Source organism: Phoenix dactylifera, chromosome 3 (genome assembly GCF_009389715.1).
Source record: "Phoenix dactylifera cultivar Barhee BC4 chromosome 3, palm_55x_up_171113_PBpolish2nd_filt_p, whole genome shotgun sequence".
Taxonomy (NCBI): domain Eukaryota; kingdom Viridiplantae; phylum Streptophyta; class Magnoliopsida; order Arecales; family Arecaceae; genus Phoenix; species Phoenix dactylifera.
In genome coordinates this window covers 6,580,940-6,641,887 of record NC_052394.1, presented here as the reverse complement: position 1 = coordinate 6,641,887, position 60,948 = coordinate 6,580,940, and the positions used below count along the sequence as shown (strand labels likewise).

Sequence of the window (60,948 nt, the reverse complement as noted above, 5' to 3'; positions counted from 1 at the left end):
ATAGTCCAATCAAAGAGAGTTTCCTTCCGGGACAGGAATCAAATGATGTTCATGTTCTAGACCCATCCAAACAGAACAGGCCAGACCCCACCCATTAGGAAACGCAGGCACTAAGGAGAGTTCACCAACTGGGCCCCATAAGGCACCATTAATTTCCCTTGGTTTGGGTTGTGGAAAGAGATCTATCTGAACCGCCCCTTGATTAGCTCCAAATCCGGCATCAGATCTATCCTGCAAGGGTCCACCTGAGCTGGCTTTCAGGGCCCATCTACGAGTCTCCCACCTTTTATGCCTTGTTCTTAAAAATTCAAATCAGCCTAGCTTTTCTTTGGCAGGCAAAATAAGTTTAACTTTCAACAATGGCCTTTTTCCTAACAAAAGCACTCTTTCAAATATCAAGATCACTTGATCAAAAAAAAAAAGAAAGGCCAAACACTGCTGTAGTTCTATTATTATGGCCGTAGCAATACGGCAACCTATGTCATAATAAATATAAAAGAGATTGTTATTACCAAATATTTCGTTGAACATCTTCGAATAGAAATATCAGTCATCATATTGGTTGAAATATAGTGGACGAAAGGAACACAATGCAAATGTTACTCATAATCAACTAAATGTAAGATTTTATAAATTGTCATATTGATAAAACAAACAAAAATATATTACGAATGCAGTCATGATAGGATGGTGATATACTACTGCACTACTAAAATCTGGATCCAAGGAACAAGATGAATTTGGCGTCACCTAATCCAACACCACTATCATGTTATAAAAATATGTTGTAATGTCAAAGTAGTTACATGATCCAAGGCCAAGACTTAGTATCTAAGTTCTATTTTCATATTTTTTGTTGTTGTTATTGTTGTTGTTGGTAAATTGCCGTATTGCATGTCATATTCCACAGGTCGCAGATTCACCGCCATCTTATTAACCCCTTTCATGTCACGAGATATGCACGTGCTCTTCTCCGTTGCGGGCTTGTTGCCGAGTATGGCAACCAGAATCCATAGCGGAAGTTTGGCTCTGGCGTGCCATTTGTCCGTGTATTGACTATTAGAGAGAGAGAGAGAGAGAGAGAGAGAGCTTACGTCACCCTCGCCTTCTATTATCCCCTTTTTTTTCCCCTCTTCCTCCGAGGCTCTCTTATCGTTAAAAGCTTGGGCCTTGCTGCTCTCCTTCCGCCCCTTTTCCCGTTCACGCTTCCAAGACCTGGAAATTTCTCCAGGTATCTTCCTCTCCATCTCTTCCTGCTTTTTTGGCGATTTATGCCGATCTTCCTCTCCATCTCTTCCTGCTTTTTGGGGGATTTATGCCGATTTTTATGCACTTTTCCACACGAGGCATGTGATTTCGTATGGTTTCGTGTCTATTTAATCTGGTATCTTCATTTCGTTTGCTCCAAGATGCGATTTTTCTCTTGCAGGTTGACATTATTTTTGATTTGTGGTTTCTTAGTTATTGTTTTGTGCTATTCATCTTATCTACCTAAATCTGTTAGTTTGAAGCGCACCAAGATTAATTTTTGGATTGATTTATTGCCGTATTGTGCTTCTTATTTTGATTTTTTGCCCCTACTTGAATTTTTTCTTTCTTTCCTTAAGGTGTCTGTTATACCTCATTGGTTTTTTAGGGTTGAGGAGCTGTGAAAATGGAACCCTAGAAACTTATGCAATCATGTGGCTAGTCAGTGAACGAAGAAAAAACTAAATAGATGGCCGGGTTGTTGTCTGTGAAGCTATATTTTCTTGTAGCACATGCTTGTGGTGTGGGCAGAACTTACAGATTTCATGTTGTCAAGCAATAAAATTGATGAATTGGTCTAGTAATACTTGATTTCTTTTTGGAAAATTTTCATGAACCAGTCTTATTATTTTAAGTTAATGAGCACACTTGACATCTATTCTCCTACCAGAAATTCCGTTCTTGCCTTATTAACTTGTCATATGTTTTAGTTGAAGGAAATGCTTACCATGGCACTTTATTTAGTTGGCATCGAAAGCATCTGTTTGACTTGATGTATGGATCGGGTTCTTTGTGGCTCATCTAGCAATTTTTTTGCTTTGTTACATACGGTCTCCCACAGTGTTTTGGTGCGAAATGGGCATGACTTCATTTTGCTTTCCCCCCTCACTCAAGGTAGGATTTTCCATCCTGTGGCATGCTATTTAATCTTGCAATGTAGATCAATAAAAAGTCTCTTGCCAAGTAGAATGCTAGTATTCAGCAACCCACATATCATCAGTAAGTTGCCCTCTACTGCAGGCTAAAAAGTTATAATGGTCAAGCTAACTTTTTTTTTAATTTAAATTATGGGGCCTTCCTTTATGCCAAATTTAGTGTATTTTACCAGGGCCCATCCCAATAAATGCGAAGCTTTTCTTGGAAAAAATATATACATCAACTTCTAAATAGGCTCTGTAAAACAGAATGGCGAATAAATGCTAGGCTTTTATTGCAGTTGATGATTATTCTTGGAGGTATTTAAGGAGACATGTTAATGATTTATATCTAACCTATTCTTAAAGTGTTCGTATGGCTATGTACTTCTATGTTTAGTATGCTTGTAATGTTTATTATATTTAAAAAATATGCCACCGTAATTTTAAGCAGATTGTTATTTCTGTGCCTCAGAAATTATCATGTTTCTTGAGTGGTTACTCGTCTCTGCAAGGGGGGGTCGACAAGTGCATGATTAGTGGAGTGGAGGAGCTGTTTAGGGAGATGAAGGTCTGTGATAAAATGTATAAGGTAGTAGGTGTCACAAGTAAAACCTTTTTTTTTTGTGTGTTTTCTCATGTGCTGATGAACAACATTAAATTCTAAACTAGGGCAATGCTTAACTGAAAAGTTTGAAGATCTGATTGAGAGAGGAGATTATGATACAAAATTTTCTGACTCTATTTTAATTGAGATATTTTTTGCAAGCTTATTATAACACTGGAGCTTAAATTATTGCAGCAGGTGCTCTTATCCACATGTCTCATCATCGTTGCTGATTCAATGTTTGCTGCATGGTGTCTTACCATCCATTTTGGAGTGAAGGCTCATAAATGATTGCCATTGGAAGGAAGTTACAAGTGTTTGATTAATGCATAATTTCTTCCATTGCATCTCCACGCCATCTCATAAAAATAGCTAAGACGGGTGCTCTCTGTTGTGTGGCCGCCGGGCCACATGGACCAAAATCCAATACAGCCAGTAGAGACTGTTCCATGGATCCAAGCGAACCTCATTGGCAAATGAATTCAAGCTTCTCCCCTCCTCTGTCGAGGAGATGGGATTGTAGGTTTCAATCAGATGGATTATCTCATAGGGTTCATGAAGCTCCCATATATGGGTCATCATTATCATCACACAGTAAGGGAAGTAGAAGTGGTGTCAGCAGCGACCAGTACCCAAATCATTACCATTCAGTGTCTGATGGGGCACTTTCTTATTTAGGGAGTCCGTCTGATAATTTGCAGGTACCTGGGTGGACACCACCTGTGCGAAGATATGATCTTGGCGAGTTTACACCTGTAGGAGGTAATTCATGCTCCCTAATTTCCTAATGGTAATTTATGACAATAAGTTAGAATTGCTTCAGTTCGCTTTTAATTTTAATATGATAACTACTCTTGTTTGTCCTTTCATTTTTTGTTGTGGCCAGTGGCTACAACCTTAAATTTCTTTGTCTATCTACTCATTCTGAAGGCTGCAACTTGCAGGTTTGACATGCGAATCTTACAGGAGAAAAATCAAGATAGATAGGGTAAAAATAATTTTCATATTGGAATAATATGACTGATTTTTGCTGGGTCACTATAATTTGGATGGGAAAGGATTGTAGAGCAAACTGAATATGATCATGAGGGTGGGTTGATGTGAACGAATGCTGACTTAGAGGCTCGCTGACCATTGACTCCTTGGAAATGGCTCGACATTATGATGTCTCAGAGAGAGAGGTATAAGTAGGTGTGGCAAAATAGCTGAACAGCTCGAGGTCAGCTTGGGACTAGCCTAGAACAGGCTCGGTTTAACCTTGGTTTGAGACTAAATGAACCAAGCTTGAATTAGCAGTTGAGGCTCGAAAATAATTTCAAGCCAAGCCAAAAAATACCCAGCACGTTCAAGATTGGCTCAATAAGGCTCGGTTTTCTATAGAGCAGCATAATCAATAGCATTTTTGGTATTTTTTTTTCTAAACTTCTGCTTTATAATTAAGATTTTGATTTGCATATGTTTTAACATTTGAATCCATTAAATGTTAATTCAGAATAACCGAGCTTGAACCAGGCTTGAAATCAAGCTTGAACCAGGCTTGAAATCAAGCTGAACCAAGATTGGTTCGAGCTTGAATTAATTTCTGGCTTGGTTTAGGATTTACAACCTACTCGTTTAGGCATGTTTTCAGCTTAGTTGGGAATTAGACTCAAATTGAGTTCAAGATAGTAGCGGACAAACCAAGCTTGAACAAGCATTTCAAGCTCCAAATCAATTTCAAGCGAGCTTGATGAAACCGAGGGTTGATGAAGCTCGGCTCGATGAAGCTCGGCTCATTTACACCCCTAGGTGTAAGAGGCAATAGATGGACATGTGAAGGAGGATCAGGGGAGCAAACTCTCTTTTCATCTTTCTAACATAAAATTTTCAATCGTCATTTGCTGCATGTGTATCTTGTGCTGGACTTTGTTTCACTGCAGCATTTTGGTCTCAGAACATATTTTCGTGCCCTTTGACTTAGGAGCTAACCTTCTATATCATCTAGCGAGTGCTGGTTTTCTAGATTGCAAAGATGGTTCATAGAATCTGTAGGGATTTTGGGGTCACTTTATTGTACGTCATGCCTTAAATCTCAATTCCCTTTGATAAGCATGTTGATAAGCAGGATTTCTGTTAGATAATGTGACACCAAGGTTCATGCTGGGCAGGTGTCTAACTGTCTAGTTAATTTTTACCTGTTTAGGATGTTGTTGACTGGTTTCATTATAGTGACATTCCTCATGCATTTTCTTATCTATTCTATGCATTGATTTGGACTACGTAGCATGTGCATCGCATGCAATAATTTATTAATAGCTTCTTGTAAGTTGATAAAAAAGGAAATTATAATGTTGCACTTAGGTCGGGGGATGATATCGAGGACAAAAAACCTTGTAATTGATAAAGAGAAGAATGGACCAACTTGTCAATCATTGTCAGGCTTAAGAGAATAAAAAGAATGGAGAAGGGATGTTTGTGCTTGGGTGCATTTGTGCATGAATATGTGGGTTTATGGTTGTGAATGTATGAGTGCATCTATCCCTCTCATTTCTTGGTTAGATATTGCCGAAGTGACTATGGGGATTTTGGAAGTTGTATTACTGGTGAGTGGCGACCCTCTGGTTTGTGGAGAGGCTTTGATACTTTACAAATATGCTTCAAAATTGGCATCAAAGTTAAGAATATGTATGTTTGCAGCATGTACATTTTTCTTGTGCCCTTTCATGATTGCATGCTTGCATGTGTTTGTGTTTTCTGTTCAGGGTAAGCATATAACACTAGCAGGAACTAGCGAAACTGGGTCATTTATATGCCATCTGGTGCCTCAAGAGATATATTCTGGTCTGAATTTTGAATTCTTTCCAAATCACATCATAATGGTAATAAGCTACTGTCCGGGTGACTTTTTTAAAAAGATATATAGTTTTGCATTCTACTGTTTGGCTGTCTATTTTTGCCATTGATAAGCTTGATCTCGCTTTTGGGATACTTTGATTAAGAAATATTTGGCAAATGATGGTAATATGTGCACCCTCTTAGGAAACATTAACTTGAGGAAACTAGTTGTCATTATTTTTCTGATCTCTCTCTTTAGGACACTTTTTACAGATTTTAACCTAGGAAGATGTATGACTTTGGAGGTAGACTTAGTACGTTATTGCTCATTATAATAGTTTATGCAATTTTATGCTTAGGGTCTTGCTTTTTTTTTTTTAATAGAAAAATTTGCATGTGAACATACCATAAGGTTTCAAGCTTTTGGGTGCCTTTCATTAAGAAGCCAAGGAAGCTAATGAAGAGAACTCATTGGATGAATATAGAAGAAAATTGTTGATGAAAGACTTCCTAATGTGCAAGAGGAATGGATCAGTAGATGTATTGGAGGAAGAACTCAAGAGCATTAAATGTATGGAGCTAGAAGCCTAAATTTGGAAGGCAATTGGATTACGAAGGAGGACATTGATTTTTATGTAAAGGAAAAAGTGTTGTAAGCTGAAGGTATTGCATATTGTCTCCTAATTTAGGTTATTAAGGATATGTTGTAAGGGGAGATAGTTGTGAGTGGCGTAAAGAGAATGTAGTTTTTTAATGCAGTGACAGTTGTTCAAGAGTAGAGTTTGACTTTGGGATGTTGTCGATGATGGTAAGGAGGCTGTTTAGGACCTCTTCCTTGGGGGATGTACCATTTGTTGAGTCAAACCTTTAGCCATTGCACTACTAAGATGGGAAGGACAAAAGAAGCGAGGGATTTTAGAATGAGTAGTGTTACCTTTAGCCATTGACGGTGGCCCTCAAGGTGATTACTATGTGATTGAAGTCAGCTATGGATATCTAGTTCGCCTACACCAAGATCATTTTTTGTATTAGAAAGTGAACAAAGAAAAAGCTTATAATCGATTTGGCCTTTTATTGACTATTAATGTACATCAATGCAAACTACAAACTGTATAAATTTTAACAAAGATGATGCAATATACAACTAGCTAGTTTGTAGCATGGGAAAGTTGGATGGCGGAATTGGATAAAGTTACTTAGAATTTTAATTTATTTCTGTTTGGCTAAAGTTGGGTCTAGTCTATTACCAGCCAAGATGAAAAACGGTGACCAAGTTTTCATTAAAAAAGAAAAACAGTGACCAAGTGAATGATCTAATATCTATAGCTTGCTTTGATTTTGTTGACATGGATCAATTATGGACAACTTTATTCAGAAAGCCATTTCATTAGCCATGTAGGATTAAAAAACTAGGTCTCGAACAACCAAAGTGATACTAGGTTAGGTGACTTATGCAACATGAAATATCCAACTGATATTTTGCTTCTGGGTACGAAGCATATACTATGTTGCTCATCAAGTACTTTAGGTTTGATGAGGTCGGTCACTTGGGAAACAGAACTTGTTAAGAAAAATTAAAGAGAAGACAAAGAGTAGAAGGCTATCCTTGCCCTTCCCATGTATAATGTTAAAGAAATATAGTTTTATAGGTTCAGAGGACAAGGAGACAAACTTTTGATGTGCTTTTTGAGTGAAAAAGTGTTGATCCATTTGAAAATTTTTGGAAGTTTTGATTATCCTCCATTAAATATTACCCAGCAATAAAATAGTCTTATCAACATGATTTTTTCTATCACGAGTAATCTGACACTCTGTGAAGTTTTGAATGCTTGAGTTCACCTAGGCAAGGAGATTATTGATGAGATTTATATCCTTGGCAATAGTTAGGTTATAATGTTCAACAAAATTCTCTAAATTGGGCTACAAATTCTTCCCATGAACTGCAATTCCAATGTTGAATCTGTGATAGTCTTGAATTTGTTTCAAATCTTTGATGGCCTTGAACTCGCTTCAAACTCGCTTCAGATCTTTGATGGCCTGGCATAGTTTTACATCGTCGACCTTCATCATGATCGTCACCTCTTGTCTAGAACCTATTGAGCAAATCCACATCCTTGTGCTCTTAAAATCTAATAAAGACATCAGAGGAGAAAGTATTAGGACCACGAAAGGTATGGAGCAAAAAAGCTGGAGTGTTATGGCCACACCGTGCAGTGATGTAAGCTGAGGAGGGTAAGAGCAATAATATGTGATGGTGCGGGAGTGTGTGTTGGGAAGAACTAATGTTTAGTGAACTGGGCGCATCGATCGAGTCAATCCACTTGGCTTGTTTCCTAGGAGTTCTAGTAGGTCGAGTCGCATAAAAACCCGTAATTCTGAGAAAACCATTTGACCTGTTGGGTCAAACAGCTCAGTCATTTGAACTGGCCAGTCAAATTGGTTCTGGCCCGGGACATTTTGTCTATTTAATAAAAGAAATTGAAAAAAAAATAATCTCGATCTTTCTTTTGAGGTTTTCTCTGCTCTATCTTCCTTTGCTTGGGCTGATGTGTCATAAGAGAAGTGGAGGTGAGGAGAGGCTGGGAACCAATGTGGTGGGCCGAACTACAATATGATTTTCTCCTTGACCCTCTCTTTCTTTGGAGCGTGACTCTGATAGCTCGATGCTTGGCTGTCACCAAATTCTTTCTTGTAGGATCATTTGGTCACATGGTAAGAAATACTTGGTGTTTTTATATGGTTTTTCAGGATGTGAAGTAGATGAACTTGGTTTGGGTGGAGGTATGGATTTAATAATAAAGGCTTTGTCTGATTATAGATTTAATTATACATGATTTGTTTCTATCAGATAGGATTAGAGTTGGTATTGTTTTGGACCTTTGTAACATATGTAACTCTTCATTTTCCTTATTCTTTTACTTCTCTCATGTCCTTTATTTTTCTTATCCTTCTTTTGTTTCTCTTCCCATACGCCGTGCCTTCTTTCCCATTTCTCCATTTTGTAATGAAAATGGAAAGCAGCATTGTTCTGAAATTAAATTAGAACTAAGCCTATTTTAACTATTAAGCCTAATTTTTCTGTTCCTTCAATTATGTCTCTTTGTGGCTTCTTGGTTTAGATCTATCCAGTTGCAGATTTAAGATATCAAAGTCCAACTTTTATTTGATAAACCTGAAATAAAATGTTAGGGCCCTTGCGTTTCACATCAGCTGGTCGGTTCAAATTTCAAAAAGCGACTAGGGGTTACTCTCATCAAAGTTTTGAGGAAGGCACATAAATCACTTAATTGTTTAGGGCTAATCAAGAGATATCATTTCTTGCGCCTTGGGTGCAAGTTTACCATAAAACTTGCATTCATCGTTAAAGAATGTAAATTCATTGTTATGCTTCGTGAGATTGAAGGTGTGTGTCAAATAATCATAGCTTTGAACTGCAATTTTAACCTCCGACAAACATTGTAACTGGTTGTCACTGAAAGGATTATCAACTGATTATGGAATCAGTTTGTGGTTGAAATCTTTTCAAGCAGCAGTAATCGGAAGCCCATCCTACAAGACTTTCTTTTGTTACCAAATGACTACTTTTCAGGATTCAGCCACTCTTACTGCTTGTTTACATGCTTTAAGTTGGTATCATTATGTTCATTCTCACCTATATTAAGTCTTCTTTCTTCTGTCTTATTATCTCTTGGTGGCTTTTTTCTATTAGTAGTCATGCTTAGCTCTCTGTGCACTCAGCTAGGGATTGATCTCAGTTCTTCAATATGCAGGTGGATTCTGCTGACATTCTCATTTTTTTAGTTAACAACATAACATTATGTTACCTTCTGATTGCCAAATTCTTCTACAATTGATTGATTCAACTCAATCATGATGACATAAGAGCTCGAATTGTGCTTATACTCTTCCTCTGACCATTACGATATTGTTTCATAATTGCATTTAACTATTTTCTGCATTTGAATTCCTATAATTTGGCATTTGTTGGTGGCAGCGTATGGTAATTTTTCTTGTCGAGTGTATTCAGACATGATCTGTTGAGGTATGTATTTATATTGTGTGTTTAGGTTTCATAAGTGTCACAGAAACACAGCCCCAAAGCTTGAGCTGTTGAAAGGAGGACCAGCCTGGCTAATAAACCAATGTAGCATCCTTTTTATTGGTCAATGTGGGACTATGACATTAGGCATACCTTAACCTATGTTAGAGAGAGAATATTTTAATAAACCATAAGCATGCATACCTTCTTCTTGCTACTGTTTCATAAACTTTTCGGATCTATTCATCTTTTTGATGAATTGGCCATTGGACAGACATGTCTTAACAAAATACATTTTTGCATGAATGGGTTTCTCATATAGCTTTTCCATGGCAATACTACCCTTGGATGGATCGTCAAATTATGGTGTTGAACTTGCTCTCCAACTAAGATTGCTTTTTGTCTTAACGTCTACTACCGTTCCCTGTTCCTTTGAGCTTGAGCTGTGAGCAAAAGAGCAAAAAATATTCATTATTTTTTTAAATTGGAACCTCATTATTCCTCTTGGATGTAAAGGTTATGGCATCATGAATTAACCTCCCTGCTTCAAATACTAATAATTTTAGTAATGCCCCTGCTTATTCCACTATGCAAACGTTCTTACATACACAGACTTGCAAGAGTACATGCATACATGTCTACATTCATTTGTGTTTATGTTGTTGTCTTGTCAATGAGACTTGAAGATCTACTTTTCTTACCTTAAGCACTTAACATCTGAGGTGTAAGAACACATTATTAACATACAGTTAGCACCCCAAATTCATTGTTCCCTGAATTGTTATATCTTGCCTATATCATTCATAGTAATGTTACGCCCACACTTCTACCTATGTTTTGCCTGGTTGACTTGGGCCTTTAAAGAGTTTGGAATTATAAGAATTATCTTCTGACCTAAGTGTTAGAGGAAGACCACTGGGACTTCAGAATTTTAGTCCATTCCATACCTTCCTGATTTGTATATTATTAATTTTGTGTGCATAAAAATGATCTGGATCTTCCTGTAGCTAATTGTCTTAGCAAAAATCCTTGTAATTTTATATTTTGGTGATGAGGAGGCTGCTACTTACATCCTCAATTAGTGAATATTGATTATCTGGATTTAGGGAGGATTAAGAAGTGTTTTGTATAAACTAGCATTTTCATGTTGTGGCAGTATGGAATTCGGTTGGGCATGGTGAGGAAGATTAGATTGTTTTCTTACTATCTAGAGTTTGATTTGGAGGTGAAGATAAGTAGAAAACTTTGAGAAAAGAACATATAGGAGGCTAGAAATTAGTTGGTTGGGCATGTGTTCCTTTGTTTCTTTGTTCTGCTTCTGCTGCATTTTTTTTTCAAAAAAAAAAAAAAAAATTCCTACTGGCAATGTCAATGTTTGTAAAGAGCTTGGAATGTTTCACAAGTTCTTAGTTCTTAGTTCATAATTTGTTCATTTACTTAAGTTTGAAGGTTGCCTGATCTTGTAATAGGGTATGGTCAACAGTGCGATTCTGTTTAAGTGGGTCTGATTCATCTAAGCTGTGGGCTGAGGTCCTTTTCATGTGGTTATATTGATATATGGGACCAAGCTGTCAACTTGATTGAACTCGTTAATCTTGGTGGGTGACTAGATGTTATACAGACCTGAGTGATCTTATCAAAGGGATATTTGATTTAAGATAGTTGCTTTCAGTGCCTGATGTCTGCTGACCTGCAGATGGCAACTGGATGCAAAATTAAGTTTGATAGTTCTCTCTCTCTCTAGGTTTGAAACATAATCATAATAAGCTGTGAATAATGTACTGAAAGCATTTCTTTTGGTGTTTAATTGAAGATCTTGTGAGGGCTTTAGTCTGAATTAAACATGAAAAATATTTAATGAACCTTTTTTTGAAGTGCATTCTCCGTTCTTCTTTTAACTTGTAAATCTTGTTTGTCTACCAATAGAAAAGGCTTGTAGATAGAGTTCTACCCTGTCATTTCAAGTTATTCTTTATCATTCAACTAATCTTTAATTTGTTCTACATAATTAGGAGCAAGGCTCGAGACTTCTGTATTTTCTAGGTCTAATGAGGTACGCTTTTAAACTCCCATTACCTAAATTTCAGTGTACCGATGCTTTTTTTCTTCAAAATGTTGTGTGGTGGCTTCACACAATCTCTTACCAATGAGCATCCTTTTTTTGGCATTCCTGGTTGCAGAGGCACTTTGGTGCTTTAAACAATTATGGCTCTGCATCCCCACTTCCAGACTCTAGTCGATGGGCATCCACTAGCAAGCAGCCAAACTTCTTCCCGCCTCGCAATTTTTCTGGCAGACGCTCATTCATGTCGAAACCTGTTTATCCGCTCGTTTTCCGGAATCCTGTTTCAGATGCCGAAGCCTTTGGAATGGCTGAAACCAGTAGTGGTGGCAGGATGACTCCTGGAGATGATGTCAGGACTTTTCCCATATGGCCTGAGAACATTTTGAGCCCAGACCTCAAGTTCCGGAAAACGATAACAGAACTCCAAAAGACAGAAGCTTCTCCAGAACCCAACACGAGCTCAAGGAGGGAAGGATTCAGATGGAGCAATGCCAGCAGTTATGATTTTGCATATGATGGAGATGTGATCGACATCACAGATCATATCATTGTAGAGAATCAAAGGTGCCTTAATAATTCACCAAGATATCAGAAATGTGGGTTATGCGAGAGGTTATTGTGGCAGAAGTCTCCATGGAGCTCTAACCGGATTGTCAGAAGCAGTGATATGCCAGTTGCTGGGGTACTGCCATGCCACCATGTTTTTCATGCAGATTGCTTGGAAGAGACTACTCCCAAGAGCCAAATCCATGAGCCTCCATGCCCTTTATGCCTGAAAACTGTTGGCAGTGAAGGATCTACATCATTTTCAGAACCCTTGCAGGTTGCTCTGAGATCCATCCGCAGAAGCCAGGGTATGAACATTCCTTCCAACGGTGGAGGGAACTCATCTCAGAGTGGGGGCGATTTGAGGCGAAATCAGTCTCTCCCAAGGTCACGACATGGAGGTTCATTGACCAGGAGCCACTTCAAGAAGCGGTTTTCCTTCAAGGGAAGGATGGGGAAAGATCTCTTTGGGACAAAAATATTTAGGAGGACTGGGTCATCCTCATCTTCATTGCCAAAAGATGATCCTAACCAAGCCAGGAACGGGAGGTCTCACCAATCCTCAGGCTAGATGGGATTGTAGAAATGGTCATACATTCAGCTGCAGGTCAGTCTTTGTTTTTGTTGTGTTTTGGGATAGAGTGCCCATGCAGAATCTGTACTCTATTAAGTTAAAATTTTAAGCTTATAAATCTTACATAGACTTATTAGTAGACCAGTGATCAATCTTTCATTGCTGGTACTGCTGGATACTGATAGTTCTGTACTTAAACAGTGGTATCAGTGCATTGTGTGTCTGTTCTGTATGGGTCCTTCATGACATCTTGGTTTTTCTAAAATCACATGAAAATTTTCTGGGTTTCTTCTCATCTGTCAATGTTTTTGACCAACTCAAGGCGGTTAATTTTTTTGTTGAAACTTGGTTGACAATGCTTAGCTATTTGTTGGATTGTGGAGCTGTGGTGTTGGTTAAGAAGCCACAGGGTTGACATGGAAACCTGGTGAAGGAACTTTGTGAAGCCCTCTCTTTTCTCATGTGATTGTTATAATAGCCATTACTAGTCCACCTCTCCATTCAATTTGATCACGCTCAAAGGCAGGTTGCGACTTCCTTTTAATTCACCGATGCCACCCTTCCCTCCTCACCTTCATCCCGCCCTCACCCATGAAGGACCTCTCCCTCTTTCTTCTCAAGAACCCCCTAGCAACCAAGATGAGGAGAGGCATCGGAGGCTTCTGCAACGACGTCAGCTCCACATCAACTTTAAATCAGGGGAAGGCTGACGGAGATGTCTCTTGCATTGCTGAGCCATCTCTTGCCGGCTCCTGCATGGAGGAGAGCATCGAAGCGAGAGGCTTGCTTACTCTCGAGGAGATGATCTTGCAGCTGGACCTGGAAGAAGAGGTGGCAAGAAAGGCCAAGCTTGATGACCATGGCGAGCCATGCCACCGGAGGATGTCATGTGTGAACAACTTGGATATCCTGAGATCGGGGAGGAATGCACTGAATCAGCACCCTCGGTTCTCTCTCGATGGGAAGGATGCCATGTATCGGTCATCCTTTCTCAACTTTGGTGCCAGGAGAAGTGCATTTGAAGGTGGCCGGAAGTCTGTTTGTTGTTCCAGTGCATGCAGGGGTTTGTCTTCTAATGGCTATGAGGTGGACTTGGAGAGAAGTCTTTGGTTGCCACCAACTCTGGCAGGAGAGAGAGTAGTCTGGTGCAAGCCGAGTATTGTGGCCAAGCTGATGGGCCTGGATGCGGTGCCGGTGCCAGTGCCAGTGAGCGGCAGGCGTGGAAAGAAAGGATTGAATCCTTTGTTTAGCTGGAAGCAGAACCAAAGGAAGACAGGAAGGCATGAACTAGAAAAGGAGAGGCTTTTTATGGGCATGAATGGTTGGAAGGGGAGGGAGCCGCCGAGCTCATGTTTGACTACTGGTTACCGTGTGATGAACCCAATCTCCGTTGAGCCTGCGATGGGCAGAGAATATTGGCGATTCGCCCGAGTACGTTAGTTGGCCAGCATTTTGACAGGATGATATAGATGTATGAGAATTCCTGTTTCTTAATTTCTTTCCATGATAAGAATTTCTCGATTTCCTTCTGAGCACATCGGACTACATGAATGGTGATTGATAGATACCGGAGCTGATTATGTGAAAAAATTTACAGCTATATGTCAGTCTAATGGTTAAACTCCATGGATGGTCAAGGAAATTGTCCAACTTTGACAAGCTCTATCCCGCTGCTCTATCCTCTGCTGGCTGTCCAAGAGGAAAAGATACTGGCTTAAGCTTTCGAACGGCTTTCCTGGGTTGCTTTAAGAGGAGATTTACGGAAAGGATGTTAACTCAAATTGAAACCCTAGGTAAGGGCGAAACAAAGCTAGGCCAACTGCTACAGAAACTAGATCTCTAGAGGCTTATCTTTTTTCGGCCGCAGGTTTATTCTGGATGGACAATATTTCTTTTTTTCCTTCATCCTTTGCATTGAAATAACAGATTCAAATAAAAAAAAGTTGATTCAACGATGCGAACAATCAGTCGAAGGAGCGGAGCGCGGAAGGAAAGGTTGGTCATAAATTTGGAGAGTTTGCTTCTACACGGAGACGAAGACCTTCGAGAACAAATAAAGGAAAGGGAAGAAAGGGGAAAAAGGAAAGTCTAAGCGCCATATGGCTTGCTGACTCGTTCTCCCTCTCTTCCCGAAGCTATCCTTAAACAACGGCGAGATCCCCACATCCTTAGCCGAGACAAAGTCAGTCCGCGAAGAAGCAAGAGGGAGGAGCCTACGCTTGATTCGTATAGAATTGCATGATTCACCTAGAGGGGCTGGATAGACTGCTAGGGGGAGTAATACCCCGGAACGTCCAAGTCCACCTCTTCCTTTTCTCCGTCGGTGGTATGTTCTTCTTCACGTGATCGTGCTCTAGACCTATGGGACTAACAACCACGGGGGCTTGCACACACCGAGCGCTCTTGGTCAATCCTCCGAATGAACAAGCAGACCAAGGAAAGTGCTCGCTTATAGTCACACCTGTCTTTTGCCCCTGCTCAAGCGTCCCAGCCTTTACTTTAGGGGGAGGTTTGACTACTCCTTAGGAAAGATTCTTACACAGGGACTACAGGCACGAAGTGATTGACCCTAAGGAAGAAAGGCAAATCAAGGACAAGGTAAGGCACTGACAGGATATACATAGAAGAATCCCGAATAAACAACCATCCACAAATGTCGATTCATTCAAGCAAGAGAGTGCAACAATCCTTTCCTTTGACACTGGTCCCGTAAACGAGTGAAAAATGCCTTGTACAGTTTCCCTTTTCCCTTTCAGCCAGTCCAAGAGTTCAGTGTCAAAGGTCAGGAAATACAGCCCGATAAAGTGAGGCCGGAAAGACAAGCTAATGGACTCGTCTGCCCCTTGTCCCTTTCCACCAAATGCCTTAAACAAACCATACCTCAGGTGCGCTTACCCCCAGAAAAAGCCCGTAGTAGTGTCAAGAGTTTCCTCATTCTTCTCATTCTTCTTTGGCACCTACGGTAGAGATCGGAGGTATTTGGCCCCCAAAAGGGATTGGGGTTTTAGATCCTCGGGAAATCCCTTTTCTTAATACCCCTATTCTCCCTTCATCCGGAGCTGCCGTAACTTGGGCTCATCATGCTATACTCGCGGGGAAGGAAAAACGAGGGGGCCTTGAAGCCCCAGTTTTAGTTCCATGCCCCAACGAACTAGAAATGAACAAAAGATTGAGACTATGCATCTTCTGAAATTCGCAATTATAATGACATGCACTCTGCTGTCCAAACATACGCTGTATAAATATATACCAGACCTAACTATGCGGACAAGGCTAGACCCAAAAAAACCCAGCTTTGTAGGAGTCGATCAGATCCGACCATTTTACCTACGATGATGGACCCTCGTCTGTTCCTGACCATATTTGGCCTTAGTTCAAATCAGAATTAGACCTGGAAGTGGGACTCTGGCTCAATTTATTAGTTCTAATTGACATCTGAAAATTAACTAGCAGACGGAAAGCATTTTAATCTGGGCTTTGGCAATGTTTAATGTTACAGGGTTTTATTCCTGACGTGGACAGAAAATTTTGCAAGCACCTGTAATTTGCTGTCCATGTTGCTGTTTTCTTTTTCTTCTACTTCTTCGGTAACAATGTTCATGTTATAACTTGTTAACATGAGATGAACACAGTTTCTGTCGAGCCGGCAAGGGTCAAGGAAGATATATAATTCACACTAGTCTTTTGATATGATCATGATACACATGTATGGAGATCCTTGCTTCTCGATTTCTTACGAAGCCCATGAAACTACAAGAATGCGGATTATAAACTCATAACTTCATATGGTTTTTATGGTTAATTCCCTGAATGAGGAGCTTCTGGTATGATGGCCAAGGCAATTTTCCAACTTTGTTGGTGGCCACAAGCCCCCCAGTTTTAGTTCGATGTGAATAAATTAACAAATGAACAGAAGAATCAGGCTATACATCTTCTGAAATTTTGCAGATATAATGGTAAGAACTCTGTTGTCCAAGAATATGTCAAGTAAATAAAGATCATAGAGTCTATCAGTTTTGTTATACTGATGATTTGTTTGTTCATTTATCTTGGTTTCACTAAGTGACACTTCTTGGTTGAAAGCTGGCAAGCGGTAAGCTCTCGTATTTCTTCCTACATTGCATTAGACGTGCACGTCAAAAAAGCTGAAACGCATGCACAGGATGCTCACTCATGCAGGGTGGCAGCATGATGCTATCAGTGAAGTGAAATCCAAATTAATTGCACCCACCTTCAAATGGCTTTATATATGGGAACAAATGCATTATTGACCATTTTAAGAGTTTGATCCTCTCATGCTTTATTCCATGACTGAAGTGTACAAGTTATCTCTATCTCCTTAATAGAAACTTTATCAAATTGCACTCATCCCAAATTTGAGAGTCAAAAATCTAATGCAAAGATGAACGTAATTTTCTTTTATTTTTTCAAACCATGGGAAAACATGATCCTCATGATTCTGATATTATAAATTTTAGATACTTTAATTTTGTATACTTTTAATATCGTTTCCTTCACATTTTCCAAGGTATCCCACTTTTAAGGAATCTTGGATTTCTCATCCATATTTTCTTGGAAGCTCCATCTTGGGTTCAGCAACTATATGGCATTTATAAATCCTGACATGAATCTGATATAAGAATAGATGAACTTGATAATACTTTATGCATGGCATTATTCTTGCATAAATTTGGCAACCGCCCTCCGCGAGAGGAGACATCATAATTTCTAGTGCCAAGAGGTTAGGCCAGATATAGGTGGGATAAGGTCTGATCCAAAGTAATGCAGCTCCATGACATGATGCATGCAACCATTTCAAACTGGATCAAGAGGAACTAGAATCTGCACCCTAAGCATCCTAAAGGATTAAGCCTTGGACCATGCCATGGGGAACCAAGCACCTTTATTGCCTTATCCTGTTTGCTGAAAAGTGTAGTTCATGTGCAGCCTGTGAACGATTGTTCATGATGGAGACAAATTTTTGTTCTCCAAAGCTCAATATCCAAGCTGCTGTGCATTTTGCTTTTCTTATAGTAACAGTGTCCATGTTCTTTCAAAACACTACTCCATCCATTGATATAGGCATAAGGATGGGGCATATCACTTTCCTTGGATATGATGCCACACAAGAGTAGACAGAATGTTGCACCTTAATACTGTGGACAATGGACCACTCAAGAGCTGGCATGGAAAATATAGCGCTGAAGACTAAATCATGTGCACTTTATCAACTGGTAGGCATGATGGTGCTTTCAAGCCAGGTTGGAAGCTGCAAATCCTTGTTCCTCTCTAATCATGACTCATTAGCAATAGGTATGATGGTGCTTTCAAGCCAGGTTGGAAGCTGCAAATCCTTGTTCCTCTCTAATCATGACTAATTAGCACAGTTCGAGTGCCAGCTGCTGCGTTTTGGAACATTGACAAAGAAGGTTAGCTGCTGCTTAATTTCACAAATTACACAGTTGTATGGTAGGCACGAGAATCTTACACACTGCATCTGCATTGGTTAGAAAATTGCAATGAGGCCCAAACCTTGGCACTGGAAGGAAATCTGCTCAGAACCAACCATCCATGCAACATGCATGAGAAGCTTGGTGGTTCTTGCGACTGTCGCGCAATGTAGCATCACGTAGATATCATGAATTGCACCAATCTCCTAATGCCATGCAGTCGACCAGCAGTGCAACATTCTATATATTTTGGTATTCTGGGTCTGAGAGGCATTGCTCTTCATACATGTGCCAAATATTCGTGTGTACACATAATTAGGTACATAAATTTTGGTGTGCAAATTTAGATGCACCAGTTACCAGAAGGTAAGCCATTGTCCAGGAGAAGCAGCCACCATCCCAGAAAGGCCCTTGAGGTGACATGGAGCTGGGCTTCTTTCAAAAGAGAGAAGTTCTGAAAGAACGAGCAGCTGGCATGGACAATCCATCTAGATCTTGAGGGTTATTTGCTTGTCTGTTTGTTTAGAATTATTCTGTAAACGCTAACTTGGTGCACCATTATCGCATTAGGATTTAGGGCCTACACTTTTCCAAGAGGATCCTCCACGATGCAACTTTTGCACGTCTTGGAGACAAATGACTCTTCTTCGTCTCCGTGCTAAAAAGTGCCCGAGCATATTTCCAAGGTAAATGAGAGCCGTCCATCTCCGAGAGGAATGATGTGGCGGCTATATATCTATGGTGGCATAGGAGGACTCTGTGGTGCAAATGTCAAACCGCAGAAGTTATAGCAACACCAGAGATCACTACTTCATAAACAATCCTATAAGAAAATATAAATATATAAATAAATCTATCACATCCTATCAGCTTAAGTTTTTGGGACAAATGGTGGTTTGAACAAATCCATCTAAAGCACATGTGGTGGAATGTGCAAGAGCTAACAAGCTTGCATTATCGAAAACCCTAAGTTGCAGCTTCCCAAACCGGCAGCAGAATGAGGTGGGGCCACGCCAAGGCCAATTGCTGGCTCACATCGGTGTCAATGACACCAGTGGTCATCAGAGGGCAGCCATCAGCATTTGGCTCACTCCATCCACCCATACACCAGGCCCGAGCTTCGTTCCTTCCGGTGGGCTGCACATGCTTGAAAGCCTAGTGGCTCGATCGGCGTCAAGATGGCCCATGTGTGCTCTGCGGAATACTTTCTGGCCCCATGCAAGCAGTCTCATGTCCGTCTGGAAGATAAGAATACGAAAGGAGCGGCCACTAGTAGAAAATCCTGAGTACGGGATGGCGTATAGCGGGGGGGAGATCGCAGAGAGAGAGAGAGAGAGAGAAGTCGAGAACTGCAGCCTGGGAGAAGAATATTTAGTAGTCTATGCTTTCCTTTTCGAACTGCTCCCATCTTTACCCAAGTTGCCATGTGATCCCATGTGCAGCCTCTCTTTTTTTAAATGCTTATGGATAGGCTGGTTTTCCTGGGCTTACTCATATCCTGCAGAGCCGTCCGTCGGTTCTGAATCTCTCAAAGATATTTTATACGTTGGAAGTTAGCGTGGCACAAGAAATGCAATATTTTCATGCATGAGAACCAGTTCAGTATTCTGGGAACTTGGGACTAGATAAGGAATCTACAATTCATTATTTAGATGACATGAAATATTAATACACCGACTAAACTGTGCTTAGAAGGCAAAGGGAAAAGAGACACGCAACTGCCATTGATGCTCTAAATTTTACATACATGTATCGGATCAGATTCTATCTAGTCTTTCAAATCTTAGAATTGGCATGGTGGATGATGGAGAAGAATTCGTATCTAATACACATGGTAAGTGGCCGAAGAGATGCTGAAGAAGATTTTGTAGATAATAATCGGACAATGCTGTGGGCACCGGCCAGAAGTTGTCCAAAAATATCGGATGAACATGAAAGAAATGAGAATGGAAAGGTAATGTGTCATTAAACAATGAGGCATATTGACTAAATAACTGTATTAAGAAAAACATTACATTTAGGTACAGATGACATGTATGCAATAAACAACTTAGGAGGCTCGCTTAAGTCGTACAAATGTCTCGAATTGGTATTCGAGGCATTAAAAAGAAAAAAGAAAAAGAAAAGAAAAGAGATAAAGAAGATCCAAAGTAACATGAATGATAATAGCTGATAGTGGCAAAAGATGCAGTCTTTAGCAATAATCAAATGGCAAGCTTGGCTCAAATCATGGCATATTTCATATGTGTTCTGAACAATGATCTCCTTAAACTCAGAGTTTCGATAACTAAAGCACTTGTACAGTACGCACAGGTTAATTTCAATAATTCAGTCCTAAAACTGTCAGCGGTGGAGAATCTGGCATAAGTTGCAGACACTAAAGAATTGCACCGTCATCTCCCTCTACAAACTGTGAGAGACTCAGTGGGCTGGTTCTCTGATCACGACATTAATGAGCAATACCATTTAATATGCAAACTGTAGAGATTAGTATATATCTTAATCTCTAGTGACCTCTGACTAAATGTTAGTATTTGAATGGTAGGTGACAACCAAGATTTGTTTATTTTTTGAACAGTTGCTATGGAAGTTGAGAGGAAAAAAGTCTAAAGTTTCCATTTAATATCTTCACCTTGGGAAAGGGAAGGAATCACCCAAAACATGGTAACAGAAAAAAAAAAATAGGATTTACGTAAATCATGCATTGTGATATGAGCCAAAACTCAAAGCCCAATAAGAAATCCTAAATTAATATGACAGAGAAATGTCATCAAGAACTTTTGCAAAATAATCAGTTAGATCACAAGGTCCTCAGTACGTAGGGTTCAATAAGCTGTAAAGTCTAAAGCTCCTACATACTTAATGTTGCTGCTTCATGAACACGCAGAGGACAATGAGAAGGATACAGCTAGGAGTTTATAAAAAGAGAGGTAATAAATCGCCAAGAGAAGGGGAGAAGGAAGTGTACGAGAAGCTATGTCAAAAAGCTAATTCTATTCTATTCTTTTTAATAGTACTTGGTTTGCCACATGCAGCGCACTAGAATCAAACTTTTTAGATCCTGAATTTGAGCTTAGGAGGCTGTCTAATGATAATTTTTAAATTCTTAACATGATTTTTTATTCCAGCAGGAAGTTCTAAAAGTCAAGACATCAATTCTCAACAGAGATGGCCTAAGGAGCATAAATTAAGACTTAAATATCAAAGCAGAAGCCTGCAATCCATGTGCATGGAAGCATCAGATGGATATTAAATAAGAAGGCCCACTGAGAAGTTTAATAGAGAAATCTAAATAGAATAGTTTCATGCGCAAACCGCATACCCGCAAAGTTAGAAGCCAATTATTATGAACTACTGAACTGAGATTCTGTTCTTAAATTAAAAACCAAAACAGGATTAGGCATCAACAAGTGACCGACTTAAACTGTTCCTGATAAAGTTAAAGAAAGTTCAGTATCTCAATAATCAGTAAGCTGTCATCTTTTTGAAAGAGTTGCAGGAAAAGATCAGAAAAATTCACCTTTTTTCACTTTTTATCATCCAACAAACAGCAGCCCAAAAAGAGGAATTACTAAGACAACTGCCTTCAGTCTGCTTTACACATCCTCAAGGTCTATGGTGTGCCATTGCTGTTCTCCAGAAGGTCCCTACAAGTGTTTGACAGCATCTGATTTTATCTGCAGAGGATAAGATTCATGGAATTTAGTTAGAAAAACGGAAAAGGTCCCATTGCTTTCTCTCATTTTATGTATCATTTGCTTTATCAACCAAATATAATACAATCTAGTAGGAGGACCTATTGTTCACCACTTTATTCACCCTCACACCAAATTTAGCTTCAAATGAACGGTGGATCACAGTCAGGATGGTGATAAAAGGCTAGCTAAACAAGGCATAAAAATTTCTGTTTTCTGTTATGGGACTCCGAGCAGTCTAGTTTCAGTTGGTTTATACTGTTCTTCCACTGGTCAATTTGCTCTGCTTTTATCTTTTCCTTTCACTTCAGTTCCCTCCGTCCACGTCTATAAATACACCTCTCCTTCCTCACACCTTCCTCATCCTCTCTCATTCTTTTCTTTTGGCCAGTTAGGCTCTCATTGCAAGCCCTCTGTAAGCGCAAGCTTCTACTCTTACTTTGCTCTGGAATCCTCTACTTCTTTTAAATTTCCACTCATTTCTATGATGCCACTTTTCCTGCAGGGAATGGAGTTTATTGCCCTCTCCCTAGTTTCCCTTCTCACCATGTTCGGAGCTGTTCATGGATATGGCAGTGGATGGTCTGATGCACACGCTACCTTTTATGGAGGTGGTGATGCTTCTGGGACAATGGGTAAGCCTAGAGGCCACCAAATAAAGATTCCCAAATGCAACTACTACTTCTCTTCAACTCATCAACTCTTTCCTTTACCATTGTTCCTTTCCTCCAGGAGGAGCTTGTGGGTATGGAAATCTCTACAGTCAAGGCTATGGGACAGACACAGCAGCATTGAGCACTGCTCTCTTCAACAGCGGACTGAGCTGCGGAGCTTGCTTCGAGATCCAATGCAAGGATGATGGGAACTGGTGTCTCCCGGGGTCTATAATAGTCACCGCAACAAACTTCTGCCCACCAAATAATGCTCTTCCGAACAATGCTGGAGGGTGGTGCAACCCTCCCCTGCACCACTTTGATCTCTCTCAGCCAGTTTTCCAGCGTATTGCTCAGTACAAGGCAGGCATTGTCCCTGTTCAATACAGAAGGTAAACACTTCAATCAGAAACTCAACCCATCTTATAACTCCGATTATATTATTCCTTATAATTCCTGGTGGAATGAAACAGGGGGGGTTATACTGCACCCTTGGCTCCAAGGAAACATTACAACCAAAAGCTCTGTAAAGTCATCCATATTCCTCATAGCTCTGGCTTCTTGCCTCCAATCTGTAGAAACTCCCACTTCCAACAGCATCCGTTTCCTAAATATTTTTAAACTCAATAACACAAAGTTCTGACTCCTTTCTCCTAGAAACCATATTCTCTCTGTTCTTCATCATCTGTCTTTTTTCCTCTAACCTCTGTCGGTATCAGCTTGAATTAAAAGGCACAAAGATCTTTCCCAAGACCCCTAAAATAACTCCTAGAGAACCTTTTTCCCCCCAGCAGCACTAGCATCCAACTTAAGAAAACATTAAAAAACAGAGACTTCAAATGAAACATTATGATTTATTTCCTTTTGAAAGAGAGCCTTTATTAAAACAGAAGATCTCTATTTCTTTTTAAGCGAACAGACTCTATGTAAGTCACAAACGACTTCCTGTCTCTCTCTCTCTCTCTCGGATCTCAAATACTATAGTTCTGAAACGAAATGCAACATTTTTTTTATCTTGCAGGGTACCCTGTGTGAAAAAGGGGGGAATCAGGTTCACCATCAATGGCCACTCCTACTTCAACCTGGTGCTGATCACCAATGTAGGTGGCGCCGGGGACGTGGTGGCGGTGTCTATAAAGGGATCCCAGACTGGGTGGCAGCCAATGAGCCGCAACTGGGGCCAGAACTGGCAGAGCAACAGCTACCTCGATGGCCAGTCCCTCTCCTTCCGCGTCAGCACCAGCGATGGCCGTACTGTTACCTCCATGGACGTCGCCCCTCACAACTGGAGCTTCGGCCAGACCTACGCCGGCGGGCAGCTTTAAGCCTCTAAAAACTAAACCGGCATCCATTCCCTCTAACCTCAATAGTAGTCTGATGAGTCCACGTGTACTATTGTCCCATGGTGGGGTTCTCTTTTGATACGACCCTACTTTGTCCCACTGAGTTTTTTCTTTTTCCTTTTCTTTTTTTTTTACTTATGATTGACCTTCTCTTCCTGGCCTTATATGCAATGGGAGAGGAGGACACTATCTGAGGGTGGTGTGAGAGGGCTTTCTAGTTCTTAGGGAGTCCCATGGGGTTGCGTTAATGGGGATGACAAATGGCTGAGGTGAACAAAAGGTTGGTCACCCGCCCATGAATGCTTTTCTTTTCATGTACTTCTCTGTGACAGAGGGAAGAGTCATTGTAATCAGCTTTGCTGCTGAAATATTATAAGATATTGAATAGATATATAAGGATATTTTATAAAAGAGCTCGTGAAATTGAGCATTATTCCCAGATGAGGGGTTGGAGAAGCTAGCGTTTTATTGCCTTGGGAAAGGTAGAAATCTCGTAAGGAATGGAAAAAATTCTACATGGCTTCGAATAAAGAGGTAACCTCTAACTCAGCATATCGAATCTGTAAAACAGTATTGGCAGGATGAATCCAAGCCACTGCTAAGTGTTAAAACAAAAAAAAATTAGCATGGATCGTCCTGACCCCATAGTGGTAGGAGCTTCATACGCTTCCTCAGCATATGCAAGAATTGTTCTAAGATATTTGGTGTTAAGGTTGCAATGCACGGTGCATTGAAAATCAGATATATGATCCGTTTCTGCGCCAATCTCCCAGTGCAGCATCATAGCAGTGTTTCTTTGCACTTTAGTCCCTGTTCAAATCCTAATGTGCCATACACATCTATGCCAGCTTCAGGGACTGCTTATTTCTTTGCAATAGTTTACAGCATGCTAGGCCTGCCATATTACAACCCACATTTTCAGAGGTAGATGCAATTTCTGCAGGCTCGATTCGAGCTCTTAGAATTAAAGTCAAACATGCATAGCGAGGAATGAACAAACATTTACCTGGAAAACTAACATTAGTTCCTCTTTGTCATGCAGCATCGAAGCCAAACTCTAGTAACAAGGGTCACCTGTGTTTAACACCGGTTTGCAAATCTTCCTAATGTGGACAAAGCAGTGTAACTCCTGCTTAAGTAGGAAAAAAGATGATTGATGTTAGAAAAGCAAGTGGTAATGAATAGTAACAAACGCAACAGATGATGGATGACATAAAAATAGAGCTAGCGTGTATATAAAAAGGTAAAGATTTGGAAAAAAAACATCAACTTAGAGCAGGAAAACAAGCACGCGTGATGTCGCGACAATGTATCCTTGTCATAGCCTACTAATGGAAGCCAGTGATGATGTATGGATGTTAGACTACTAGTAGCTTTAGAGCTGGAGCATAAGAATCTAAGAAGCAGGAACTGTTCCATCAAAAATGATGTAGAATATTTAAGAATTGAGTGCCATCACCTTGCATTTTACATAAAAGAAAGAGTAGATACTATATGCCTGACTCTCCATTCCTTTGGGACATGCAGATCCGCATCCAGCTTCTCTACCCAGATTCACAATAGTCATGCACTAGGATTCTATATATATTTATATATATATTGATGAGAAGGGACGTAAATCCACCCAGATTTATTTGTCATAATATCACATTAGTGGTGGTGAAAGTTGCAGTCACTCCATAGACTTTATCTGTTTAGATTGAATGATGTCACTCCTTGTATGAAACAACAGGCATACTGTGCTTTCCCTGCAGCCATAGAAATGACTGCAATCATCAAATGATACAACTTGAGGCCCAAATTCTTTTTTACAGTAAGAAGTTTTAAAGAGGTATACCACATACTTTCAAGCAAAGCAATTACTTTGGGTGGGGAGGAAAAACAGCCATTACCTACAAAGATGAGAAGAAAGGACAGTTAGTTTGCAGGCCATTATCTACCTCTAGAAATCGGTTTCAAGCTGCGCTTGAAATATTGGCCTAATGATAAGACCCTGCATTAATCAAACTGCTCTTAAATCGGAGATCAGAATTGGAAAATATTTATATCATTTCTATCCATCATAACCTGAAGAACAATGAACCAAGAATGAGGTTCTGGTAATGTAAAACTCACATGTAAATATGCATTGAAACAGTGGAAAAGCTCCCATATAATTTGCTTGTCATGGCTTCTAATGTCTCTCTTGCACAATAAAATATAAGAAACATGAAAAGTACCTTCCTTTTTGATATTTTCCAAATTCACTGCATGTTGCATAATTTACTCTTGTTTTTATTTCAGAGAGAGAGTGGAACGCCATAATTTCATTTTCCCTAAATGATACACATGATATATCCTAATTTTTCATTTATCCCTACCTAATCCTCTTCCCTAGGACTCCACCCACTCCCATCTCCAGTGCTGCCGTCTCATTCCTCTCTCCTCCATCACAACCTCCACCACGCAATTCAAAATTCGGATGCAATTTTGACCTTTTCTCCTTAACTTTATTTAAGTAAAACAAAAAATATTTAAGTCATTTCAGGAGGCAAGATATAAGACAAACTACAAGATTATTTGTTCCTTTCTCACGCCTTCTTCTTCATGTTGCCCGTCTCACTTCTCCTGCTAGAAGAAAGGTTGAAGGGCTCTCACCAAGATCCCATCTGAAGGAGCGAAGTAGAGGCATTGGAATCCCAAGATCTAGATAATCAGAGCATTAGGTGGACCTAAACTTGATTAATAACCTTTGTAGGGTCCATGCAGAATTTTGCATTTTCTACTTACATATGGCCACTTACTCGAAGTTCTTATTTTCATATGGTGATAGCAGAATAATTATATAGTCAATGTGTAGAATATGTAAAACAAAAAATAGAAATAGTTTTTAATTGTTTAATTATTTTTAACCTAGATTTCTATGTAATGACCATTGAATAATTCCATGATCTTAATATAAAAAATAGTAGGGGACATTAAATCAAGTCCTACAACCGTTTAGTTGTATAAAATTTAGATGTTATATTCTAAAATGGTCTGTAATATTTATACAAAATATGAGTTTTATGTAAATTTGATCAGAATTGACTAACTAGATTAAGTGTGTTTGATGTTGTTCTGTTTTATAAAAAATAAAGGAGGAGCCGAAAGGTAAATTTTTTAGTTTCTTCTAATTTTTTTTAAAAATACTTTTAGTATAATATCACCAAACAAAAGGGTTTTTGAAAAACATTTTTTTTTTGCTTTAAAGCCATAAAAGCATTTTAAATAAACCTAGATATAATCTCCACAGACGTATTGCCGACTTCACTAGTTCGACTTCGATACATATGCACCCTTTTTTTTTCTATTTGCGAAATGCGCTAATTACTTTTACGAGCCCGACGCTGAGGGGAAAGAGGGCATGCAGCAACCCCAAGCGGCGGTCTCCGGTGCAGCTCCGCCCCAGGACCCACCGGACTCCGGCGGCGCCACCACGGAAGCTCCTCCAAAGCAGGTGGCTCTGGCCATGGACCGACTGGCTCGCGCCGCCCGTCTCATCGCGGACATCCGGCTGGGGGCGGATCACCTCCTGGAGGCGCTCTTCTTGGCCGCCGACGGCCCCCACCACTCCAACAAGACCATCCAGATCATTCTCAAAGAAGAGGCCTCCATGCGCCAGCACTTCCAAGATCTCCGAGCACTCGGTAATCTCCTCTTTCACTCATCTCGACGATTTCCTCCAATTCCTCTGATTCTAGGGTTAGGGTTTTTCGATTCTTTATTGGCTTTCCAACTGATTCTTTGAGTTGGAGCGATAAATAGACCTAGAATCGATTTCAGGGGGTTGATAGTGGCACTGCTACAACTTCGAAATTTGAACTCTTTTCTTGAATGTAAGTAGCGAGGTTCATTTCGTTTTGGGGGTAGTAGTGGTTGCTACCCTCCAGGATCTTTGAAGGAAAAGTATTGTTATTCCTGGTGTTTCCACGTCTGGTACGAGCTCTTTTGTATCCATGAATTCCAGTTGGGAGCGATAACTTTCAGAAACTGTTAACAGAATAAATATTTTTTATAGGAATATGAATATAAGGCATTATGGATCTGATGTTGCACTTTTTCACTTGATGGCGAAGCTTTAGTTCTGGGAAAATTAAAGAAGCGCCGGCCTTATATTTTGCTCTCTCAAAGAGGGTCACTTTGCTAAGCCTCGATATTTTTCTTCTGCTTCAATTATTGGCTAATAGCTGTCGGCAAGGTTTTCGTTGCAGCTGAGGTATTGGTTTGAAGCGTCAGTGGGCAACTGCTGGGACAATATATTTGTATCATTGGTTCTTATTATCTCTCTGCTAATGTAATCTGATATGTCTGAGATATCAACGATTGTGATATTGCAACATATCCTGAGATTTTCCATCCTTCTTTTAGCACTGGAAAATGGGTCTTTTAACATATGAATATCAAAATCAATGCCTTAAAATAGTTATTAATATTGATTTTATTATATCTGCTGTGGGATCAATAAGTCGGTTCTTGTATATTATCTGAAGTCTTGATGCCTTCCATAAATTCTGCATGTTTCATCCTGGTAGGTATGAACCAAGATTTCAGTTCATCTCAATAACAGTCAACCAGATGCTGATATCTCAGCACCATAACTTTTTTTGTCAGTTCCAAACTGCGTAGTGTTGTCTAAAGACATGGGTTTCACAGGGTTTCAACAAATTTTATGAAATCTATGTCAAGTGGCAAATTGTCATTTGACATTTCCTTAGAATAGGAGCATTTAAGTGAGGTGAGATTGTCAAGGAGCAAAAAATCTAAATTATGGTACAGATGATGTGTAATGAATTGGCAGGATAATGTTGCTTAATTTTCAATATCCAGTTTTGATTAGTTACTTTATGTTTGGGAAGTAGGGCTTTCGAAATGAGTGCATGGTTTAAATTTTTAAAAAGGTATATACTTATGATGAAATGAATGATCTTAGAGCAGGTGTGGGTGCAGGATACCTTAGAAACACTTTTAGCAATCGAGTGTTTAGGAAGTGATTGCAAGTTGAAGATTTTGAGAGATAACCTAAGCATGTATATTACCCTGAGTAGAATATTCCAGCTATTAAGTGCTGTACGCTAGGGTATACTTGTATCTTCAAATATATTAGGTAGCTTTCCTTTTTCCAAGAAGAATCAATAAATCTTTTTAGTATTTTTCCTCTAGCAAAAAAAAAAAGTACTGTGATATGACATTTGAGTGAGTGGAAGCATTGCTGACCTTATAGTGTTAGTGAATGAAATGACAATCAATCTCAATTTTCCTGATCTTACTATTATATTTAAAATGGGTCAAACATGACCAGCCGTTGAAAAGGAACTGGTTATCTCTTATTTGGTTAAATTTAATGCGGATTTTGTTGACTTTATACAAGATTGAACCTTTCAGACATAAAAATTGCAGGAGGTTGTATTTAGAAGCCTGAACCATGTGCCATTCTACCATTCAGGTGGTGATGTACCTGTGATCTATAGAAAATAAAATTTCAAGATGTTCATATCCCAACTCTTTTACCAATACAGTTATGCAGCATGCACACTCCTACATATAGACATACACTAAAAAAGAAGTGCAAAAGGGGCAAGTAACAAATACTGATTTTCCCTTATTGTTACCATCATGTGCCTTTTCTTCTGCTTAATCCCAAGTGCTGCTTGTGCAAACTTGTGCACTCATTTATGAACCTCTGTGGAATTTATAGACACCAAAAAGTCTTGAACCTCTGATTGCAATCTGAGCTGGTTTCAGATTCGAAGAGCTTCTTCGATAGACGAGCAGATAAGACATGGCAATTTAGTAGCTATGTTCTCTGAAAAATAATTTTGAAATCCTTGTGGAGGAAAGCGAATATTCGTTGAAACATGGAGTAATGTTCTTCCCCAACATTTTTCACCTTTTCTTTTTATTTTTCCTTCCTTTTTTCCCTTAACCATGCACTCATTAACCACTCAAAACTCGCCATTGCTTTTGCCCAACTTCTGGTACCTCTTCTTTCCTACCTTGACTTCGGTCTCCATCCCTTTCCTTACCATTACTGAGTCCCGGAATCAGCTTACAGTGGGTGTGGAGGAGCTTGTTTATCTGGCAGTTAGATATCACTCTTTGAAGAGGTAGACTGGGTTGGCAAAGACTGCCCTTGACTACCAAGGACCTCAGGATCCTCGCATAAAATTCATTCCAAAAACCTAAATTCCTTCGCACTAAAATACAATACAGTGAAGTTTACTAGCCTTTTCAACCCTATCTGACTATGTGCAATCATTGTACCGTTGTCCCATTCACCCTCAACCTAGGCTACATAGTTCACTGTTGATGAGGAAAATATTGTACTTGATTGAGCTGGGTGTGAAGGGAGTGATAGTGGAGCTAGAGTTTAGAAGACAGAATCCAAGAAAAGAAGGAAAGAAAGGCACTCGTGGTGTTCTTTTTCCTAATTTATGCCTTCCCTGCAGAAACTAACAAGTCCGAATGTTTGACCTCCAATTCATTCTAAATAGCGCTGGTGGGAAAGATATTAAAACATTCTAAGGTTACTCATATAAGAAGAATTTGTGTAAAGAATATGCGAGCCTAACAAACATGGCCCTCATTACAGAGCAACTCTTCTCGAATTGCCTTGTTTTGTTGAAATGGATCATTTTATGGCCCATGTTAAAACCATTTGCATGATAAGATTCTAAAAGTTCTTAAGTATTTCATATATTTGCAATTTAGCCTTTTAAATTTTCTTCTTTTTTTTTCTTGTTAGGAAGACAATTGGAAGATTCGGGAGTGTTAAATGGGTCTCTTAAATCACGAGGTAATTCTTGGGGTTTACACATGCCCCTTGTTTGCCCAGATGGTGCTGTTGTTGCATATGCTTGGAAACGTCAACTTGCTGGCCAAGCTGGTGCATCTGCGGTTGACAGAACGAGGTAGGCTGAGTTAATTTTGTAAGCAGCTGTTGGTGAAAGCTGCTTAAACTCTAGGAGACTAGTACTTTTCTATGTCACATGAGCATGTTCCACACTGAAATTGTTGTGTCAATGATTATCACACTATTTTCATTCCATATGAAAATGTTCTGACATATGTAATTTTATGTTGTCTTAGAGCATTTGACTAGGAACTTAAATTTGAAGAGAGGGAATGTGGCATTTTCTCTGTAATTGGAGCTAAGCAATTTTATTTGATCCATTCAGTAGTCATTTCCTGATTGATAATCTTGTTTCTATTGCCTAATAAATGTTCACAAGGTTTTTTTGCCTTCCTGTCTCTTCTCTGCACGTGTCTTTAACCAAAAAGTTAGTCCCAATCAGAATAGGCTATCGGGACTAAAGGTGTCGATGGTTGTTTGCAAATTGAGATTTCTGATCAAAGCATTGATGTCAAAAGGTGTCAAGTATTACTGCATGGTTCCAAAGGCGGCCAACTCGTACGTGAGTGCAAGAAAGCCAGATTTAACCGCTTTTAAAAAAATGACCCACCACTTACAATATTTAACAAACTAAGCCCTAAAAGCAGGCTATCACTTACAAGGGAAAAATTTTAAACCCTCTATGAAGTACTCCCGTATATTGATTTTAGCAAATTAAGCCTCAAAAGCAGGTTATATTCCTCCTGTGATAATCTCTTTGATAACATGAAATAACCTCCATGCTTCTATGCATTCTCATTTGTAGCTAGATTCTTAACAGTGTCAAACTTTGTAGCTCTGCCATTCCCATCAAACATGGAGGTGTAAAATGGTTATGGTGCAAAAGGTACACATTGAATGGTCTGCTTGGTGTTATAATGCCAGCCATGCCATTTAATGGTATAACCTTTATGCATCTTTATGTTGCTAATATGATGAGTATGGCCTTCAAATTTAAGTGCTTTTCTAAGCTAAAATAAGCAATCTATGGTCTTGAACAAACACCAAGCATTTTGTTTACCCATTTCAGCCTCATTGGCACACTATGACTAGCAATCTTGTGGAACATTTCATGTTTATCAAACTAGACATATCAAAGATATTAATTGCTTTATTGCCACAACTTCAACTGACTTTGTGCTCTAGAACCAGTCCACAGTTTCTTTCATGGAACTGCTTGTGTGAATTCTTACAGGTCTCTTTCTTTCGCAGACCAAATATGTTACAAAGTTCATTTCTTTTTTCAACATGTTTACCTGAACTTCTTGATGGTGACTTTGGGCCCTGTAGCATTCAAATGGTTATGTTTCCTTCATATTTGGCTCTCTTTTATATATCGTTCAATGGTCATATCATTTTATAGCTTGACCTTTTGTGTTAATTGAAGGCCAGTTGTTTTTTACATCAAAAGGACTATTATCTTGAGATAAACAGTTTCTTCTAATCTTCCTAAATTACTGTGCTATTAATTCTGATTGGTTAAGCAACCCAAATGGTTGCCACTCCTTTAATAACTAATGCCACGAAGCCTTCTCTCCTTTGTGTCATTCTTCTGATGGCGCACCCTGGCCACATTTGTTACCTAGGCTTGGTATGAGCAATTATGTGCCATAAATCAAATTTGTTTTGTTGCTCGAAAGAAGGATGATAACTTATTTAATGGACTGTTGGAAGCCTTCTTAGCCTCAGATTCTTACATCTGTAGTAGCTACTAAAGTACTATGTCTGCATGTAAGCTGAGCTATTGGTTATGCTGAGGAAAATGTTATTATTTTGGGCAAACTTGATAATTTGTAAGTGGAGGACTTATATATGTTGTTTGATTTCTTTTTAAATGTGGGAGTACTCCTGCATAATTACTCATGCAGAATACTCAATGTGGCTTTTAGAGCAATAATCTGAGTATCTTAGGATTCAAAACTGACTTGATAATCCTGTGGCAAAGGTACAGACCTCTGAAAGAGCTCTAGGAGATTGCAATGCATTGGTTTCTTTATTGCTTCACACAATTAAAATAGAAGAGAGAGTAAAATTTGGAACTCCTCATGAAACTGAAACTGATCTTGATATTTATATTTTTTATTTATATTTATGATTTCTAGGTTAGCCCTCAAGGCATTTACTGACCAGAAGAGGCGGTTTTTCCCTCTCCTGGAAGATGAACCATTTGGCCATTCTCATGATGGGGAATTTGGAGTTGCAAAGAAACAAAAGACTTCCCACGGATTGCCGACAAGCCACAGAGAAGAGCTTAATGAAGTAAAAACTTTGTCTGATATTCTTACAGATCTGGAAAATAAGGTACCCAACATGAAAATCTTCACATATCAGCGCCTAGATTGGTTGAAAAGAGCATCCTTATTGTCGTCCTCAGCAAACGAAAATTCAATAGATCCATCCAAGGAACAGAGCATGCACAACCCAAACAAACTAAGATCAGGTTCAGTTAATGCTGTTGCTGTGGATAAGGTCGCTGTCATTGAGTTGTTAGTGCCTTCTGTTTTCAGAGCTGTGGTATCACTGCATTCAGCAGGATCTGTAAACCCTGATGCAGCAGCATTTTTCTCTCCAGATGAGGTACTTGTTTTCCATGGGCTTTTCCTGATTATCTTAGCAATTGAATTTCTGGTTAGCATCATTAGTATTATTTGCCTTTATATCTTGTTTAGTTATTAGAGCATTGTCTTAGGTCTCAACCAAGGTGGGCTATCATCTGTAGTTTATATTGTTACAGACTTCTTGTCATGTTTATGTAACAAATTAATAGTTTGATTTTAGTTACAACAAATCTTTTGGGTGTGTTCATGCTCTTATGCAGTGAAGTTGCCTTCTTTTTTTTTTCCTTTTCTTCCAAACCTCATGGCCACTGCTATGCTGCAGTCTGATCTTTTCAGTTTGGAAGCTTTAATTTTTTGATTATTTGTAAAGTTCATTTTGTCAACCCATATGCATATGCATGTATATGTTTCAATTTGATAGCTCTATTTTTTTTATTGTTTATTCATTGTTGTTGCATATGTGCACTCATGTGCATGTGAGAGAAAGAGTCATCTCTGTGGTAGGTATTATGTTTAACTTATGCTTGTTTACTCATGCATCCTAAATTGACATGGAAAATTATTTGCTAAATATTTAGTTCCTGACTGGTACCTTGTTTAGGGAGGCAACTACGTTCATTCGAGAGGTTTATCAGTTCATCACGTATTTAGACATGTGACGGTAAATGTTGCCAAACTTTAGGCTTCCTTCCTCTATATTTCTATTTATTATTCATCTGCTCCATGAGGCTGTTTCTGCTTGATGTTAAACTGAGGTAAAGGAAGTGAAAATGGGGGCATGACTCTCATTTTCATTTCCTTTCTGTAACTTTCTCAACATTATTGAACATGGTATACTGAGAAGTTTGTTTGCATTCGATTCATCTTTATTCTGCAGGAACATGCTGACAAGGCATTGCAGTATTTTCTTAGTGTGGATGCTAATACATCACTTTCTCTACTTCTGGTACTTCTACTTTCTCCATCATGTGCAAACACATCTTTCTTTTTATAAAAGCAATGTCCAGTTTAACGGAATAAAATTGTGGTTTTTTAACATGTTTGTATCAGGAATAATTGTATTCATGTCTTTCCTTTTCAAACTCTTTGTTACTTATGGCATAGAAGGATTTGTAAAGCTGAGACGTATAATTAGCATCAGGCTTGTTGCTATTGGTCATGTTAATTCTACGTAGATCATACTGACACCAGTTTTATTGAACTTTTATATTTTTCACAGCGTTGGATCTACAGTTATCAAACACTATTTACAAAGGTTTGCAGGTAAGAAAATTGTCTCTTTAGGACATGATGTACGTATATGCTGTTATCTAGAGTAAAACCTACATTGTTTTTATATGTAGCAAATGTGGGCATCTTCTGTTGATGGATAAATCTTTAGCATTGCTCTTGCCTCCTGTTCACCGTCCCTACCGGCAAACTTGCACAACCAACTTTAACCAATCCCATTCGACACCATCAGCTAAGGTCCAGAATGTAGATCTTAACAGCGCATATCATATTGGGTGTTCAGATGAAGTCTAATGAAGCTTGTGTCTTTTATCAACTTGTTATCTCAACTCCATGGTGGACTACATTTGTATCTGGAGAGCAATATATTTTCTAACCAAATGGTAAGAACTCTTTTAACTACCTCTAATATAAATTAAATGCATTTGGAGCTTTTGGCTTAGCTCATATAAATTAAATGGCTCAAAAGTTATCTTTTCTTCTGCTGCTACTGCTTATAGTCTGCCATTATTTGATTCTTCAGTCAGTTGTATAACTTTGCAATTTGGTGGTTTGACAATTCATTTCCTCATATATGTGTGCTTTTGTTTTAGCTCACTTCAATTTAGTTTATTTTCTTTTGTTCATGACAGCTTGAAATAATATGCTTCCTGAAATCTGGTAAGGGCAGCTTGGTATTAAAAATTGAGCGCTTCCATGATGCTGTCCTTGTAGACTAATAAAAATTCATCTATTTATAGCAGATCTAAAATCTTGTGCATCCAATCCAGTTAGAGGATTTTCAGCCAAATTTGCTTGTGGTTATTTTTTTGTGGTTTTGACTTCTGACTCATCGTTGAAGAAGCTAACGGTGAGCTATGCACTAGTATGAGGATATGATTAGTGGTTACAATATTTCTCCTTAGGTTTCATCCCAAGGCAAAGAATTTAGGAACCTAAATGCATTGAACACAAATTTATGAAGTTTGTATGTATAAATTGGAATGATAGGAAAGGACAGCCAGATGCCTGATATACATGAGTAAACACAATTTCCTGCATACTTCATCATGGCTTGATGTTGCATGAAAAGTTACATGGACGAGGTTTTGTGAATCAGGGAAAAATGCAAAAATTTAGTTTATACATATTTTAAACAAATTCATTTTTTTTAAAAAAAAATCATCAATGCGTCTATCTTCTATAAAATGAAAAAATAAAAAAAAGTTAGCTGTTGTCATGGATATTAGAAGACAATTATAAACACTTTTTCTGGCACCTTATTCTCGGTATCTAGTACTTTAGCATTGGTGCACGAGTTTGCATGTGAGATCATTGGTTACTGGGTTTTTGAGGTCACAGAAGTGCAATGCACGCGTTTGGGGTACAGTGGAAGAGGAATGTAGGGGTTGGAGTCTGGTGGACCATTCTTTGGGAAAGAGGGCAGAGATTTGAAGGTAAAAGAAAGTACCGTGGAGTCAAATAGGTGATGGGCCCCACAGTGGAGGGACGGGGCTTAAAATTTTAATTGTTATTATTGACTTTCCTCTTATTTTATTTGTGTTATATACTTGCTACAGCATCCAGTGATTCACCTAGTTGGCTCACCATGTTGCTGGATCAGCCCACAGAGAGAATGGGCTGAGCTTGACCTCATTGACTTAATGATAGGCTATGTAGAAGTGGATTTACAGGAAAGCATTTTAATCCTACAATTTTGGTTGAAAGGTGAACCATGATACCATACATCCCAATAGATAACTTTAATTTGTTAACCTTGATATCTCTTGAAGTAACATTGTCGCTCCAAAGATAGCTCAAGAAAATCAACACAAGTCTCCTACTTTTATCTATTGTATTTTGTGACTTCCATTGTAATGGTCACGATCATGTTACAGGCATATGCCTATTATTTGTTCTTTCTGGTACCAAGTGCTTTTCAACTGCGGCTATGTAGCGTGTGTGCATCTTAGGCAGTGGGGTTATTTTCTTTGCTCCAATCCATTCTCCAGTAGCCTATGTAGTATGTCTCAACCAACTTTATATGACAAAGCTTTTTCGACTTTCTAGTTCTTTTATGAACAACAGTGCTTAGAACATCATCAGTCATTTCAAAAAAATGATGCAAGTCCATGTCAAACAGTCACAGAAATACCTCACTTGGCTTGAACATGGAATCTCTCCCATTTGGAGGTTTGGTGCAACCACTGGGCTCGGGCCTGGTTTGCTAATGACTTTCTGGATGAAAAATAACTAAGATCTGAAGGACTATCTAGATGTTGATTATGGGGTTATTTATAAGAAGTAGTGAAGACCAACTGGCACACTTGGTTATGTATATTTATGATTGACCTTCAAGTGAAAGATGGATTCTGTTCGGAAACCCTAGTTAATTCCCATTCCCCAAATTTAGCAAAAGGTGAAATGATTTGGCAGTGCTGTAATTTTAGAATTTACTCTTCGATAAACTTTTGGTTCATTTCGAACAAGATAGCCCGAAGAGTTGTCGCAACCAAGTGCCTGGGAATATATGTGCGCAGCTACTAGAACGAAAACCTTCTGTTATCCTGAGTGAGATGGTACCATATTTCCCAGTTCAAACAAATTTTGGGAATTCACCACCTTCATATGATATGGTCATTAAGTCTATTACTAAGTTTGTACCAAAAAAAAAGTCTACTAAGTTTTGTACCCAAAAAAAAAGTCTGTACTAAGTCGTGTTGAAAAATCTTAGATCACAGGCTTGCAGAAACTAATGTTATAGATATTACTTTTATGACTGCTCTGTTATTGAAGTTATCCTAAAGCTTTACAGGTGGAATCAGATGAACCACTATTTCTTTTTCCCCTAAGAGTAGTATTTTCATTTATAGGATACTGAATTGAACTCTGACAGAAACTACAATGTTCAGGTGATGTTGTCAAGAGAATAGTTGGAGATTCTTATGTTGAAGATTTGGTGTCTTCTCGAGCTACATGTCTGACTAAGTGTATCTGAAGCCCGCTTCTGATAGTAGTCAAAGCTCATATAAGGTCAAGAAGTTAGTAACAGTTTGACTATAACTACGACCACTGTCATTTTTGACAGTTTTAAACTGTGGTTAGTTACTCCATTGTTTATATATCTTTTGATCACGAACGGAGGAAACATTTTAATAGTTCTTTGGTGATTATGTCGTTCTGTAATGTATGCTCCTTTAGATCATTATCCCAAGGCTTACAATTGATAATGATGCTCTTTTGGATCATTTCAAAGTTCATGCATGGGTAGTGATTTGTTTCTAGGCTACCCTGAATTCAGTTCATTTGCTGATGGTAGTTGGCTGTGTTTTTATGTGCTATTGATGCTTCCATGGAACAATTTTTTGAGTGATGTTTTTGGTGTATGACCCATGTCATGCTTCGTCATTGCCATCAAAAGAATTCTATGCAAAATACTTGTTTATATCTGCGGTTGAACGGCCGATGTCATGAATGCTGCCTCACCGAGCAAGGGTCCCAGCACCTCCGGTGCCTTAAAATGCATATGTAAAAGAGAGATCATTTCTAGAATATTTTTTTTCAGAGATGCGTGGAATGGGCTTAGCTGCATGAGTATCAGTGTGTCTACTCATCCTTCTCTTTCCGGGGTCCTCATCCTTGTGTATCATCTGTGCTATGCCATCACCATCCTCTCCATCATTATCATCGCCGTCATCTCCATTGTTGTGTAGGCATTCTACATTGGAGTTTCTATTTTTAGTTTGCTACGTTTCTGAGGAACAGGAAAGATATGCTTAACTGATCGCAAGTAATCTTGTCTTTGTCATCTATATCTTATGCATATATCCTGGGCTTTATACAATCATTCCTGAGTAAAATATGACAATGCTCAAAATCATGCCTGATAAATTACAATTATGAGTTCATCTGTATGATGTATGTTAAACAATTGCATCCTTGCTGGTTTCATCATGTCCTTGATGTCTACATTATAATACTCTTCACCCACATAGGCGCCGCACTTTTATTTTAAATTACATAGCAGGTGACGTACCAAAAAAAAAAAAAAATTACTTAGCAATTGTGATTTGGAGTTCTGGACAACAGTATGGGGCACCATCTAAGATAATTAGCTCTTGTCATGTATGGGCAACATTGATTAGGGCGACTTTTTTTCTCTCTCTTTTTATTTTAGACTGATGAGATGAGTTTCCAACAACTTGAAAAAAAAAAAAAAAAAAAAAGAAACTTTAAGTAACACTCCCTAACAGGCCCACTTGTGTGATTTAATTCAGAGGCTGTTTGTTTATAATAATACAGAGATAGTTGGGAACCACCTAATCATGATTCCGCATTTAAATTAGTACGATACGGGACTTTCCAACCAACAATATCCTTTGATTGCTCATTTAACTAGTAAGCGTGCTGGTAACATGGCATAACAGACCAAAAATATCCATGTCATTCTGAAAGAACAATGGTGGAGTCATCAATGTCTTTTAGGCTTCATGTGAGTGCCGGAAAAGGGACCAAACATTGAAAATATGGGACATGCCAAACTCTCCTTTGACACTTGGACTGACTGAGTTCGAAGTAACGACATAACTAACAAGTTTAATGCTCGCTTAGGTAGGGTTAGGTTTATGTATATCTAGGGTTTAGCCCAAAAAAAGAGAATTATTTAAACGTGGCAGCCTTTTTAAGTCAACAATTGCAGCGCCTACAACTTGATTAGTGACTTGTGAAATAGATTATAAAGGCATGCTGAACTGCTTAACTTATAGCTTGGGGTGGTTGATGACATTTGAAAACATGGCGTGCGTGGATCTTTAACCTTTTCTTTGGAATGGAAGAGTAACTAATCCAAGGAAAGATAATATAAGTAAACAAAAATAAAGCAGTTCACATGTGAAGTTTTGAACCTATGGTAAATTTTTCGTCTTTCGGTGGGCAATGGTTGAGCTAACAAGAACAAATGCCTTTTAGCTGTGGAATTTGGACGCTAGTGGCTTAGTGAATTTACAAAGATTGATCGTGAATTTGAAGTATTAAAGAAAGGTGGGCTATCACTTTTTTAACATCAATTACAGTGGAAAAAAAATTATCACCAGTATGAACTTTTGTAGACTCTCGTTTTCATAACAATAGACTGGAATTTCAGCTGTAGATCAAGTTATGATTCGTTGGAGCTTGCAAATGTTCTTAAAACTGTCTCTTAATTAGCATGACTTTAATCTTTATCAATGGTGAAAAACTTGGCACAACTTGGGGAGGAGAGAAGCTTGCCCAAGATAGCTTGCAAGCCGGGTCATGCCGTAATGGTAATAATCGTTGCAACAAGTTAGCCACCCTCAATGCAAAGCACAAACAAAGTAATGTACTGTTTGATATAGGAAATTGTATCTTTCTCGATGTTACAGGCAAAATAACTAGCTCACAATACAATCCCAAACTTGGTCTTCAAAAGATTTGGCCTTCCAAATTTCTGTGCGCCAAGGAAAGATGTGAACATATATCTTTAAAATCAAAATCTTGGTGGATTTGTCGGATGAGATCAGCCAGGACGTAAATCTACAATGCGCTGGCAAACTAGAGGACGCCTATCTCTATCTTGAGCACATAATTAAAAGAGATTTGTTCATGTTTTGAAGTTTAGATGGCTTGTTTCAGTAGTTACCCAAAAAAAAAAAAGATAGCCTGTTTCAGACCAAGGATCCAATCTAGTGGGCTCTCAAAACCATCATTCTTTGTTTAATTTTTTTCGTTGTTTCGATCATCCAACTGAAATTAAATATGATAAATTACCTCTCAGACGTATGACATAAATATGCTGGCCCCATTGATTCATTTGGTAGAAATGATGAGAATCCTTTCAAATGATGGTGCCCTTTCACTTCGTTTCCACAGACATAAAGGTAACATTTTAAATATGTGCAGATGTACGCAGTAAAAGAAAAGAAAAGAAAAGAAAGGAAGCCTTTATGAATTATAACACCCTCTCTATATATTTAAACTAAAGTCCTATGCTGTCATGCAACCCATTCAATTTTCCTTTTTCTTTCCTTGGGGAGGCAGCTGTGGCTCAGGCATGACTGAGACCAGTACAAGTTGATCGGGCCCGTCACCTGCCACATAAAAAATAAGCTGCCAAAGAAGCCACATGTTAAATTATGGACTACTTTAATGCCTAATGGTATATATTAAAAATCTGACACGGTCCATCTCACACCAACTTAGTATCACTCGAGCAGGAATAAGCTGCCCTCACCTTTGATAGATACATTTTGAATTTCTACACCGTATCAACCTAAACACACTGATAAATGGGGTTCATCTGAACAATATTAAATGTCTTTCTATTCGCTCGGTCAAGTCTTTGGAGGTCAAAAAATGAACTGATGCACGCAGGCCTGCAAGCCAGGCATGGAAATAAACCTAATAATGAGAGAGAAATAGCAAGAACGAAGCTGATATTACAATACATTAGCTAGCCTTGGCGGGGTCCAATATAGCTTGCCGTATCATAATTGTCATCTTCTAGGCACAACTGCAAGGGATTTTATCAGCTCTATAAACTACTATAAATATATTTTTTTTCGACAATCCTGTCGAGTAGTTTATCCATTCGGATTACACCAACATAAGTTTTCTTCAGCATCGTTGCCAAGTGGCTTATCCATTCATATAACTCCAACATAAAGTCTCAAAAAGGTACGTAAACCGTTGCGGGATTTGTTCTCTCCTCTCCTGACCGGCCAAGGTTATTACGTAGATAGCTTTGTCTCAGGGAGGGGGGGGCGTGGGAAGGGTGGCCGTAACCGATGGAAGGCTCCGAGTGGACCGTGTCTTCCCCCCCCCCCCAACGCCCGCACAAGAGAACGAAATCCTTGGCCTCGGCTGCTTCTCAAAGCCGTTTCCTCCCCTGTCCTCCGCCAAACGCCCGCCGCTCGCCACCCACGTGAGCCCGGAGGCCGTTTCTGAGTCTCCTTTCGAAAGCTTTTTTGTGCTCATGGGAAAGCGTTGGACCAAACACAAACAAAAAAGTTACTCTCTGCACTCCCTCCCAACGTCTTGCAGCGTCTCACACGTGCCACCAGCCACTAGCAGTAGCTTCCGTCTCTTCTTAGTTCGCTTTGCGTCTATGATGCCATAAAGTCATCAAATCCTCTAATAAAAAAAGAGTGAGAGCTATGCCTGTTATATAGAGCTATATTTATGAACCCCACGAGGCGCTGGACCTCTGGTTTCCTTTGTTTCCTGTGTCACCCTGCCAGCTCCCTTAAATGGTGTTTTTAGTTTGGTAACACCTTCGAACACTCTAGGTGGACCCAAACAAGTAACCATCATGGCCATCGATACAAGTAGAGAAAAGCTATACCTGTATCAGAGAACTAAAACAGTAAATTTAACAATAAAAAAGATAACCTTTTTTTTTCAAATGTTTTGTCCATGGAGTAGATTTTTGCAGGAAGCATCTTTTCACCACCTTGTCAAAAGTCTCTTCACTGCTTCTCTGTTTCCTAAAGCCTTCCAAGTCTTCGACCCTTATCGAGATAACTGTTCGCCACCATGATTGTAGTGTGGTGAGTCAGTTTCAGTAGCTCTGAGGACCAATGCCGGCCCTCTCAGAGCAGGAAAAGAAACAAAATGAGAGCCCTTTCCTTGCCAACCCCTCGTTTTTCTCCTACCAAATATGGGCAGGAGAATCAATCATCCTGCCTCCCACCTAGGATTTTGTGCTGGATCAGCTACAAACCTCCCTACGAAGGGGTCCGTTGCCACAAAAGGGAAGCCCCGTGGCCCAGTGACATGATGTTAAGTTATGAACACTGTTGGCAGGCTGGTTGCAGTCGACTACCTCCCACTGGGGCACTACTCTGGGCTCAGAGGGAATGCTCTGGCTCTCCTTTTACCCTCCAGAAATTAGTGCTTCCCTTCCAAGGGAACGCCGGGGAGTTGTCATTTCGGCAGCACAAGGGGTAGTTGGGTGGTGTGCCTTAAAAACGCATCTGTTCTTGATGCCTTGGGAAAGTTGCCATTGGGTTAAATCCAACTGGAAGCAACCTCTGTTTAGATCATAAAACAAGGGAATTCATTTTACAAAGCTTTATAAGATTGCATTATAGGTGTCGTAAATCGTAACACAACCATTTCACTGTACGTGCTATAATTTTGTCAGAGATATTCTCAACCACCCTGGTGAAGCACGGAATGGTTTTAATTAATTAGAGTGAGCTAAGCATGCATCATGAACAACTTACTGTGGCTCGCAGGGGATATGATGCCACTGTTAGCCGTTAGACAACGTGCCGCGGGCACCGAGGCATAAGCTGCAATTAACCATGAAAGCCTGAAAAAATTCATCGGACGATTCGGATCGAAGCTCGTGGTTTTCTTTGATTTATTTACCATCATATTAAAGTATTTATGCCGAGCAAAAGTTATTTTGGTTAAATGGAGACAGATTAGCATCAATTCGTCAGATTCTAGCCAAATGGAGATTGCATGATGGAGCTCAAGAGCTAATAGGAGATTGGATAACATCATTTCGCCGTATTCTAGCCAAATGGGAATTGACTTCTGTTTTCGTTTTCAAGCTAGGTAACAGAAACTGCTGCACCATTCTAAGAAGCAACAATATCCAAGACTGAGAGCCTCATATCTTGGCCGCGACACTCAAAAGGATCTCCTAAATCATCTCTACAACTATGCGTACATTGAATCAAGTTTTTATTAACATAGAATTTTCGTTACCTGCACGCAATGGGAAATACCATTTAAATGAGAACTAAGCACCGCACAGAGTAGCCAATGGACTTTACCGCAGAAATTATACCACAGAGCATGTACAAAGCATCCAAACTCTTGATTCGATTTAACCATGAAGATAGAATTACTCCTAGACGAAGTCATACAAAGTAGTGACTTAATTAGCAAACTAATCATAAGATTATTCATATGTAAGGAACACAGATGTCCACGATCTAAAAATGCATTCGAAATTTCAGATTAATTGAGAAATCCCACCATCTATGTGACTGAAAACATGTGTATCAGTGTTTACTAGATTAGTTTAAGTCAATAACTTAGCAAATATGAGACTAGAGAGTATGACTAAGAGTGCAGGAGATTACAGGCTACTGCAACATCCCATTTGTTCAGAAAGTTGAACCAGAGGTCATGGCATTAGTTTACTAAAAACCTCATTGAGAATAGTTAACAACATCGGATTAAGGTTTCCAGGCAGCAAAACAAAGGTGCTGCTTTTAACGAGAAAAAAAACTTCCAATCTCCCTCCTTCACCCTTGTTTCTGCTTTTAAACCTTTCTCGCCCTCTTTTTTTTCGTCCCCACTTTTCTTCCACCCCCTTTGTAGATTATTTCCTGTACATTAGGCTGCAACCTCACTTTCTATGTTGCTCCTACTCCAAGGAAATCAAAGAAGGGCAGACTAACGTTCTCCCTCTCATGATCTCTTTTACCATGCAGCCAGGCACTGGTCCTGTGGTTGGCCACCGATTCAGTTGCCGAGGCTTCGGTGGTTGAATCAGAAAGACCAGAGTGATCAAAAACAAGGAACCAGCATCATGGGAGCACCATGTGGGAAGCTAATCCCATGGTCGCCAAATTTCTCATAGCATCCATTCCTCCCAGCCACCAGCTTTTCATCAGAACCTGCACAAAAAGCAAACAATAAGGAAAAGATGCCCATGAGGAAAACACCAAAACATCCACCAAGAGTAAAGAGTAAAGACTGAAAGATTCATTCATCAAAACTAGATGATGCAAAGCAAAAGTGATGAGCAGGCAGCTTTCAAGAGGGGCCCATGAGAAAAAACGTCGCATAACTTAGCATCTCAGCTATATTATTGAGACAAATCATTCACCCAGAAAGAATAAGTAGTAAAAAAAAGAAAAAAAAAGAGGAAATTAGCTAGAAAGCACCATGATAAGAGAAGAGAAGCCACAGGAAACATGAAGGAAAATGAGAAGAACAAGGAGGGGAGAATAAAAGAACAGAACATACCCATGAGGAACTCATAGGGCTGTGGCTGCTGGGAACGGCTATATATGGTGAGGAAGTTAGGAATGATCCCACTGGTGAAGGAACTGAGGGAGAGATCTGTGCCGGCGGAGGCAGACTCATCTCTAGTGGAGGTGATGGTGGACTCACCACTGCATGCATTATTGCTGGTGTTCACCTCCATCTTGTTGGGGAGGGCCTGAGAGGATGGAGCGTTAGGGGAGGAGTTGGAGGACTTCCTCCTCCTGTAGGAACTGGACTGTTCCCTCTGCTTCCTGGCCATGATCACATGCCAATGGTTCTTCACTGCATTGTCTGTCCTGCCAGGGAAAAGCCTGGCTATCAGTGCCCATTTGTTTGCCATAGAGCCTGTGAGCAGCCAGAAGCCTCTCCTCTTCCTCCTCACTGAAGGCCCTCCTGTTGATCCTTGGGTCCAGCTGGTTGAACCACCTCAGCCTGCAGCTCTTCCCTGCCCAAAACCAAATCCCAAACCAAAACAAAGAGAAGCATAAGTTAAAACGGGAAAAAGACCATTAGGATACATCAAAATATTCTATCAAAAACATCATCTCATTTTTTTTAATGGCGTGCAATTAGTAATCTGTGTATGAATTCAAAAAAAAAAAAATCTTTTGAGGCAACTTCTTATTTTATTTTATTCTAGTCTCTTTAGAAAAAAAACCTACAAGGAGAGAACTATTGCTTTGTTATGGAGAGAGAGAGAGAGAGGGGGAGAGCATCTAATCATCCATCAGTTTTTATGTGCAGTGGAGTTGGTTGAATACCTGATCGCCCTTCGAGCTTCTCAGCAATCAGATTCCAGTTCTGGGGGCCATATTGGGAGACGAGCTCCTTGAGCTTGGCATCCTCAGCTGGCCTCCAATGGCCCCGGGCACAGAGCTTGGGCTGGTCATCCTCATGGCTACCATCTTCTCCTTCCTCACTCTGGTCCTCCTTCTCATCCCGATGATAACCTTGCTCCCCGCTGAACCTCTGAAAGCCCCAGCCTTTGTTCTTCTCCTGCTCCATTGGAAAGCCCATCCCACCACTCCTGCATTCCATCCCTCCAGATGAAGAGCCCAAACCACCATGAAACGGAGGTGGCGGGGGTGGAGGAGGATGGAAGAACCCCGTCTCATCTGTTGTTTTTAGATGCTTAGGCGCCATATCTCTTCGAAACCAAAATGACTCAATGCAGACTAACAACTTCTTCTATACAAAATCAAAAAAAAAAAAAAAAACTCAGAGCATAAGAAAACCACAGAAAAATGCAAGAAAGACCTCTTAAAAGGGAAGAAGGAAGAGGAATTGTCACAAATTAGACCTTTTCTTGACCGGTTTCTCGTAAATCCTCAGTCCGAAAACATTTAAAGATGAAAGGAAGGATTTTTTTCTGTGGTTTGATGCTATTTCAAGGGAAGTTCGAGGGAACACAGGGCTTTCAGAGCAGGAAGAAGACGATGATGGAGAACCCAAAGACGGAACTGTTTACGAAGAAAGAGCCCAGAAAAATGAGAGAGGAACGGCCTCGGGTGGAAGAAAACCACTTGGTTCTTCCCTTCTCTCTCTCTCTCTCCCCCTCCCTCCCTCCCTCCCTGCCCCCCAGACCTCTCTCTGTTTCGCTTACTTTGAGACTGATTGCACCTCTGAGGGTGTGGGCATTGGGGGTCTCGTGCACAAGTTCAAAAGGGAACCGCTCGTGTGGGTGGGGAGTCCTTCCCACTCTTATACCAGAGCTGCCCCTGTCCCTCTTCGCCTTGACAAAACCACCAGAACTCCCTTGGCTCTTTGCACCCTACCCTCTCTGGCTTTTCGAAGCAAAGAAAAGATCGAAAAGATGAAGGCAAATGAATTGCAAATATATTAATTTATCAATTTTTTTGATATTTTCTATTTATTATATTTTATTTATGAAAAATTATCAGATGGATACGATAAATCTAGAATAAAATTATCCTAAATCTCATTGCTATTACACAAAAAAAATAATAATAATAAATTGATTCCATCCTTAGTTCACCACCTAATAGTTTCTTCTTATTTGCACACTTCTGTCCTTTGTTATACCCTCCATAATTACCCTTTTTTAAAAAAATATCTTAGGAGAGAGAAATTTTATCCTGGAAGGACCTGAATGGTTTGGCACGCTTCAATGCCATTATATTGGTACGTTCTTGAAGTCTAGTACCTTACTGCAGCCAGAAGTTCGTAAAGAGGTGAAGTATTATTAATGCTGGTTTGGAAGGTGAAGGGATTCTAGGATGGCAAGAAGTTATTGCTTAGCTGCTTACATAACAAGAAGGCATCTTGGTGAACTTGGTAGCCGACATTCCGGTCCGAATGGTCCGGGGATTGTAGTCTACTCATCTTGTTAGGGAGCTTTTCCTATTTATTTCTTGTTTTTTTGTTTGTTATATGGGATGTCATGCGAATTACTCGCAAGATTTTTATGAAAGATACTACTAGTCACAAAGATTCACCATACGTAGAGTTCTTGTAAAATATATAGCAATTTAGCTGAAACAGATAATACCGCCACCATGAAGACATGTTTTCTTTTCCTAGCATCTTATTTTGCAAGCTTCAGACTTCTACATGCAGTATTTTGAAACATGATAGTACGAGCACGATTACTTATGTGAGGTCCAATAGTCCCACATCGGAAAGACTCGTTTCAGAGCCTGGGCATATGAGGCGGGTGTCTCCAAATCCTGCGGACGCGTTTTGGGTGGAAAACAAAACCGGAGAGGGGTGAAGGACGCTTGCGTGAAGCCCCAAAACCGAACAATATCTGGCATGGGAGCCCCGTGTTCCCCCCTTATGTGGCCCCCACGTGGGCACTAGGTGCCTCACGTGCCTCGCAGAGGCGGGGGCGTGACAACTTAGGTTAGGTTACATGAAGAAGACTTTAGAATTTACTAATTTATGGAAAGATGAAGGAAGAAACATTCTATAATATATGGTATTGGATTTAGACAACCACAACCATGCGAGTTCCAATAAGAACGATCATTTTACATCGAGCCAAAAAAAAAAAATGATTAGATGTATTGCTATTCCAACCTTTTTTTTTTTTTATGATCTTGGATTGCCATGAAAAGAGAAGAGTGCCAAGGAAACTGATCTAAATTCTGTTCGCATGAAAAGATATATTAATTATCTTTTCCATTCTTTTTTTTTCTTAATATTTTGATTTTATATTTTTCTCAGCCACTTAGTTAAGAGTAAAGTAGGAGGCTGCCAAATCTACCTTATGATTTACCTTTACCTATCTTGCGGCTAACCAATCTCATCATTTATCTTTTCTTATCTTTGGGACGAGACCCGTAACAAAAGTTCCATGGGCATTGTGTTATGATGACACATACTTGATGTAGTGGCCCACATCGATCTACTCTTGATTCCACACTTTTTTTCTACCACTTTTCTTGTTTGTTAGCTTCGACAGCATCGACGTGTTAAATCTTATTAAACTTCATGCAATGCTTCTGTGAGTCAATATTGACTGCTAAATTCACATCATCTTGCCTTTTGGCCCTACGTTCTGTGTGAGACTACTTCTACCAAGTTGTCCTCTTCATCATCTTCTATTAAACCTTTTTTTTTTTCCAAATAATCTTTGCTTTGGTCAATAAAAATATACTGTCTCGTGATTTTATTAACTTTGATTTTACTAACTTGACTCCACGTATCCGATTCCACTGACAATATACAGGGAATAATATTTTTTTTAATGAACCACATCAAGTGTAACATGTGGCATCCTAGTGATCACACCCAACACTTGTGAAATTGTTATATATAGATTAACTGCATACAAAAACTGTTCTCTATGTATTTGTGGATAGACACTTCTTATTCTAGAATTCTCTAATAGAAATCCAGCTAAATTTTTCATCAATCAAACATGCCTTTTCTTAGTTGACCTTTGAAGCTTCTAACTAGTTTGCTATCATTCTTCTCAATATTATCACCTTCAAATTCAAGATATATAAAATCACAATCTAATTAGTTCTAACAATGGTAACGATGAGGATACCAGATCTAACAACAATAGCATCAAAATATATGAATGGCCCACTAATTAGAAACTCCAAAGAGCTAAGTAAAGAAAGGCGGAAGAACAAAGCTAATAAATATCCAATTATGATTGATAGAAAGTTATATAGGGACCTTAAAAGTAAATTTAGATTATAAAAGAGGTCTTAGTCTATAACTATGTATAAAAGGAGAAGTCATTATATATAATTAATCTTATAAAGAGATGGTAATATATGGCCAAAGTGATCTAGCTGGTAAATTGGATGTTGGTGAAATCTTATTGTTTTAGCAGAAAGTTAGAATGGAAAAGGATAAATATTTTTAGATCGGTTTGCTTATATGATATTTCCAAATCAATTAAAAAAGCAGTGGGAGAAAAAAAAAATGAAATAGGAAGTTTGAGGGGTTGAAAAGACTAAATATTTTGCGAATTCGGGTATTTCTAATACCATAATCATCTTTTCTATAGATTATGTCATCTTAGAAAGGTCGGAATTTGATCCCTCTTATGGTGGACTTAACATGACCATTGAAGATCATTGTACTTTGTGTATGTTAATGGTCTCCTAAGGAGTCCATATTTATCTCATCCTTTCTCCCATTTCTTCCCCTTGTTCTTGAAATCAAACTAGTAGAATAGTACAGTCAACTTGATACCCAATCATTAAATACACATTATGCTGCTCAAGTAACTTCCAAAATGCTTTAAAGTCTAAGATAATGGTTACACTACTAACTACTGGTAGGAATGTCTAGCAGCCTTAGAGTTGGACTCCGTAGACCGAGTAAGACATTAGCAAGCATGCTCTATTCATTGGTGCGAGAGTGGTCAAAATCATGCTACATGAAGTGTGACACTTGCCAACTCATGCATGCTAAAGGCACAATATTTCTAAGGGCTGGTGTAGCCTCTCTTTTTGACCAGAAAAAAATTGTCCTGGTTTTTCGTCAATTGCCCACATTGTTGATTCTATTCTATAACGTTTTCTATTGAGTTCTTTTCGACTAAATAAATTTAAGGAAGGGAACTTTTTTTTTTTTTTGGTCAAAAAATAGGAGGGGAGGGGGAGGGACCAGCCCACCCGCGTAGCAGCCTCATTACTGGGTCCCCCCTTCCACCAGGGAATGTTCGATACAGGTCGCAGGTTTCGCGTGCCTTCCCCGACCCGTGGGCTCACCCCATTGGGTTCACCGCCTCACGTGTGGGTACGTCACCCCAGCGCCACCTTGGTACAAGTGGAAGGGAACTTCAATGACAGGGTTTTCTTGTATTGCCAAGACAAAAACTTGCCCATGTAGTTTTCATTTATTTTTTTCCCTACTAGACTATGCTAAATATATAACGTTTTAGTGTTCTATCTTCCTGCCTTGGCAGCATTATCCCATTGCTCTAACCTCATCCATCTTATCAAAGTGTACTGCTTCTTTCTTAATTTTTCAAGTAAAACCAGCTAGCTTCTCATCATCACCAAAAAAAAAAAAAAAGTTCGGTCCATGACAGTGATTTTAAGCAAGATGTACAACTGTATGTCCAAGCTTAATTGTGCTGCATTTCCAGACCAAATGCACACACAACCAAGGGAAGCAGCTTGCTCAGCTACCTAACTGCTACATGGCTGACCACTTTGCCTTCTAACTTAAATGACTAGCCATCCATCCCTATCATCCTGTTTCGTCCGTAGACTGTATGAACTTGCAGCAGTTGCATGTCTTTTTCTAGTTTATTCTCATTTAATTCATGTGGAACGTTAGTAAGTTGCTTCAAACAAGCACACATTGCTCATGGTCCCTCCTATTTTAAATCCTCCCACACGCAACACATCCAACAAAGACATATTGGAAACACCCCTCCTCTCTCTCCCTTCATCCGATAAATGCAAGTATATAAAAATGAGCAAGAGTAGCAGTTCACACATAGACTCATTACTTTGCCTTTAGTTTTCATCTCGCAGATTGTTACATTCCTCGCCTTCGCCTCGCCCCACGTAAATAACTCCGGACCGCACCGGTCAACTCTTCGCCCATTTCTCGCGCAGAGCTAGTAATTAGGTGTGAGTCTGTCACACCATGAAGATAATGTCCCATTCGTACAACCTTATTACACCCTTCCATGGACCCACAAAAGTAAATTTAGGTGGGGCCAGGTGGGTCGGGTTAGGCCGCGTGCATATTATTTTAGTCACATTTTGAACCAAAGCCTGAAACGTTAGAGACCCAAACCTATGTATATAAGTACAGAGAATTAAGTGAGTGTGGGGGTGGGTGGGGAATAGAACCTAACTTCCGACTCAAATGATTTTTGGTTGCATTTGAATACGAAGTATTTGAACTAAATTGGATGTCCAAGTGTGATATGAAGCCTGAACGTGGAAATTACAGTTAGGTCGATTAGTTTATATTAGGAAAAAATTCTGATCATATTTTTTATGATCATGGGTTAATTTCAACCAACCTAAAGACACCGATCGAGGATATCATTAGGTCCTACTTTAAATATTTAAATTCTACTACTATATAGAATTCGTATATAAAGATGAGTCTTGTTATTAAAACTATATTACCAAGCCCATCTTTCAAATCACTCATTATTTAAATTAATTATCAAATTAATTTATGATCTGATATAGCATGTGAGGATCGGTACTGTGCAATATAATTCATGCCAAGTTATTATATAAGAAACCACTAAGGATTGGTACAGTCTAATATTGGATAAATCTAGCAAACTAAATTAAATTAACTAATCCAACATCAACACCAGCACTTAGTTAATGGGATCAAGACAAAATCAGCACAGCAAGATACCATCTTAATATTTATCGAAATTATATATTTTTAATCAAAACAATTATATTTTGTAGTTTCATAAGTTTTGGATATTAGTACTAGACCCTCATCCTTATCCCGACCATGGCATGATGATGATATGCAGCTGGCAGGGAGACAGCAGTGGAAAATGTTTCCTCCCACCCCTCCCTCCCTCCTTTCTTTTACCCCCAAACCTTTTCTTATCTTTATTTTATTTTTTATTTGATTTCATATAAATAAAAGGGGCAAATAGTGAAAAGACTAATGAGAGAAATGGAAAAAATCTCGTTTTCATTGCCGCGAATCTTTACGGCATAGGAGAGAGAAAATTGAGAGAGAGAGAGGACAAGGGAAACGGCACCAAGGGGTCAGCTTTTGACGTATGAAACGTGTGGCCGCTTTCACCTCTAACGGAGCCGTTTTATTAACTTTCTTCCGTTATTTCTCTGTTTACATTTATTTAAGTTTTTTTTTCCCCCTTCTGCGAGCAAATTTGTCTCGTTGTGAGACGTATTCCGTTAGATCGGAATTGGACGCATCCGACACGGTTTCGCTCGGGACGGGGGAGATGACAACACCTCGATCGCTGTCGTTTGGCCAGGGTCGGACACGTGTACGGCTGGCCGTGGGGATGGTGAGCTTCAGAAAGAAAAGGTGGGAGAGTCGGCAAAGCTAGCGGAATAATATCACCCAAGGATACGATGCCCGGCCGGATGCTCGGATGCTCTCTCTCTCTCTCTCTCTCTCTCTCTCTCTCTCTCTCTCTCTCTCTCTCTCTTCCCCCTCTCTATCTATACATATTTTTATTTAACTTTTTATCAAAATTTTGATTTAATTCACTTTAATTTTAAGCAATTTATTCCTTCTTTCCATTTATCCTAAATTTCACAGACTATTACTGCTCATAAACCATGTCTATATAGCAACTGAGGAGTGGTGCAATGCATAAGGGATTGAGTAATTGTCGTCTTAGAGTTGAACTATTTATCTGGCATCATGGCATGCTGGAGAATGGAGTAATATTATAGGATAGCATTTTCTATCAGCCGGATATCAATAGCTATAATTATTTTATAAATTTAATTAGTAGATAGAAGAATCGTATTTGAATTTTAAAAGTGCTTCATTGATTTTTTTTTTTTACTTTTGTTTAAATGATGTTTGTGAGTAGGATGCTGCAATGGTGTTTTGTAGAAAACCATTTTTACCGGTTTGGAAAAAAAAATTATAAAAGTCATGCAATATTAGTTTGAGATAGAAATCTACTGCCACTTTACAATTCTTTTTTCGAGTGATAGAGTATTTACATCAAAAATACAAGATACCAATGGAGAAGCGTCAAGATAATTTGATATGATTTCTTTTATTTCCATATGTTATCTTTCCTAAGCAACCAAAAACTTTATCATGAGGGCCTTATTGTAAGTTTATCTAAAATAGATACATCAAGAAGCTTGATTTTATGTAAAGCTAGTTTTGATGACATCTTTTTGTTTTTAAAAAGCCACTTTTAAAGTCTTATGACTTGTTAAATTTGTCAAAATAGATTTTATGAAAAAAAATTAACCAAGCATTTTCATAAAACTCTTCATTTAAAGATCTAGTCAATGTAGTTTTTACTAAAGAATAATAGCAAAATATTTTTAAAATTGAAGCAATGTTTTACAACATTTTGTACTGATTTTTAGGCTAAAATAGTTAGTATAGAACAAATATATTCATGCTAACCTATGCTAACCCAAAATGTCTATATGATAGACCAAAATTGATGTTTATAGAACATGATGCTGCATAAACGAGTTTCCTACAAAAGATAGAGAACTTGTTTTTTATCAATTTGTTTTGATGAAATCTAACACCAAGCAGTCTAGTATGGAGCCTATCAATTAAGCTCACATGTTGAAAGGGCCGCACCTGCAAATATGTTTGCTTATACACAAGGTATTCAGTGTATCTCGTTCAAAAAGAAACCTTCCAGAGGCATGTCCCCGGACGACCCAACTATTAAAGCAAGGACCATCCGGGAAGAGATACGTGCTTCCACACGTGTGGCGTAGCCAACAGCCCGAAAGAAAAGAAAAAATCATGCCTGTCTTGCGTGGGAAATTTTCTTCTTGTATTTGTTTTTTCTTGTTTTCTTTTAAATAGACTTTTAATCCAGTAACAAACCCAGCAACCGAAGAGCTTTCCAAATAAAATAAAGTCCTCCAAGGTTCATCTCGAAGATCCATCCCCATTTATTTATCTAGTGTCACTCTACTTAGTCCTCACAGGTGTTACCATGTCATTTTTGAATATATAAACTAACATACTTAGCAAAAAAAAAAAAAAAAACCTAACACTAAATGCACACGCTCTAAGCTCTAACCATACTTTCTCAATACAACACAAGACCCACAATGTGAATTTATAGGATGTCCTATTGATCACACCCTCCCTCTAACTTATTGGCAAGCAGGGATTTCATGTTTTCTTCGATAAAATCCCCAAAGATATAAGCTTGGATAATTAATTAATGCAGATGGGTGTTTCTCCCTTTCTCTCAAGTATAAGATCCATAATTATGCACCATATGATCCTGGCTGGTTTGGTATTTGGAAGCAAATTCTAGAATTCAAAACTCGAAACTCTAGATTTTTTTGAGATAATACAAATAATGTTAATATGAAACAAAAATACTTATTTGGCGCTGAAGTTTGTAAATAGAACATGATCTACGATCTAAAGTAGGTTGATAAGTGCTGCATAAGTGTTTGTCTTCCTTTTAGCTTTCATTCCTTGCTCTTCTATAGATGTTGTTGTGTATCATATGGATAAAGGTGCGGTACCACAAATGCAAGCTTATATATATATATATATATATACACACTCTCCATTTGTTGTTAAAACAAAATAAAGGATATTAAAAAATTAGAAAATGAGTACGAAACTTAACTTTTAATGAGTTAAAAACCTCGAACTTCCACTATCCATGCTAGAGAATCATTATCTTAAGCATTATGAGTTTGAATTTCTGCGAGCAAGCAATAATCTAGCTCATGTTATATGCTACGAATCTAATCCATGTCTAGCTACTTCATCTAGCTAAAAACATATCTAAATCAGACCCATAACAGGCTGTCGCACTTGTCGATTCAGATCACGGGGACAAGATAACTAAAGCTCAAAGACTGTGACCCAACCATGGTGGGGTACCTTCGTCGGCAGCACCCTCACTTACAAAACATGGACTCCAGATGCTAAGGGAGAAGACTTCCAAAATCTCCCCTAGGATTCTCCTATTGTTATTTGGGATTGTCCCTTCTCTCTCACCCACAGCAATAATAAGACACCCAAGGCAGCCTTTGTTGAAATAGAGGCCAGCCCCAGTGCCCATCCATCTATATTCATCCATATTCCTCCAACTCCACCACACCCCTAACTCAAACACACAACTATTAGAACTACTTTACCTGACCAAGCTTTAGGAAAGGACATCTAGAAAGCAAGATACAAGGACCCCACCTCTCAAACAACAACAACCGACTCTATCATCTCTTCCACCACCACAAGACCAAAGCCTTTATTTTTTCCATTTTTTTCCCCTGTTGCACATGTAGACATGTCTTCCCAAGAGGGTCCACTTACAATCAAAAGCACATGCCCCTCGTCACCTAGGTTATCTCTGTCCTCTGCTCTACTTAACCTTGCACTTTGTGTCATTAGAGACACAACCAGGCCAATAAATCCAAGCCGTTCTGCCCAAAAGTAGCTACTTCCAACTCCCCACATTGACTAAATAATCATGAAATTCTAGTGTTACACATGAGGTTTGCTCTGAGGGGATGAGGTAATGCCCACTTGCTGTCATCTAACATCGAGATAAGATGGGCATGGACAAGTATTATAAGGTCATTTGTGGGACTGCGGATGTCACCATCGCCATGAAAGAATTCATGGGATTTTTCCACGGACACCTTCCTTCAGTCCCGGGTTGTCCGGCCCCCGCTGGGTCCACGTTCGAGCTGCCTTATTTCCATGCACGTGCCTGAAGCCGCCCCATGCAGTGTGGCCCAATTGAGTCCCAATCCTGGCCGGCTGTCTCGGTCAAGATGGGCGAGCCGGGCGACCCTGGTGCGTCGCACTCGGGTGCCCATAAAAATTTTGATCTTTGACATTAATTTGTCGCTTGCCCTGGTGCACGAGGAACACGACCCAAGGATGTGTTATTTTATCTCCACAATCATATATATGGATCTACTTTGATGTAGATTATAACCTCCAATTAATGTATGCTCGAGATAGAAGCAAGCTTTAAAATTAGTGACCATTGTAACAATTCTAGCTAGGGGCCTGTGTGATGATTAGAAATCCAAATAATTGTAAAAAATGACGAGTATTTCATAATCATATTATTCATGTTCATGAACTTAAACACCAGTCGTTGTTATTTCATTATAGTGATAGATAATAATTCCTGGTAGGTCTATTATTTGGTGATATTGATGTTATCCAAACTTTGAGCAGAATGAAGAGTCGCGAATTCTTGATGTGGTGCCGAGTATTAATCCTCTTGTCTGGTTATTTTGAACCGGAGCTAGGTTAGAGATATAAAATAATAGGTGCGGATTGAATAACGTATTCGTAGATCAAAGATCCAGTAATATATAAAAATACTCTATGGTAGCTTCAACGGTTTAAATAACTGATATCTTTGCATAGGAGATGTTATTAAAAGGTGAGAAGTAGGGATAAGCTGGTAATGACTCTGAGAAAGAGGGAATGTTGACAGAGTTGGCCTAGGCCCAAAACAGAAGCAAAGGGAATCAAGCAATGTGATTTGCTTAGTGCCCCACAAGGACTCCTTGGTCCTTGTTAATTCTACTTCGTCCGCATCACTCCTTTTGCTTTACTTCGTTCAATGTAGGCTTAGGGTTAGCTAACAACCATTTGTCCATTCTCAAGTCGGTCCCAATGAGAAACTCCCTCAATTACATTTCCGAGAACCCTGTCTTCCACACCCTCCATTCTACTGGACAAAACAAGTAAACCAAACTTTGAAATCTAGGAAAGGCCATAGCAGCTGCATCTTGAGAAAAACAATGTCCATTCCCCACATGCCAAACCTTCCCTCTCCAATCAAGAGGTCAGCGTGGATACCTATAGCATCACGGGCATAATTTCCTAAGAGCCATGACTCGTTCCAAAACCTATCTGAATCATCCCATGTCTCAATAATACCGCTCGAATTGTCGAATTAATAATGCTCATCGGCCCCGAATTCTACATCGATGTGGGGAATAGCCTGTGGTCTCTATCACGGCGGTCGTCGATGCTGCATCGATCAACACCGACATTCTCCGACGCCGATGAATAAAGAACATTGACTTGTATCATTGATAATGGGGACGCCTCACTGGTCTTCTTTGGGTGAACTAACTCCTTAGAAACCATATCATATGAGATTCTCTCTTGTCACGGAGGGAATGGGAGTTTGGAAGATTGCATGGAGCGTTGTCATGTTGGAGATGGACCTTTCGGTGCGTGAGATTTTGTAGCGTTGCTCTTTTAACATTTATGTGCCAAATTTGTGTTGCCATATGATTGTTTTGCACCCTGCGCCTCATATCTAACGTTAGGTTCGGAGGGTGTTTTTGTTCTTTTGTAACCGTGATTGATGTCGGGAAATGGTTAAAACAACAAGGAGTCGGTGGAAAGGACAAGGTTGAGGGTGGTTGAAAACTTTGTGATGTGGCCTCGTCACCGACCCACATCACGAGCTAGAAAACGGACCCAATCTCTTAGTACGGGGATGAGAATACAATTACTTCTCGAGAGATATGATAGCCCCAAGGGAGAACATTGTGCTCTTTGTGTTGCATTTCTCCTTTCTCCTTTCATTTAGCTTTGTGTTAGCTGGTAGGTGCAACGTACATGAAATATTTAAATTTGAATCATCATATATGTGTGCACCTGAGCATTATTTAGGTTCTATGGAATATTTTCGGCCCAGAGGCAGCTCGTCGATCTTCCAATACCAACTTGAAAGCTATTTAAATCGGAAACAGAGCTTTATTATTCTTATAATCATTATTAGTTAAACATTAATTAGGAGAATACTTTCCGGAGTTTGAATCTAGAACCGGTGCAGTTAAACAAATGTGTAGTAATAAATTATGTGATTTTGTGAAATATAATTATCGAACGAGAAAAAGTATAGTTATTGAGCACCTATTTGGGTGACCAATATTAAGCTGGCACAAGATTCATAATTTGGATAGCTCATTTGGGCATATGCCCATATCAATCTAACATCTCTTTGCTCGAATGGAGTAGACAAGGGAGAAAAAGAAGACTTATTTGGGTCTTGTTTCTCTCCTCATCATCGCCATCCTCCACCATCTTCCTCTTCTTCTTTATTCCTTTTCTCCTATGCCCCTTCTCTCTTCCCCATATCTCTCCCCTCAATTTCTGCAAGAATATCCATGTAAGCCCTAAAATTCAAGTTCATCGATAGTTTTAGGACATCTTTACATATGCGTGCTCTCTTTTCCCACATGCCCCTTTGTTTCTAAATCTTTATGGTTGAAAAGTTTGTTTTGCCATAAATGCGAAAACTCCGCAATTTGGGCCCGACCACTTCTAGGCTTGCTGGCGATGGACTGAGATTGATGCCCATCTGTAGAGGTAATCTGGATTTCTAGCCCATTGATTCATGTGCAAAATGTGTGAATGTGCTTAGTCATCATATTCCTTCATTTGGGAGCCATCCCCACTAGCATTAACTGCATGGCACTATTTGGACAAACAGAAGCCTGATAGTTCATTGATATGATAGCTACCAAAATGAAGATTTAGAAAAACTAAAATATCTATATTTCATTTTTATGAAAGAAATAAAATCTTCATCCAGAAGGGAGATTGATAACATACTCCTTGAAAGCTCATGTTCAATGTTTGTAGGATCTTTTTTTAGCTAGGATTACATGCTTTGCACTCTTTATTTGTTCTTCAACGTCTTGTTCCTCGTTGTAACATAAATTCGCAGTCGGGAATCCATTTACAATTGAAACAGTTACTCTTTCTCATAGCATAAGAGTCTACTGGCAGAAGAAGATGGAAGAGAGGAGAAAAGATAAAGAGATTGCTTCGATGATCCCTCTCATTCCTGATCCTCTCCTTCTATTACATTGGTGGTTGAGATGCTTTGTGGGAGTTGTGATAACTAGACAAGATAGTTATTACCAATCCTTATTCCTAATATCTCAGCTGGAATTGCCATGTCTAGCATAAAGCTATCCAATTAAAACTTCAATCTTAATCTAGAGTGATATGGAACATAGATGAAAAAGATTGGTAGAAGTGCAATACCTTATAACTATATCCTATAACTCTCACTTTGATGGTAACACTAACACAACATCATGGCTCGGGCAAGTTACCTAGAAGATCGATGGTGGAGAAATTTAGAGCATCAACTTTGATCACATGAACAAACCTTTATACTCTCTGTTTCATTGGAGGAGTTGATGTTGGACTACTAATTACCATCTGTTCTGAGGAGGACCACAGGCACACCTGAAGGTGGAATTCTTCTGAGCAACTTCAAATGGCATGCTGATATGATACGGATGGAGTGTAACACTGTCTTCCTAGTTGAGTGAGTGACTGTTGGGATTTAAATGGCCTGTATCCTTTCAACGAACTGCAAAGATTGAGAGCCCCTTTCAGATAGCTATAGAGCTCTACCTTTCTCATGCTTGACCGATGTTAACACATGCAGTTTTTGATCTGAATTATCTAATACTTGTAGAATGTACATAATAAAACTCCAATCTCTGTATTCGACTTAGCATATACTGTGGCACCTCCCTAGGCATGCATTAAAGGGTCCTTATGATTTAGGAGGCAATGTGGGCTGGGCCTGTTGAGGGCCCATATTAAACTCTCGTTCCGTTTGTGGAGTTTGGGATTGTAATGGTTTGTTGTAAGAAGGTCGTAGCCTGGGCCTGACCTCTCCAGTCCGATGCTTCGTACTTGGGTAGGGATTAGACGGTATTAATGCGAATGATGTCCAGAACAAGCAGCAGTCCGGCCCAAGTAGCTTAATACGTATGAGTTTGAGCAAGCAGGTGTCTACGGACTACAGAGGCGTGTTAATGGTGAGGCGAGGATTGTATATACATAAAATAGATGCTCCGTAAGTTTAGATATCGTGTTGTTTGAGAAAATTCTGCTCCATTCCAAACCCCTCTCTCTCTATCTATCTATCTATCTATCTATCTATCTATCTATCTATCTATCTATCTATCTATCTAAGCGTATAAAACTTATCCGTACTTGACCTACATGCAACCCGCCGGCCCACGTTTGACCCGTTAGCCTGTTTACGTGGAAGATAGGGACGGGACAGAGGGAGGAGGTGGATGGAGGGATAAGCATTCTTTTCCGCCTGCAAGGATTGATGGAAGCTGTCGTTCTGGACGTTGAAGGAGATGATTCGCATAGCAAGCATGTCAAATATAGATAAGGATAAAAGTGAATCGGATAATATCATTTTCGTATCTGAAACTATCCGGATATGAATAAAAATTCGAGCATCCGATTAATATCCATATCGGTATTCATATTTGTCAAAAAAAAAGATATAAATATACATGGACTATTATCCGAGTTGTATCCGAATATCTGATTTCATTTGTAATCCTAATTAATTTTATATAGCACTCCTGAACTTTTAACAAAAATAAATAAGTAAATTAATATGTTATTAGCTTAATTTATCATTCACTTAATAATATTTTTGGCTATGTGGTCATAAAGTTTAATTATTCGATTTATATCCATATACGTATATGTTTAAAATAAATATGGATATAAATTTTTGCATCCGACTAACATTCGTAACTGTACTTATATTTGTCAAACAATACAAATATGGATATGAATATACTAGTATATAATCCGTACCCGATTCGATTTCAGCCTACATGGGCGTATGAACTCATATCTTGTTATATTCAAGTGGAAATTTAACTAATAAGAGATTATTTCATTTAAAAAAAATAATTTTTCATATAGAAATTGTTGGGGATAAGATCCCACCCACCCTATACTTCAATCCCAAAGATATTGTTATATAAATATCTTATTATCACTGCCAAAATCCAACTCGACTTAGATGTGCTTTGAGATTGGTGCTTGGCTGGTTCGGTTAGAGATCGAAATTGATTGGTCGAAACTCTGCTTGAAACAATAGGTTGGATCTGTAAAGAGAAGAAAAAGAAAAGCAATAAAGCTTATCGGACTTTATTCGGCGGAAAACTCTTCGATGCCTAAATCAAACCAAATTCTAGGGATAATAGAGATCCGAGCAATAAAAAATGGAGAAAAAATGTAACAATGAACATACTTAGGGTTCCTTCAGTCCGGTTTATATATAGTGTGGGTTGGTGTTAGTTACTGAGAAGGGCGGACGTATGTTTTAATT

The 60,948-nt window shown here is 39.2% G+C and overlaps 3 protein-coding genes and 1 pseudogene across 7 annotated transcripts; 3 read left to right on the top strand and 1 right to left on the bottom strand.

Moving 5' to 3' along the window:
- Positions 1-1,108: 1,108 nt before the first annotated feature.
- Positions 1,109-13,045, top strand: LOC103702211. Of its 2 annotated transcripts, none has more exons than XM_039124417.1 (4): positions 1,109-1,231; positions 2,965-3,531; positions 11,635-11,675; positions 11,803-13,045. In XM_039124417.1, exons 2-4 carry the CDS (start codon positions 3,219-3,221, stop codon positions 12,802-12,804), a joined length of 1,356 nt encoding a protein of 451 aa, XP_038980345.1. In that variant the 5' UTR covers positions 1,109-1,231; positions 2,965-3,218; the 3' UTR covers positions 12,805-13,045. The 2 variants fall into 2 exon arrangements, with proteins under 2 accessions (XP_038980345.1, XP_038980346.1); XM_039124418.1 differs by lacking the exon at positions 1,109-1,231 and adding an exon at positions 2,641-2,733.
- A 9,165-nt stretch (positions 13,046-22,210) lies between these two features.
- Positions 22,211-24,359, top strand: LOC103712558 (expansin-A15-like). Of its 2 annotated transcripts, XM_008799109.4 has the most exons (4): positions 22,211-22,367; positions 22,458-22,587; positions 22,685-22,997; positions 23,627-24,359. In XM_008799109.4, exons 2-4 carry the CDS (start codon positions 22,461-22,463, stop codon positions 23,928-23,930), a joined length of 744 nt encoding a protein of 247 aa, XP_008797331.1. In that variant the 5' UTR covers positions 22,211-22,367; positions 22,458-22,460; the 3' UTR covers positions 23,931-24,359. The 2 variants fall into 2 exon arrangements, with proteins under 2 accessions (XP_008797331.1, XP_038980344.1); XM_039124416.1 differs by lacking the exon at positions 22,211-22,367 and having other exon boundaries at positions 22,440-22,587.
- A 2,916-nt stretch (positions 24,360-27,275) lies between these two features.
- LOC103712557 (mediator of RNA polymerase II transcription subunit 27) lies at positions 27,276-38,535 on the top strand. 3 transcript variants are annotated; one of them, XM_008799108.4, is made up of 8 exons: positions 27,276-27,616; positions 30,712-30,877; positions 32,961-33,435; positions 34,018-34,077; positions 34,294-34,362; positions 34,636-34,679; positions 34,760-35,029; positions 38,191-38,535. In XM_008799108.4, exons 1-7 carry the CDS (start codon positions 27,334-27,336, stop codon positions 34,938-34,940), a joined length of 1,278 nt encoding a protein of 425 aa, XP_008797330.1. In that variant the 5' UTR covers positions 27,276-27,333; the 3' UTR covers positions 34,941-35,029; positions 38,191-38,535. The 3 variants fall into 3 exon arrangements, with proteins under 3 accessions (XP_008797330.1, XP_038980343.1, XP_008797329.1); XM_039124415.1 differs by lacking the exon at positions 38,191-38,535 and adding an exon at positions 37,522-37,966; XM_008799107.4 differs by lacking the exon at positions 38,191-38,535 and adding an exon at positions 37,538-37,966 and having other exon boundaries at positions 27,277-27,616.
- A 5,107-nt stretch (positions 38,536-43,642) lies between these two features.
- Positions 43,643-46,427, bottom strand: LOC103712555 (annotated as a pseudogene).
- Positions 46,428-60,948: the final 14,521 nt, after the last annotated feature.

Coding starts and splice junctions, on each gene's coding strand:
- LOC103702211 (XM_039124417.1), top strand. CDS start 3,219: ATGGATCCAAGCGAACCTCATTGGCAAATGAATTCAAGCTTCTCCCCT. Junction 3,532..11,634: donor CGAGTTTACACCTGTAGGAG/GTAATTCATGCT, acceptor CTACATAATTAG/GAGCAAGGCTCGAGACTTCT. Junction 11,676..11,802: donor TATTTTCTAGGTCTAATGAG/GTACGCTTTTAA, acceptor TCCTGGTTGCAG/AGGCACTTTGGTGCTTTAAA.
- LOC103712558 (XM_039124416.1), top strand. CDS start 22,440: ATGCCACTTTTCCTGCAGGGAATGGAGTTTATTGCCCTCTCCCTAGTT. Junction 22,588..22,684: donor TGATGCTTCTGGGACAATGG/GTAAGCCTAGAG, acceptor CCTTTCCTCCAG/GAGGAGCTTGTGGGTATGGA. Junction 22,998..23,626: donor GTCCCTGTTCAATACAGAAG/GTAAACACTTCA, acceptor TTTATCTTGCAG/GGTACCCTGTGTGAAAAAGG.
- LOC103712557 (XM_008799108.4), top strand. CDS start 27,334: ATGCAGCAACCCCAAGCGGCGGTCTCCGGTGCAGCTCCGCCCCAGGAC. Junction 27,617..30,711: donor CCAAGATCTCCGAGCACTCG/GTAATCTCCTCT, acceptor TTTTCTTGTTAG/GAAGACAATTGGAAGATTCG. Junction 34,680..34,759: donor CTATTTACAAAGGTTTGCAG/GTAAGAAAATTG, acceptor TTTTATATGTAG/CAAATGTGGGCATCTTCTGT.